The sequence below is a fragment of the Tachyglossus aculeatus genome, chromosome 10, assembly GCF_015852505.1.
Source record: "Tachyglossus aculeatus isolate mTacAcu1 chromosome 10, mTacAcu1.pri, whole genome shotgun sequence".
In the NCBI taxonomy this organism is placed as follows: Eukaryota; Metazoa; Chordata; class Mammalia; order Monotremata; family Tachyglossidae; genus Tachyglossus; species Tachyglossus aculeatus.
Window position 1 is genome coordinate 54,080,161 of NC_052075.1, and position 65,684 is coordinate 54,145,844.

At 51.2% G+C, this 65,684-nt stretch overlaps 1 protein-coding gene across 2 annotated transcripts; it reads left to right on the plus strand.

The window, feature by feature from the left end:
• The first annotated feature begins 812 nt into the window (after window positions 1-812).
• Window positions 813-53,219, plus strand: VDR (vitamin D receptor). Of its 2 annotated transcripts, none has more exons than XM_038752539.1 (11): window positions 813-899; window positions 4,627-4,716; window positions 32,815-32,907; window positions 36,573-36,738; window positions 44,897-45,027; window positions 46,066-46,250; window positions 46,364-46,478; window positions 48,435-48,603; window positions 49,826-49,977; window positions 50,193-50,271; window positions 51,984-53,219. In XM_038752539.1, exons 4-11 carry the CDS (start codon window positions 36,587-36,589, stop codon window positions 52,519-52,521), a joined length of 1,521 nt encoding a protein of 506 aa, XP_038608467.1. In that variant the 5' UTR covers window positions 813-899; window positions 4,627-4,716; window positions 32,815-32,907; window positions 36,573-36,586; the 3' UTR covers window positions 52,522-53,219. The 2 variants fall into 2 exon arrangements, with proteins under 2 accessions (XP_038608467.1, XP_038608469.1); XM_038752541.1 differs by having other exon boundaries at window positions 50,155-50,271; window positions 51,984-52,333.
• Window positions 53,220-65,684: the final 12,465 nt, after the last annotated feature.

The window sequence follows — 65,684 nt, forward strand, 5'->3', positions numbered from 1 at the left end:
GCCTTGAGGGCGTGGCCACATCTAGCGGCGTGCCCAATCATACGAGGTGCTGCCTAAGGGGCGTGGCCTATCGTGGGGGCGTGGCCACCTCTAGGAGCGTGGCCAATCGGACGAGGCGCTGCCCAGGGGGCGTGGTCCGTCTCGGGGCGTGGCCAATCAGGGGCGTTTCCCGCGTTGGGGGCGTGGCCTGTGCCTGTCAAAAGGCGGTGTCCGCGGCCGTGGCCTATTTTGAGGGCGTGGCCACAGCCGGGAGCGTGGCCAATCGGACGAGGTGTTGTCCAGGGGGCGTGGCCTGTCTTGAGCCGCAGCCAGGAGCGTGGCCAATCAGACGAGGTGTTGTCCTGGGGGGCGCGGCTAGCCTTGCGGGCGTGGTCACAACCAGGAGCGTGGCCAATCAGACGAGGTGTTGTCCAGGGGGCGTGGCCTGTCTTGCGGGCGTGGTCACAACCAGGAGAATGGCCAATCAGAAGAGGTGTTGTCCAGGGGGCGTGGCCTGTCTTGAGCCGCAGCCAGGAGCGCGGCCAATCAGACGAGGTGTTGCCCGGGAGGGGCGTGGCCTGTCTTGAGGGCGTGGCCAATCAGACGAGGTGCTGCCCAAGGGGCGCGGCCTATCGCGAGGGCGCGGCCACGTCTAGGAGCGTGGCCAATCGGACGAGGCGTTGCCCAGGGGGCGTGGCTCGCCACGAGGGCGCGGCCAATCAGGGGCGTTTCCCGCGTTGGGGGCGTGGCCTGTGCCTGTCAAAAGGCGGTGTCCGCGGCGCTGGCCGCGCAGAGCGGCGTGAGTGTCGCCCGGGGCAGGACGCTCTGCGCCGCGAGGGAGAGAAGCGGGGGACGGCGGACCCTGTAGGGACCAGGCCGGGCACGGGGGCCGTGCCACCCTGGGACTCTCAGCCTGCCAGGTACGGCGGTTTATTCATTCATTCATTCAAAAGTATTTATTGAGCGCTTACTGTGTGCAGAGCACTGGACTAAGCGCTTGGGAAGTCCAAGTTGGCAACATATAGAGAGACGGTCCCTCCCCGGCATCCCAGTTATTACCACCTACTCCTCGGCCCTGCGCCCTTGGGCTGGGGGACAGGAGTTTGGGGGTCGGCGCTGCCGTGCCAATCAATAATAATAATAATAATAATAATAATAATGACGGCATTTATTAAGCGCTTACTATGTGCCAAGCACTGTTCCAAGCGCTGGGGAGGTGACAAGGTGATCCGGTTGCCCCACGGGGGGCTCCCAGTCTTCATCCCCATTTGACAGATGAGGGAACTGAGGCCCAGAGAATAATAATGGCATTTATTAAGCGCTTAATTAACAGTGGGCTTAATTAAGCCCATTGTTGGGTAGGGACCGTCTCTATATGTTGCCAACTTGTACTTCCCAAGCGCTTAGTACAGTGCTCTGCACACAGTAAGTGCTCAATAAATACGATTGATTAATCCCGGCTCTGCCCTTATTAATGCCATAAATAATAGCATTTATTAAGCAAAGCACTGTTCCAAGCGCTGGGGAGGTGACAAGGTGGTCAGGTTGTCCCACGGGGGGCTCACAGTCTTCATCCCCATTTGACAGATGAGGGAACTGAGGCACAGATAATAATAATAATACTCTGTGCAAAGCACTGTTCTAAGCGCTGGGGAGGTGACAAGGTGATCAGGTTGTCCCACTGGGGGCTCACAGTCTTCATCCCCACTTTACAGATGAGGGAACTGAGGCACAGATAATAATAATGGTATTTATTAAGCGCTCACTATGTGCAAAGCACTGTTCCAAGCGCTGGGGAGGTGACAAGGTGATCCGGTTGCCCCATGGGGGGCTCACAGTCTTCATCCCCACTTTACAGATGAGGGAACTGAGGCACAGGTAATAATAATGGTATTTATTAAGCGCTTACTATGTGCCAAGCACTGTTCCAAGCATTGGGGAGGTGACAAGGTGATCAGGTTGGCCCACGGGGGGCTCACAGTCTTCATCCCCATTTGACAGATGAGTGAACTGAGGCACAGATGGTAATAATACTATGTGCAGAGCACTGTTCTAAGCGCTGGGGAGGTGACAAGGTGATCAGGTTGTCCCACGGGGGTGCTCACAGGCTTCATCCCCACTTTACAGATGAGGGAACTGAGGCACAGATAATAATAATGGTATTTATTAAGCGCTTTCTATGTGCAAAGTACTGTTCCAAGCGCTGGGGAGGTGACAAGGTGATCAGGTTGTCCCACGGGGGGCGCACAGTCTTCATCCCCATTTGACAGAAGAGGGAACTGAGGCACAGATGATAATAATACTATGTGCAAAGCACTGTTCTAAGCGCTGGGGAGGTGACAAGGTGGTCAGGTTGTCCCACAGGGGGCTCACAGTCTGCATCCCCATTTGACAGATGAGGGAACTGAGGCACAGATAATAATAATGGCATTTATTAAGCGCTTACTATGTGCAAAGCACTGTTCTAAGTGCTGAGGAGGTGACAAGGTGATCCGGTTGTCCCACGGGGGGCTCACAGTCTTCATCCCCATTTGACGGATGAGGTCACTGAGGCACGGAGAAGTGAAGTGACTCGCCCAAAGTCACACAGCTGACAGTTGGCTGTTTATTTTACTTGTACATATTTACTATTCTATCTATTTTATTTTGTTAACATGTTTTGTTTTGTCATCTGTCTCCCCCTTCTAGACTGTGAGCCCACTGTTGGGTAGGGACCGTCTCTAGATGTTGCCAACTTGTACTTCCCAAGCGCTTAGTACAGTGCTCTGCACACAGTAAGCGCTCAATAAATACGATTGAATGAAAGTTGGTGGAGTCGGGATTTGAACCCATGACCTCTGACTCCAAAGCCCGGGCTCTTTCCACTGAGCCACGTAGAAGGTGGTGCCAATGGGGGCACTTCCGGGAGAAGCAGCATGGCTCAGTGGAAAGAGCCCGGGCTTTGGAGTCAGTGGTCATGGGTTCAAATTCCAACTCCGCCACTGGTCAGCTGGGCGACCTTGGGCAAGTCACTTCACTTCTCTGGGCCTCAGTTACCTCATCTGGAAAATGGGGATGAAGACTGTGAGCCCCCCGTGGGACAACCTAATCATCTTGTAACCTCCCCAGCTCTTAGAACAGTGCTTTGCACATAGTAAGCGCTTAATAATAATAATAATGATAATTTTGGTATTTATTAAGCACTTACTATGTGCCACTTCTAGTCTATGTGCCACTGGGGCCGTGCCAGCCTGGGACTCTGTGTGCCAGGTATGGGGGTTCATTCATTCATTCAATCGTATTTATTGAGTGGCACAGTCTTCTAGACTGTGAGCCCACTGTTGGGTAGGGACCATCTCTATATGTTGCCAACTTGTACTTCCCAAGCGCTTAGTACAGTGCTCTGCACACAGTAAGCGCTCAATAAGTACGATTGATTGATTGATTAATCCCGGCTCTGCCCTTATCAGCTGTGTGACTCTGGGCCAGTCACTTCACTTCTCTGGGCCTCAGTTATCTCATCTGTCAAACGGGGATTAAGACTGTGAGCCCCACGTGGGACAACCTGATTCTACCCCAGCGTTTAGAGCAGTGCTTGGCACATAGTAAGCGCTTAACAAATACCATTATTATCATTAATTCATTCAATCGTATTTATTGAGCGCTTACTGTGTGCAGAGCACTGTACTGTGCTGAGAAGCAGCGTGGCTCAGTGGAAAGGGCACAGGCTTTGGAGTCAGAGGTCATGGGTTCAAATCCCAGCTCCGCCAACTGTCAGCTGTGTGACTTTGGGCAAGTCACTTCGCTTCTCCGGGCCTCAGTTCCCTCATCTGTCAAATGGGGATGAAGACTGTGAGCCCCCCGTGGGGCAACCTGATCACCTTGTAACCTCCCCAGCGCTTAGAACAGTGCTTTGCACATAGTAAGCACTTAATAAATGCCATTATTATTATTATTACTAAGCGCTTGGGAAGTCCAAGTCGGCAACATCTAGAGACGGTCCCTACCCAACAGCGGGCTCACAGTCTAGGAGGGGGAGACAGACGGCAAAACAAAACATATTAACATTATTAATGGCTGGAAGGGGTCCCTGATCATCATCAATCGTATTTATTGAGTGCTTACTGTGTGCAGAGCACTGTACTAAGCGCTTGGGAAGTACAAATTGGCAACATATAGAGACAGTCCCTACCCAACAGTGGGCTCACAGTCTAAAAGGGGGAGGCAGAGAACAAAACCAAACCTACTAACAAAATAAATAGAATAGGGGAATGGGCCCGGCCGGTTGAGACCGGAGAGTCCCTCAGTTTACCCTTAATTCGTCTGTACCCTTTGCGCTCCTCCTTCTTCACCTCCTCCTCCTCTGTCCGTGTGGTGAGTGAGTCAGCCTGCCGTCTGGGCTCCTTCCCCCGCCAGAGGGGCAGAAGGCCGGGCAGACGGGCACGATCTCCGGCTCCGCAGGAGCACTCCTGGGCACACCTCGGCTCCTCTGCCCCCGACTTCGCTCCTCCACGTGGCAGGGCTGGGGGGGCGGCTGCTTGAGGCCGGAGGGCCGGGGACCCAGCGGACCAGCGGCACGGGCCTTCCCGTGGGATTGGCTCTGGAAGAGAAGGATTGTGGTGCCTGCCGTGGGCTGAACGAGCACCCCCTCTCTCTCTCTGCCCCCAGGCCTTCGAGGCAGGTCCCAGCTCGCCCGCCGGGGAGACGTCCGGGACCCCCCATCCACCCCGACCGCCGCCTCGGAGCCGAGTTGCGCTGGTGAGTCCTGGGATGGGAGCGGGCAGGTGCCACGGTGCCGGCTGGCAGGAGAGCAATCGATCAATCAATCAATCGTATTTATTGAGCGCTTACTGCGTGCAGAGCACTGGACTAAGCGCTTGGGAAGTCCAAGTTGGCAACCTATAGAGACAGTCCCTACCCAACAGTCTAGAAGAGAGGCAGGCATCTGGGGTAGGAGGATGGCCCGGCCTGCCCCCCCAAACACGCTCGCCCCTTTTGTCCCCCGTGCCGTCCCCGGCCCAGATGCCCAGTCCGGGGTCCGACCCGTCCCGGAGAGGCGGGGCTGCTCAGCGCGGTGCCCGTCTCCCTCGGGTGCTGGAGGCCACTACGCTTCCTCCTGGGACTGAGGTGGGGCAGGCCTGTAGCCAAATTGCCCTGGAGATAGTCGTCGAATCTCTCCGTGGCCTTTGTTCAGCGGGGAGAGAGGGCAGGGCGCAGGGGTTAGGTGCCAGGCTCCCAGCCGGACCGGGCTGCGGGTGAACTCGGAGTCTAGGAAGCTGGGGAGTCCTGAGGGGTGGGGCTGGGTGCGGGGGTCTCTGTTTACCCCTCCATTTGGGTTGGACGGGGCCCGGAGTCCCCCCGGAGACCCTCAGCACTGTGCCGCGCGAGGGGGGCCCGGGAGGAGCCGGGGGCGGCTCCGACCCAGCGTCCCGGTTTGGGGGTGACTCGGGGAGGTCACGGCTTCAGGGCTGCGCCTCAACCACCCGAGTGCACCCCTGGAGTCCGGGGCCCAGGGACTGATCGGGGTTGCCTCCTGGGATTCTGGACCTGGGTTCTAATCCCGGCTCCGCCACTTGCCCGTCGTGTCACTTCGCTTCTCCGGGCCCCGCTTGTCTGCCGTGTGACCTTGGGTAAGTCACTTCACTTCTCCGGGCCTCCTTGGGCAAGTCACTTCACTTCTCTGAGCCTCAGTTCCCTCATCTGTAAAATGGGGATTAAGACTGTGAGCCCCCCATGGGACAACCTGGTCACTTTGCATCCTCCCCAGCGCTTAGGACAGTGCTTTGCACATAGTAAGCGCTTAACAAATGCCAACATTCTGCGGGCCTCAGTTCCCTCATCTGTAAAATGGGGATGGGGACTTTGAGCCCCACGTGGGACAGGGCCTGTGTCCGACCCGATTAGGTTGTATCTCCCCCAGCGATTAGAACAGCGCTTGACACGTGGTAAGCGCTTAACAGAGAAGCAGCGTGGCTTAGTGGAAAGCGCGCAGGCTTTGGAGTCAGAGGTCGTGGGTTCAAATCCCGGCTCCGCCAATTGTCAGCTGGGTGACTTTGGGCAAGTCACTTCTCTGGGCCTCAGTTCCCTCATCTGTAAAATGGGGATGAAGACTGCGAGCCCCATGTGGGACAGGGCCTGTGTCCAACCCGATTAGGTTGTATCTCCCCCGGCGATTAGAACAGCGCTTGACACGTGGTGAGCGCTTAACAGAGAAGCAGCGTGGCTTAGTGGAAAGAGCGCAGGCTTGGGAGTCAGAGGTCGTGGGTTCAAATCCGAGCTCCGCCAATTGTCAGCTGGGTGACTTTGGGCAAGTCACTTCACTCCTCTGGGCCTCAGTTACCTCATCTGTAAAATGGAGATTAAGACCGTGAGCCCCCCATGGGACAACCTGATCACCTTGTAACCTCCCCAGCGCTTAGAACAGTGCTTTGCACATAGTAAGCACTTAATAAATACCATCATTATTATTAACAGATACTATTATTATTATTATTGGTGGTTTTGCTTTCCTTGGACCCAAATGACGTTCCTGTGGGTATAGAGTGGAACGGGCAGGGATGGCACCCTCCGCCCCCTTCATTCATTCATTCATTCATTCAGTCGTATTTATTGAGCACTTACTGTATGCAGAGCACTGTACTAAGTGCTTGGGAAGTACAAGTTGGCAACCTATAGAGACGGTCCCTTTTATTGAGCGCTTACTGTGTGCAGAGCACTGGACTAAGCGCTTGGGAAGTCCAAGTTGGCAACATCTAGAGACGGACCCTACCCGACAGTGGGCTCACAGTCGAGAAGGAATATTCCTTCCTTCAGTCTAGAAGGAATATTCTATATTCCTATGAATATACACAGTGCCACCTTGCCCGAGACATCCCGGACGCTCTTTGATCTCATGTGGGCAGTACCCCTGCCCCATCTCACTCACGCCCAGGCCAGCGACATCAGGCAAGAGGCCACTGGAAAGGGAGCCAAAGTTGACACTTCTGGGGAGGGGTGGACGGGGGGACCCTGTTTGCCCACCACCTTTGCCAGTCCTCTAGGTCACCCCTGGGCTAAAGTGAGGAGGGGAGAGTCAAGGCCCGACCGGAGGACGAGCGGAGGAGACAGACGGGAGGGTCACTCAAAGAGTAGCCATGGTGCCACAAACCGCTCCGGAAAACATAGCCAGGGAGTGGGGCGAGGAGTGCACGGAGAAGGGCGTGGAATACCAACCAGTTTCCCTGCCTGGTAGGCGCGGGCCGGAGCGGTGCCAGCATGGAGGAGAAGAGCCACCGCTGTGGCTGTCGGACTCTCTGTACTGTCCCTTCGGGGGCAGCCCTGGTGCTAGCCCTGATGCCAACGGAGGGCACCCCGGGCCCTCGTGGCGGGGAGACCAGGGACCGAGTTGGCACCGGGTGAGCAAGGGCGCGCGCGTGTTTGTGTGCGTGTGTGTGTGAGAGCAAGTGCTTGCATGAGCGGGTGCGTGCGAGTCACGCCTGTGCAAACCTGCCGTGCAGGTCCGTCCTCAGCTCGGAAACAGACAGAGCAGTGTCCCAGGGCCGAGGCGCACACAAAGGAGCCATTCTGCCACAGGGAGAGCCAGGGGCCCGGGCACATGGCGGGCAACCTCACCCCCGAAGCGGCCCGGGGTCCAGAAAGGCCGCTTCCCCACCGAGGCCTCGCCCGGGCCCCAGCTGAAGGCCGGTCCCGTCACCTGGGCCCCGGGGCCCGCCGAGGGGCTGGGCAGCCTGGCGTTGGCTCTGGGAGGACCGGGTCCTGCCAAGTGCCAAGGGGCACCTTTCCCCGGGGGCAAGGGCAGGTTTCAGGACGGTGGGATTAACTGAGCCGGGGAAGGCCTGCTCGGGCCAAAGCCGGCTAAGGTGCTCCCGTGCTCTCAGCTACCCAGAGCTGTGCGTTATTCAACTCCAGATTACTCTCTACTCACTCATTCAGGAGAAGCAGCGTGGCTCAGTGGGAAGAGCCCGGGCTTGGGAGTCAGAGGTCATGGGTTCTAATCCCAGCTCCGCCACGTGTCTGCAAGTCACTTAATAATAATAATAATAATGGCATTTATTAAGCGCTTACTATGTGCAAAGCACTGTTCTAAGCGCTGGGGGAGGTTACAAGGAGATCAGGTTGTCCCACGGGGGGCTCACAGTCTTAATCCCCATTTTCCAGATGAGGTAACTGAGGCCCAGAGAAGTTAAGTGACTTGCCCAAGGTCACACAGCTGACAATTGGCGGAGCCGGGATCTGAACCCATGTCCCCTGACTCCAAAGCCCTTCCACTGAGCCACGCTGCTTCTCTGAGCCTCAGTTCCCTCACCTGTAAAATGGGGATTAAGACTGTGAGCCCCCACGTGGGACAACCTGATCACCTTGTATCCCCCCCAGCGCTTAGAACAGTGCTTTGCACATAGTAAGCATCATTATTATTATTCATTCATTCAATCGTATTTATTGAGCACTTACTGTGTGCAGAGCACTGTACTAAGCACTTGGGAAGTCCAAGTCGGCAACATCTAGAGACGATCCCTACCCAACAACGGGCTCACAGTCTAGATGGGGGAGACAGACAACAAAACAAAACAAAAGCTCCTCTCCTCTCCCAGTGGGTGGGAGATACAAGTTAATCAGGTTGGACACAGTCCCTGTCCCACATGGGGCTCACTGTCTTCATCCCCACTTTACAGATGCGGAAACTGAAGCCCAGAAAAGCTAATTGTCTTGTCCAAGGTCACACAGCAGACATGTGGTGGAACTGGGATTAGAACTCGGGTCCTTCTGGCTCCCAGACACATGCTGAATAATAATAATAATAATAATAATATTCATTCATTGTCATATTTATTGAGCGCTTACTGTGTGCAGAGCACTGTACTAAGCGCTTAGGAAGTGCAAGTTGGCAACATATACAATCCCTACCCAACAGTGGGTTCACAGTCTGGAAGTTCACAGTCTACTACTACTACTAATAATAATAATGTGGTATTTGTTAAGTGCTTACTGTGTGCAGAGCACTGTTCTAAGCCCTGGGGAGGTTACAAGGTGGTCAGGTTGTCCCACGGGGGGCTCACAGTCTTAATCCCCATTTTCCAGATGAGGTCACTGAGGCCCAGAGAAGTGAAGTGGCTTGCCCAAAGTCACACAGCTGACAGTTGGCGGAGCTGGGAATAGAACCCGTGACCTCTGACTCCAAAGCCCGGGCTCTTTCCACTGAGCCACGCTGCTTCTCCTCCTCCTCCTCCTCCTACTAATAATAATAGCATTTATTAAGCACTTACTATGTGCAAAGCACTGTTCTAAGCGCTGGGGAGGTTCCAAGGTGATCAGGTTGTCCCACGGGGGGCTCACAGTCTTCATCCCCATTTTATAGATGAGGTCACTGAGGCTCAGAGAAGTGAAGTGACTTGCTCAAAGTCACACAGCTGACAGTTGGCGGAGCCGGGATTAGAACCCGTGACCTCTGACTCCAAAGCCCGGGCTCTTTCCACTGAGCCATGCTGCTTCTCCTCCTCCTCCTCCTCCTCCTCCTACTACTACTACTAATAATAGCATTTATTAAGCACTTACTATGTGCAAAGCACTGTTCTAAGCGCTGGGGAGGTTCCAAGGTGATCAGGTTGTCCCACGGGGGGCTCACAGTCTTAATCCTCATTTTATAGATGAGGTCACTGAGGCTCAGAGAAGTGAAGTGACTTGCTCAAAGTCACACAGCTGACAGTTGGCGGAGCCGGGATTAGAACCCGTGACCTCTGACTCCAAAGCCCGGGCTCTTTCCACTGAGCCATGCTGCTTCTCCTCCTTCTCCTCCTCCTCCTCCTCCTACTACTAATAATAGCATTTATTAAGCACTTACTATGTGCAAAGCACTGTTCTAAGCGCTGGGGAGGTTCCAAGGTGATCAGGTTGTCCCACGGGGGGCTCACAGCCTTAGTCCTCATTTTATAGATGAGGTCACTGAGGCCCAGAGAAGTGAAGTGACTTGCTCAAAGTCACACAGCTGACAGTTGGCGGAGCCGGGATTAGAACCCGTGACCTCTGACTCCAAAGCCCGGGCTCTTTCCACTGAGTCGCGCTGCTTCTCTAAAGCTTGATGGGCAGTGGGCCTGAGAGCACCCCCAGTTGGGTGGGCAGGAGTTTTTACCCAGGGCCTTGGAGAGAGCAGGGAAGGGGGAAGCAGAGGGGGCATCCGGGATTTGGGGGAGCTCTTGGTTCCAGGGCCGGTGACTTCAGACGGGGGAAAAATTGGCCTCCCTTTCCCGGGATGGCCAGTGACGGGACACGACTTCGCATGCGACAGGCCGGACCCACGGCCGAGCGCGGGTTTGTCATGTGGGATGCTTAGGAGCAGCCCGCCCGATTCTCTCTCAAGAACGTCCTAACAGTAAAAGCAAATGAGAAACGCAGAGATCAAAAACTTTCTCCATACCGTTTTCCCCCAGTTGCCAAACTAGAGAAGCAGCCCGGCCTATGGGATAGAGCACAGGCCTGGGAGTTCTAGACTGTTGGGCAGGGACCGTCTCTCTATGTTGCCAACTTGTCCTTCCCAAGCGCTTAGTACAGTGCTCTGCACACAGTAAGCGCTCAATAAATACGATTGATTGATTGGGAGTTCAAAGGGCTTGGGTTCTTATCCCGGCTCCGCCACTTATCTGCTGGGCGACCTTGGCGAAGTCACTGCTCTGGGCTTCAGAGAAGCAGCGTGGCTCAGTGGAAAGAGCCCGGGCTTTGGAGTCTGAGGTCATGGGTTCAAATCCCGGCTCCGCCGCGTGACTGCCGTGTGACCTTGGGCAAGTCACTTAGCTTCTCTGAGCCTCAGTTACCTCATCTGTAAAATAGAGATTAAGATTGTGAGCCCCATGCGGGGCAACTTGATCACCTTGTATCCACCCCAGCGCTTAGAACAGTGCTCTGCACGTAGTAAGCGCTTAACAAATGCTATTATTATTATTATTCAGTTCCTTCATCTATAAAATGGGGATGAAGATGAGCCCCATGCGGGTCAGGGATTGTGTCCAAATTGATCAACTTGAATATATTCCAGCGCTTAGTACAAAAATATTTTAAAAAAATTGCCGTGCTTCAATCACTCTGAATAGAAAATCCTTGCGGGTAACACTTGGAGAGTCGGAGGGGCCCCTGCTTTGTACAAGCCGGCAGAGTCCGCTGAGGTGCTTGAGCCTCTCTCTCTCTCTCTCACCTTTTGGCTTTCCAACTGGGAGAGGGGATCGGGAGGGATCCGGAGGAGGGCCAGGGGATGGGCCGGGGGAGCAGCCTGGCTTTCCTGGAAGGGCAGGTCCGTTTTCCCAAGCTGGATGAAGGGACAAGGAAGAGTGGTGTTTAATTGACGCTCCTCACCGGCCCCGGGACTCTTCCCTTTACCCTGTTCCTGCTCTGCCAAAGAGCCCTGGGATGGGACAGGTTGGGGAGTGGTCAAGGAAAGTCCAGAGGGAGGTGGACGGGGAACTGGACCGGAGATGACCCCCACCCTCCACAGTGGGCACCGGGAAGTGTTGGCAGATTAGGCTGATCATCATCAATCGTATTTATTGAGCGCTTATTATGTGCAGAGCACTGTACTAAGTGCTTGGGAAGTACAAATTAGCAACGTGTCGAGACAGTCCCTACCCAACAGTGGGCTCACAGTCTAAAAGGGGGAGACAGAGAACAAAACCAAACATACTAACAAAATAAAATAAATAGAATAGATATGTGCAAGTAAAATAAATAAATAAATAGGGTAATAAACATGTACAAACATATATACATATGTACAGGTGATGGCAAACAAGTTAGGAAAAATATAATGATAACACTGGTATTTAAGCACTTACTATGTGACAGGAACTATACTAATCACTGGAGGGGTTACAAGCAAATCAGCTGGGACACAGTCCCTGTCCCACATGGGGCTCACAGCCTTAATCCCCATTTTACAGATGAGGGAACTGAGGCATAGAAAAATTAAATGATTTGCCCGAGGTCACACAGCTGACAGGTGGCAGAGCTGGAATTAGAACCCAAGTCCTTCAGACTCCGAGACCCGGGTTCTACCCATAGGCCGTGCTGGAAAACAGCTGGCTCCCGCTCGCTGGGCAGACGGCCTCCGTGAGCTGCAGAGTAAGTCACACCAACCCACGCCAACTCCAGACCTCTTTCCAGGAGGCCTTTCCAGACTGAGCCCCTTCCTTCCTCTCCCCCTCGTCCCCCTCTCCATCCCCCCCATCTTACCTCCTTCCCTTCCCCACAGCACCTGTATATATGTATATATGTTTGTACATATTTTTTTACTCTATTTATTTATTTATTCATTTATCTTGTACATATCTATTCTATTTATTTTATTTTGTTAGTATGTTTGGTTTTGCTCTCTGTCTCCCGCTTCTAGACTGTGAGCCCGCTGTTGGGTAGGGACTGTCTCTATCTGTTGCCGACTTGTACTTCCCAAGCGCTTAGTACAGTGCTCTGCACACAGTAAGCACTCAATAAATACGATTGATTGATTGATTGATTTCCACCCGCCTATTCCTCCTGGCCCCCTCCGGAGGACACCTATCCCGCCGCCCCCCGCTCCCAGCCTGCCTGCCCCGGGCCCAGGGTGTTTGATTTTCTCGAATGAGCTGGGTCCGGCCGAGAGGCCCCCCGCTTCCTCCTCAAAAGGGCTTCTTCTAGACTGTGAGCCCACTGTTGGGTAGGGACCGTCTCTATATGTTGCCACCTTGGACTTCCCAAGCGCTTAGTACAGTGCTTGGCACACAGTAAGTGCTCAATAAATACGATTGATTGATTGCTGGACCCTGGGGGCAACCATTTGGTCCTCCCCTGGGCCAGGAGATCTCCCCCTAATCAGTGCCCAGAGTTAGTCCAGCGGGAATACTGAGGCAGGATGCTCCGTGCTGTGCCCGGATCATCATCATCAATCATATTTATTGAGCGCTTACTGTGTGCAGGGCACTGGACTAAGCGCTTGGGAAGTACAAATTGGCAACATATAGAGACAGCCCCTACCCAACAGTGGGCTCACAGTCTAAAAGGGGGAGACAAAACCAAACATACTAACAAAATAAAATAAATAGAATAGATATGTACAAGTAAAATAAATAGAGTAATAAATATGTACAAACATATATACAGGTGCTGTGGGGAAGGGAAGGAGGTAAGATGGGGGGGATGGAGAGGGGAACGAGGGGGAGAGGAAGGAAGGGGCTCAGTCTGGGAAGGCCTCCTGGAGGAGGTGAGCTCTCAGTAGGGCCTTGAAGGGAGGAAGAGAGCGAGCTTGGCGGATGGGCAGAGGGATTGGGGGCATTCCAGGCCCGGATGGCAGGCCCCACCTGGAAAAGCGGACGGGGTACGTACGTGGGGCTGGGCCACGGGCCAAGGCTGGGCAGTAGCCTTCGGCCTGCTCCAGTGGGGTCCAGCACCACGGAACCCCACCCCCCAGGTGCCCTCTGACCTTGGGGGGATTGGCCACCCTAGAAGCCCCTCTCTCTCTCTCTCTCTGGGCTTCTGACTCCTTCCCTTGAGGTGTCATGGCCATTTCAGGCCCCCAAATCCAGACCTGAGGAGAAGGAGGTGTGGGCCGGGATCACGGAAAGCCCGGTAGGAGGTTCTGAACTGCCTCATTAGAGCTGGGTTCAGGGGTCTGGGCTCCACCTCCCCCTGGGATCATCTCATTCATTCAGTCGTATTTATTGAGCACTTACTGTGTGCAGAGCACTGTACTAAGCACTTGGGAAATCTCCCGCTCAGACCCCAGGCCTCCCCAGACCCCAAGCTCTCCCCCTTAGCTTCCCGTCTCAGAGACCATAGACCAGAGACTCGGGGAAGCGGCGTGGCTCAGTGGAAAGAGCCCGGGCTTTGGAGTCAGAGGTCAGGGGTTCAAATCCCGGCTCCGCCACTTGTCAGCTGGGTGACTTTGGGCAAGTCACTTCACTTCTCGGGGCCTCAGTGACCTCATCTGGAAAATGGGGATTAAGACTGTGAGCCCCCCATGGGACAACATAATAATAATAATAATAATAATGAAGGCATTTGTTAAGCGCTTACTATGTGCAAAGCACTGTTCTAAGCGCTGGGGGGATACAAGGTGATCAGGTTGTCCCGCATGGGGCTCACAGTTATCATTCCCATTCTACAGATGAGGTAACGGAGGCTCCGAGAAGTTGTGACATGATCACCTTGTAACCTCCCCAGCGTACCTCCTTCCCTTTCCCACAGCACCTGTATGTATGCATATATGTTTGTACTATTTACTACTCTATTTATTTATTGATTGATTTTACTTGTACATGTCTATTCTATTTATTTTATTTTGTTAGTATGTTTGGTTTTGTTCTCTGTCTCCCCCTTTTAGACTGTGAGCCCACTGTTGGGTAGGGACTGTCTCTAGATGTTGCCAATTTGTACTTCCCAAGCACTTAGTACAGTGCTCTGCACATAGTAAGCGCTCAATAAGTACGATTGATGATGACGATGATATAATAAGTGCTTAATAAATGCCATTATTATCATTATTATTATTATTATTATTATTATATACTTTTCTGGCCTGTCGGCAGGAGGGGCAACCGGATTGGGGCTGGGGGCAGGGAGTGATTCTAAGCAACAGAGTGGTGGAGGTGGTTGGATTTGGGGAGCAGGGATGTTGGGGGCGGAGGTGTGTAGTAGCTGTCTCTGTTTTGGAACCAATGATAGAACCATTTTAGGCTGGGAGCCACAGGGACTGGGTCCAACCTGATGAACTTGTAGCTACCGCAGCCCTAAGAACAGTGCTTGACACATAGTAGGTGCTTAAAAAAATGCCATAATAATAATAATAATAATAATAATAATAATAATAATGATAACTGTTCTCTCCTAATGCCATAGTAATAATAATAATACCTGTTCTCTCCTACTTCGAATGCGAGCCCCGTATGGAACAGGGATGGTGTCCGACCTGATCAACTTGTATATACGGAGAAGCAGCGTGGCTCAGTGGAAAGAGCCCGGGCTTTGGAGTCAGAGGTCATGGGTTCAAATCCCGGCTCCGCCAACTGTCAGCTGTGTGACTCTGGGCGAGTCACTTCACTTCTCTGGACCTCAGTTACCTCAGCTGTAAAATGGGGATTAAGACTGTGAGCCCCCTGTGGGACAACCTGATCACCTTGGAACCTCCCCAGCGCTTAGAACAGTGCTTCACACATAGTAAGCGCTTAACATATACCATCATTATTATTATTATTATTATTATTATTATTATTATCATTATTATTGCTCCAGCGCTTAGAACAGTGCTTGACCCATAGTCAGCGCTTAATAAATGGCATTAAGTGCCATAATAATAATGGCCTTTTAGACTGTGAGCCCACTGTTGGGTAGGGACTGTCTCTATATGTTGCCAACTTGTACTTCCCAAGCGCTTAGTACATGCTCTGCACACAGTAAGTGCTCAATAAATACGATTGATTGATTTGTTAAGCACTTACTATGTGCAAAGCACTGTTCTAAGCGCCGGGGAGGATACAAGGTGATCAGGTTGTCCCACATGGGGCTCACAGTCTTAACCCCCATTTTTCAGATGAGGTCACTGAGGCCCAGAGAAGTGAAGTGACTTGCCCAGAGTCACACAGCTGACGGTTGGCGGAGCTGGGATTTGAACCCATGACCTCCGACTCCAAAGCCTGGGCTCTTTCCACTGAGCCACGCTGCTTCTCTTGTTAATAATGTCCTCCTTGGGCAGAGGTGGCGGGAAGAAGAGGAGAGATGGGGAGGGGGGCTTTTGGGAAGGGTGGGTTTCCCTCAGTCCAGAGGTGCTGGGAATAGGATTGGGACAGAAGGGGAAGGAAGTGAGAGGTCACTGAGGCCAGAAACGACGCTGTTTCCCTGAATCCTCCGTTCCCAAAGGCCTTCGTTCTGGGATCTTCTCTCCAAAATTCCTTTAGGCCAATGGTGAGAGGGGGACTTCCTGCACAATGAGGGGAAGACAGAGCCGAGGCAGGGCATCCCATTATTATTATAATATGTTGCCAGTTTGTACTTCCCAAGCGCTTAGTACAGTGCTCTCCACATAGTAAGCGCTCAATAAATACGATTGATTGATCCCAGGGATCCAGGGACTGGGGGTATGGGCTCCTCAGAGTCGTCGAGGTCCACCTGGGCCTGCTGGCACTGCTGTCCCACCCCCATTCATTCATTCAATCATATTTATTGAGCGCTTACTGTGTGCAGAGCACTGTACTAAGCACTTGGGAAGCACAAGTCGGCAACAGATAGAGCCGGTCCCTACCCAACAACGGGCTCCCAGTCTAGAAGGGGGAGACGGACGACAAAACAAAACACGTAGGCAGGTGTCAAAATCGTCAGAAGAAATAGAATTACAGCTATCTGCACATCATTAACCAAATAGAATAGCAAATATGCACAAGTAAAATAAGTAGAGTAATAAATCGGGACAAACATATATACAGGTAGCGTGGCTCAGTGGAAAGAGCCTGGGCTTGGGAGTCAGAGGTCATGGGTTCGAATCCCGGCTGTGCCACATGTCTGCTGTGTGACCTTGGGCAAGTCACTTGCCCAAGTGACTGAGGGAACTGAGGGAGCCTCAGTTCCCTCATCTGTAAAATGGGGATTAAGATTGTGAGCCCCACGTGGGACAACCCGATCACCTTGCATCCCCCCCAGCGCTTAGAACAGTGCTTTGCACATAGTAAGCACTTAACAAATGCCATTATTACATATACAGGTGCAGTGGGGAGGGGAAGGAGGTGGGGGGGGGGATGGGGAGGAGGAGAGGAAAAAGGGGGCTCAGTCTGGGAAAGCCTCCTGGAGGAGGTGAGCTCTCAGTAGGGCTTTGAAGGGAGGAATCAATCAATCGATCGTATTTATTGAGCGCTTACTGTGTGCAGAGCACTGTACTAAGCGCTTGGGAAGTACAAGTTGGCAACATATAGAGACAGTCCCTACCCAACAGTGGGCTCACAGTCTGGAAGAAGGAGGAAGAGGAGGAAGAGAGCGAGCTTGGCAGATCAATCAATCAATCAATCAATCGTATTTATTGAGCGCTTACTATGTGCAGAGCACTGTACTAAGCGCTTGGGAAGTACAAATTGGCAACACATAGAGACAGTCCCTACCCAACAGTGGGCTCACAGTCTAAAAGGGGGAGACAGAGAACAGAACCAAACATACCAACAAAATAAAATAAATAGGATTGAAATGTACAAGTAAAATAAATAAATAATGTGTGGAGATGTGTGGAGGGAGGGCATTCTGGTCCAGGGGGAGGACGTGGGCCGGGGGTCGACGGCGGGACGGGCGAGAACGAGGCACAGTGGGCAGAGGAGCGGAGGGTGCGGGCTGGGCTGGAGAAGGAGAGAAGGGAGGTGAGGGAGGAGGGGGCGAGGGGATGGACGGCCTTGAAGCCGAGAGTGAGGAGTTTTTGCTTGATTAGTAGGTTGACAGGCAGCCACTGGAGATTTTTGAGGAGGGGAGTAAGGTGCCCAGAGCATTTCTGCACAAAGATAATCCGGGCAGCAGAGTGAAGTATAGACTGAAGTGAGGAGAGACAGGAGGTTGGGAGATCAGAGAGGAAGGCTCCAAGTCCAGTGAGGGCCCCTGCACCCACACGCAGATGAGAACAGCTTCCGGACCTGGGAAGGGGTGGGCCCCGGAGGGCCCGGGCCCGCCACCCCACCGGCCCAGCGCCCCGACCTGCTGTTTTCAAAGTTGGGAGGAAAACAGTTTGCCTGGAGGAATTTTCTCTTTTCCCCTGTTAAACTTCAAACCCCAGTGTGGCGGGCCTGGGAGCAGAATTGTTTTTCAGGTCTTGGGGGAGAGTGGGGAGGGGGCGGGGGACGGGGCTGGGTGGCTTCCTATATCTGTGCGTGGGTCCAGGGGAGCTGGTAGGACATAGCTAGTGGATAGAGCACGGGCCCAGGAGTCCCAAGGACCTGGGTTCTAATCCTGGCTCTGCTCCTTGCCACTTCACTTCTCCAGGCCTCAGTTACCTCATCTGTAAAATGGGGATTAAGACCGTGAGCCCCAATTAGCTTGAATCTACCCTAGCTTGACACATAGTAAGAGCTTAACAAACACCATCACTGTTATTATAGCTTAACCACCTGGGTCACCCAGGTCAGCCATGTCCCGCAGTGGCTGGGGCCCGAGATCCCAATACATTATTAATAATAATAATGGTATTCGTTAAGCACTTACTATGTGCAAAGCACTGTTCTAAGCGCTGGGAGGATACAAGGTGATCAGGTTGTCCCACCTGGGGCTCTCAGTCTTAATCCCCATTTTACAGATGAGGGAACTGAGGCCCAGAGAAGTGAAGTGACTTGCCCAAAGTCACACAGCTGTCAATTGGCAGAGCTGGGATTTGAACCCCTGACCTCTGACTCCAAAGCCCGGGCTCTTTCCACTGAGCCACGCTGCTTCCCCAGTAGAGCACAGCTGGTAGGTATGATAATAATAATAATAATAATAATAATAATAATAATATCTGGGAAGTGCTTACTATGTGCCAGACCCTGTTCTAAGGGCAGGGGTAGTTACAAGATAATTGGGTTGGACACAGTCCCCATCCTACTCAGGGCTCACAGTCTTAATTTCCATTTTACCGGTGAGGGAACTGAGGTCCAGAGAAGTCAAGTGACTTGCCCAAGGTCACCCAGCAGACAAGTGGCGGAGCTGGGATTGGAACTCATGACCTTCTGACTCTCAGGCCCGGGCTCTATTCACTAGGCCATACTGCTTCTCCAGGGCCTTCATTCATTCATTCATTCAATTGTATTTATTTATTTATTCATTCAATAATAATAATAATAATGGCATTTATTAAGCGCTTACTATGTGCAAAGCACTGTTCTAAGCGCTGGGGAGGTTACAAGGTGATCAGGTTGTCCCACGGGGGGCTCACAGTCTTCATCCCCATTTTACAGATGAGGGAACTGAGGCACAGAAAATTGAAGTGACTTGCCCAAAGTCACACAGCTCCCACAAAGTCACAGTCATATTTATTGAGCGCTTACTGTGTGCAGAGCACTGGACTAAGCGCTTGGGAAGTACAAGTTGGCAACATATAGAGACGGTCCCTACCCAACAATGGGCTCACCATCCCTCAAGGAGCTTTTGGTCCAGAGGACGGATTGAAGAGTGGTACCCTGCTCTCATAATAGTCGCCTCTGCTACTAATTCTGAGGGTAAGAGGAGCGGGGGCTTCAGACCCAGAAATAATAATAATAATAATAATAATGATAGCATTTATTACGTGCTTACTATGTCCAAAGCACTGTTCCAAGCGCTGGGGAGGTTACAAGGTGATCAGGGGGGCTCACGGTCTTCATCCCCATTTTCCAGATGAGGTCACTGAGTCCCAGAGAAGTGACGTGACTTGCCCAGAGTCACCCAGCTGACAATTGGCGGAGCCGGGATTTGAACCCATGACCTCTGACTCCAAAGCCCAGGCTCTTTCCCACTAAGCCACGCTGCTTCTTTCAACGCCTCTGTGTGCCCCAGCCTCGAGCCTTGCAGCGCCCAGCCCAGCTCAGAGCCAACTCCAGGCCTGGCACCGTAATACGGCCAAAGTTTTGCTGGCCTCACCGTGGGCACGGCTGTCCCGGGCCCTTCGGGACTTGGCATCTCCAGGACTTTTTCACGCCCACCCCGGGCGGGTGGCACCCCAGCGGGCAGTTTTTGGGGGGGCGCTGACCCAAAAGGGAAGTTGAGGCACCTCCTGGCTTGTCCGCCTTCCCCCTCCACCCTGGCCCTGTTTCCTGGGAAGAGCTCCCAGTTCATGCCAGCCAGAGGCAGGTGGGCGGGCATCCGGGGGGCACGTGTCCGTCGAGGGCAGCGGACTGGCCACTGCTTGGGACAAGGAGCTGAGCGAGGGCGGGCGGCGGGGGATTTAGGCCGAGGTGGCAGGGGGGACTGGTGGAGGCTGGAGGGTCTCTGGCAGAGCAGTTGCAAGGTGGGTGACAGGAGGCCGTGCCACCGGTGCCCTTTCCGCGAGTCCTCGGCAGGGGAATCCGCGCCTCACTGCCGAGTCGCGGGATGGGGGGCGGAAAGGAGGAGGAAGGGAAGGCCGGCTGCATTCCCGGTGGCCGGATCCTGCGGTAGACGGGGCCGCCCTGCCCCGGCTCAGCAGACAGGCGTGTTTGCTTTGGCCAAAGAGGGTAGGGGGGAGGCGAGGGGATCCTGCCCCCCGTCCATCTGTCCCCCCCGCCCCCAGCCCACCATCTGCGGCCGTCCCCCGGGGCCTGCATTCCTGGGCCGGACAGCCAGGCCGCACTGGAGCCACCCGCTCAGGGTCCGGCTGACCCCGATTCCGGCTCGCATCCGCCCCTGGGGATCCCAGGACGCTGCCCCCCGCCTCCGGTTTTCCCGGTTTGGGGTGCCCGGAGATCTGCAGGAAGGGGCTGGGGCAACGTGCAGAGTGGTTAGAGCCTGGGCCTGGGAATCAGAAGCTCATGGGTACTAATCCCGGCTCTGCCACGTGTCTGCCGCGTGACCTTGGGTAAGTCACTTTGCTTCTCTGGGCCTCAGTTCCCTCATCTGGAAAATGGGGATTGAAACTGGGAGCCCCGGGTGGGACAGGGACTGTGTCCAACCTGATTACATGGAGAAGCAGCGTGGCTCAGTGGAAAGACTCCAGGCTTTGGAGCCAGAGGTCACGGGATCATATCCCGGCTCTGCCGTTTGTCAGCTGTGTGACCTTGGGCAAGTCACTTCACTCCTCTGGGCCTCAGTTCCCTCATCTGGAAAATGGGGATTGAAACTGGGAGCCCCGGGTGGGACAGGGAGTGTGTCCAACCTGATTACATAGAGAAGCAGCGTGGCTCAGTGGAAAGACTCCAGGCTTTGGAGCCAGAGGTCACGGGATCATATCCCGGCTCTGCCGTTTGTCAGCTGTGTGACCTTGGGCAAGTCACTTCACTCCTCTGGGCCTCAGTTCCCTCATCTGGAAAATGGGGATTGAAACTGGGAGCCCTGGGTGGGACAGGGACTGTGCCCAACCTGATTACATAGAGAAGCAGCGTGGCTCAGTGGAAAGACTCCAGGCTTTGGAGTCAGAGGTCGTGGGTTCATATCCCGGCTCTGCCATTTGTCAGCTGTGTGACCTTGGGCAAGTCACTTCACTCCTCTGGGCCTCAGTTCCCTCATCTGGAAAATGGGGATTGAAACTGGGAGCCCCTGGTGGGACAGGGAGTGTTTCCAACCTGATTACATAGAGAAGCAGCGTGGCTCAGTGGAAAGACTCCAGGCTTTGGAGTCAGAGGTCATGGGTTCATATCCCGGCTCTGCCATTTGTCAGCTGTGTGACCTTGGGCAAGTCACTTCACTCCTCTGGGCCTCAGTTCCCTCATCTGGAAAATGGGGATTAAGACTGTGAGCCCCCCGTGGGACAACCTCATCACCTTGTAACCTCCCCAGCGCTTAGAGCAGTGCTTTGCACATAGTAAGCGCTTAATAAATGCCATCATCATCATCATTACTTTGTATCTACCCCAGCACTTCATACAGTGCCTGGCACCTAGTGAGCGCTTAACAAATGCATCGAGAAGCAGCGTGGCTCAGTGGAAAGAGCCCGGGCTTTGGAGTCAGAGGTCATGGGTTCAAATCCTGGCTCCGCCAATTGTCAGCTGTGTGACTTTGGGCAAGTCACTCAACTTGTCTGTGCCTCAGTTACCTCATCTGTAAAATGGGAATTAAGACTGTGAGCCCCCTGTGGGACAACCTGATCACCTTGTTACCTCCCTAGTGCTTAGAACAGTGCTTTGTACATAGTAAGTGCTTAACAAATGCCATCATTATTATTATTATTAATAAATACCATCATTATTATTATTATTATTATTCACTGGGCCTCAGTTACTGCATCTGTAAAATGGGGATCATGACTGTGAGCCCTTTGTGGGACAAAGACCGTGTCCAACCTTATTATCTTGTTATCTTGTGTCTTGTGGACAGAGCCCGGGCTTGGGAGTCAGAGGTCAGGGGTTCAAATCCCGGCTCCGCCACTTGTCAGCTGGGTGACTTTGGGCAAGTCACTTCACTTCTCTGGGGACCTCACCTGTCAAATGGGGATTAAGACCGTGAGCCCCACGAGGGACCATCTGATCATCTTGTAACCTCCCCAGTGCTTAGAACAGTGCTCTGCCCATAGTAAGTGCTTAATAAATGCCATTATTATCATCATCAATCGTATTTATTGAGCGCTTACTATGTGCAGAGCACTGTACTAAGCGCTTGGGAAGTACAAATTGGCAACATAATTATTGCTCCGCCACTTGTCAGCTGTGTGACTTTGGGCAAGTCACTTCACTTCTCTGGGCCTCAGTTCCCTCATCTGTAAAATGGGGATGAAGACTGTGAGCCCCACGTGGGACAACCTCATGACCTTGTATCCCCACCAGCGCTTAGAACAGTGCTTTCCACATAGTAAGCGCTTAATAAGTGCCATCATTATTATTATTATTATTACTTAGAAGGGGGGAGATATGTTGCCAACTTGTACTTCCCAAGCGCTTGGTCCAGTGCTCTGCACACAGTAAGCGCTCAATAAATACGATTGATTGATTGATTGAGACAGACAACAATACAAAACACATAGACAGGTTCACCATAGCCTTCTTGCTAAGACAAATAGCAACCCCTCTTATTCCGTAGCTACCCCACGCACCCTTTCTCCAGCCGCGGCCTTGTCCTCCTCCGTGCCCCCGACCCCCCGGGAGGGGCCGGCAAGGCCTCCCGAACCCGCCGCCGTTACCTGGAGCGGCAATCGGGCCGGGAATCTTGTCGACGCAGCGGAAGGCAGAGTTTCCACTGGAACGAGCCGCTTGCGGAAATAATTGTCCCAGATAAGAGATGGAAATTGTGCAGCGAAAAACCCCACGCGCCCGCTGCCCCCGGGCCTACCATCGCAGGCCCCTCCGGCCCCCATTCGTTCACTTGTTCAATCGTATTTATCGAGCGCTTACTGTGTGCAGAGCACTGTACTAAGCGCTTGGGAAGTCCAGGTTGGCAACCAGCCACCCTGGACCCGGCCTCTTGACCCCCTGAGTCTCTGCCCCGCAGCCTGCCAGTCAGGTGGCCTGGCCTCGCCCGGGGGAAAGGTGGCCGACGTCTTGGGGGTCCTGCCCCCCGAGGTGGGGAACTGTGCTCTAGAGAAGCAGCGTGGCTCAGTGGAAAGAGCCCGGGCTTTGGAGTCGGAGGTCATGGGTCCGAACCCCGGCTCCGCCACCTGTCATCTGGGTGACTTTGGGCAATCAATCAATCAATCAATCAATCGTATTTATTGAGCGCTTACTGTGTGCAGAGCACTGTACTAAGCGCTTGGGAAGTACAAGTTGGCAACACATAGAGACAATCCCTACCCAACAGTGGGCTCACAGTCTAGTAATAGAATAGATATGTACAAGTAAAATAGAGTAATAAATATGTACAAACATATATACATATATACAGGTGCTGTGGGGAAGGGAAGGAGGCAAGACGGGGGGATGGAGAGGGGGACGAGGGGGAGAGGAAGGAAGGGGCTTAGTCTGGGAAGGCCTCCTGGAGGAGGTGAGCTCTCAGTAGGGCCCCGAAGGGAGGAAAGTCCCAATCAATCGTATTTATTCATCATCATCATCATCAATCGTATTTATTGAGCGCTTACTGTGTGCAGAGCACTGTACTAAGCGCTTGGGAAGTACAAATTGGCAACATCTAGAGACAGTCCCTACCCAACAGTGGGCTCACAGCCTAAAAGGGGGAGACAGAGAACAAAACCAAACGTACTAACAAAATAAAATAAATAGAATAGATATGTACAAGTAAAATAAATAGAGTAATAAATATGTACAAACATATATACATATATACAGGTGCTGTGGGGAAGGGAAGGGGTATTTATTGAGCGCTTACTGTGTTCAGAGCACTGTACCAAGCGCTTGGGAAGTACAAATTGGCAACATAAGTCACAACTTCTCTGGGCCTCAGTTCCCTCATCTGGAAAATGGGGGTTAAGACTGTGAGCCCCCCGTGGGACAACCTGATCACCTTGTAACCTTAGAACAGTGCTTTGCACATAGTAAGCGCTTAATAAATGCCATTATCATTATTATTAAGCTGGGGCAAGTGCCAAGGTGATTTAGATGGTGCCACCATTCCTATACACACACACACTCCCACCACTGCCCCGTGTGAAGTTCTAGGTTCCCCAGTGCACCAACCCTGAGCGCCCCAGCCACCCCACAAAGGGAGGGAAATGTCTGGGTATATATACATGAAATGTCCCTGTATATATGTATATATGTTTGTACATATTTATTACTCTATTTATTTATTTATTTTACTTGTACATATCTATTCTATTTATTTTATTTAGTTAGTATGTTTGGTTTTGTTCTCTGTCTCCCCCTTTTAGACTGTGAGCCCACTGTTGGGTAGGGACCATCTCTATATGTTTCCAACTTGTACTTCCCAAGCGCTTAGTACAGTGCTTTGCACACAGTAAGCGCTCAATAAATACGATTGATTGATTGGGTGCAAGGAATTTGTCATTTTTCTCTCCATCTGGGGAGGGAGGGAGGGACCTCCTGGGACCCAAGAGCCGCGGGGGACGGAGGATGGAAGGGTCCTGGGGGGACCCCACGCTGGTAGTTCTGGGGCAGTGAGTGGCCCGCTGGAGAAAGCCGCTCAGGCCCCGCACCCCCAAAATCGATCAATCGTATTTATTGAGCGCTTACTGTGTGCAGAGCACTGTACTACAGAGAAGTACTCTGTTGTACTACCCAACAGAGAAGCAGCGTGGCTCAGTGGAAAGAGCGCGGGCTTTGGAGTCAGGGGTCAGGGGTTCGAATCCCGGCCCAGCCACATGTCTGCTGTGTGACCTTGGGCAAGTCACTTAACTTCTCTGAGCCTCAGTTACCTCATCTGTAAAATGGGGATTAAGACTGTGAGCCCCACGTGGGACAACCTGATCACTTTGTATCCCTTCCTTCCTCTCCCCCTCGTCCCCCTCTTAATCCCTGGGTTCGAGTCCCGGCCCCGCCACATGTCTGCTGTGTGACCTTGGGCAAGTCACTTAACTTCTCTGAGCCTGTTACCTCATCTGTAAAATGGGGATTAAGACTGTGAGCCCCACGTGGGACAACCTGATCACTTTGTATCCCTTCCTTCCTCTCCCCCTCGTCCCCCTCTTAATCCCCCACATCTTACCTCCTTCCCTTTCCCACAGCACATGTATATATGTTTGTACATATTTATTACTCTATTTTACTTGTACATATCTATTCTATTTATTTTATTTTGTTAGTACGTTTGGTTTTGTTCTCTGTTTCCCCCTTTTAGACTGTGAGCCCACTGTTGGGTAGGGACTGTCTCTATATGTTGCCAACTTGTACTTCCCAAGCGCTTAGTCCAGTGCTCTGCACACAGTAAGCGCTCAATAAATACGATTGATTGATTGATTGGGTGTGAGGAATTTGTCATTTTCCTCTCCATCTGGGGAGGGAGGGAGGGACCTCCTGGGACCCAAGAGCCGCGGGGGACGGAGGATGGAAGGGTCCTGGGGGGAACCCACGCTGGTAGTTCTGGGGCAGTGAGTGGCCTGCTGGAGAAAGCTGCTCGGGCCCCGCACCCCCAAAATCGATCAATCGTATTTATTGAGCGCTTACTGTGTGCAGAGCACTGGACTACAGAGAAGTACTCTGTTGTACTACCCAACAGAGAAGCAGCATGGCTCAGTGGAAAGAGCACGGGCTTTGGAGTCAGGGGTCATGGGTTCGAATCCCGGCCCCGCCACATGTCTGCTGTGTGACCTTGGGCAAGTCACTTAACTTCTCTGAGCCTCAGTTACCTCATCTGTAAAATGGGGATTAAGACTGTGAGCCCCACGTGGGACAACCTGATCACTTTGCGTCCCTTCCTTCCTCTCCCCCTTGTCCCTCTCTCCATCCCCCCCCATCTTACCTCCTTCCCTTCCCCACAGCACATGTATATATGTTTGTACATATTTATTACTCTATTTATTTATTTTACTTGTACATATCTATTCTATTTATTTTATTTTGTTAGTATGTTTGGTTTTGTTCTCTGTCTCCCTGTTTTAGACTGTGAGCCCGATGTTGGGTAGGGACCGTCTCTATATGTTGCCAACTTGTACTTCCCAAGCGCTTAGTCCAGTGCTCTGCACACAGTAAGCGCTCAATAAATACGATTGATTGATTGATTGGGTGCGAGGAATTTGTCATTATCCTCTCTGTCTGGGGAGGGAGGGACCTCCTGGGACCCAAGAGCCGCGGGGGACGGAGGATGGAAGGGTCCTGGGGGGACCCCACGCTGGTAGTTCTGGGGCAGTGAGTGGCCCGGTGGAGAAAGCCGCTCGGGCCCCGCACCCCCAAAATCAATCAATCGTATTTATTGAGCGCTTACTGTGTGCAGAGCACTGGACTAAGCGCTTGGGAAGTCCAAGTTGGCAACATAGAGAGACGGTCCCTACCCAACAGCGGGCTCACTTGCAGCGGAGAGGAGGGTGGGCAGGAGGGCACGGGAGGCCGTCCTGGGGTCAGCAGAACCCAACGCTCCTCAGCCGCCCCGGGTGTCTCCGTCACAACTAGGCCAAGGAGGGCCGGCCTGCCTGCCCGTCTGCCAGCCAGGGGAAGTGGTGAAACAGACAAGACAGGCCAAGGTGGCCCGGAGGGGGGGACGCGTTTGTGTCCCCTGAGGAGGTCGGGGCTAGCCACCACCGGGACTGGCATGGGCTGGGGACCAGACTGGGGCCTGAGCCGCTGCTTGGGCTTCTGGGCGGCAGAGGCCAGGGGCATTGCAGTCTGCTGGCCATCTCTCCGCCCGGACAGTCCTCCCGTGGGCAGAGGGGCGGCCCCCGGCTCCGGCGGGACGTGCCGGCTGCCCGGAACCCCAAATGGGGTCCCCGGGGGGAAGAGTAGGCCTCGGCCGCCAATGCGGTGCCCTCGGTGACGCTGCCAACTTGGGGAAGGAGCTGGGTTTTTCCACTTGTCCTCTGGCTCACCCCTGGCCCCTGACCTACTTTCCTGTAACCCGGGGTGCACACACACGCAGGGACACAAACACATTGGCACATCTACACTCTCACACACACACACATTCTCAAACACACTCTCGGAAACACGCGCTTACTCCGGGACCCAAAGAGAAACAGACACAGACCCACATGATAGACACACATCTTCACACATGTCCAAACACACACGTCTCCCTCCCTGCTCCTCCCCTTCCCCAGTCAGAATGCCCAGATTCTCTGTTCGGGACATGGGGACTGAATTTTTTTTTTTTATAATGGTATTTATTGAGCGCTTACTATGTGCAAAGCACTGTTCTAAGTGCTGGGGAGGTTAATAATAATCATTATTATTATTATTATTTCATAGATGAGGTGACTGAAATACAGAGAGTCATGTGCCTTGCTTTATTTATTATTTATTTATTTGTGATTATTTATAGCGCTAAATAAATGCCATTATTATTATTATTATGGGGATGAAGACTGTGAGCCCCCCGTGGGACAACCTGATCACCTTGTAACCTCCCCAGCGCTTAGAACAGTGCTTTGCACATAGTAAGCACCTAGTAAATGCCATTATTATTATTATTATTATTATTATTATTATTATTATTATCAGGTTGTCCCACGGGGGGCTCACAGTCTTAATCCCCATTTTACAGGTGAGGGAACTGAGGCCCAGAGAAGCGAAGTGACTTGCCCAAAGTCACACAGCTGGCAAGTGGCGGAGTCGGGATTTGAACCCTCGACCTCTGACTCCAGAGCCCGGGCTCTTTCCACTGAGCCACGCTGCTTCTCCAAATGTTGGAGATGCCTTCTGGGTCCCCTAAGGGGTATACCCTGAGTCATAGGAATTCTGGTGGTATTTATTAAATCAATCAGTCAATCAATCGTATTTATTGAGCGCTTACTGTGTGCAGAGCACTGTACTAAGCGCTTGGGAAGTTCAAGTTGGCAACCTATAGAGACGGTCCCTACCGAACAGTGGACTCACAGTCTAGAAGGGGGAGACAGAGAACAAAACAAAATATATTAACAAAATAAAATAAATGGAATATGTACAAGTAAAATAAAAAATAGAGTAATAAATACGTACAAACATAAACACTATGTGACGAGGACTGTGCTAAGCGCTGGCAGATGGGACACAGTGTCCCTGCACAACGTGGGGCTCACAGTCTAAGAGGGAGAGAGAACAAGTATTGGATCCCCATTTTACAGATGAGGTAACCAGAGCCCAGAGATGGGAAGCGACCTTTTTTTTTTTAAATGGTATTTATTTCTAGACTGTGAGCCCGTTGTTGGGTAGGGACCGTCTCTATATGTTGCCACCTTGTATTTCCCAAGCGCTTAGTACAGTGCTCTGCACACAGTAAGCGCTCGATAAATAAGACTGGATGAATGAATGAATTAAGTGCTTACTATGTGCCAGGCACTGTACTAAGCTCTGGGGTGGATACAAGCTAATCAGGTTGGACATAGTCCCTGTCCCATATGAGGCTCACTGTCTTAATCCTCATTAAGAATCCTCATTAGAGAAGCAGCGTGGCTCAGGGGAAAAAGCCCAGGCTTTGGAGTCAGAGGTCATGGGTTCAAATCCCGGCATTGCCAGCTGGGTGACTTTGGGCAAGTCACTTCACTTCTCTGGGCCTCAGTTCCCTCATCTGGAAAATGGGGATGAAGACTGTGAGCCCCCCATGGGACAAACTGATCACCTTATTACCTCCCCAGTGCTTAGAACAGTGCTTTGCACGTAGGAAGCGCTTAACAAATACCATTAGTATTATTATTATTATTTCATAGATGAGGTAACTGAAGTACAGAGAGCCATGTGCCTTGCTTTAGGTTGCACAGCCGGGAAGTAGTGAAGCCGGATTAGAACCCAGGCCCTCTGAGTCTCAGGCCTGTGTTTTTTCCACTAGGCCAGCCGGCTTATACCCAACCCTATTCGCTGCCCTATTCATTCATTCATTGTCATATTTATTGAGCGCTTGCTGTGTGCAGAGCACTGTACTAAGCGCTTGGGAAGGACAAGTTGGCAACATAGAGAGACGGTCCCTACCTTGTCCCCCTGAGCGGTAGGGCAGAGGAGAAGTAGTGGGATCTGAGAGGGAGTGGAAGAAGGAGGACGGGGTGGTCAAATAGAGGCGATGGCTGGGGTGGGAGGGAACGGGATCGGAGTGGAGCCAAGGGATTGGATTGAAAGGGCTTTGGGGTGGAGGATGAGGTCTGCTTTCTGGGCCCCAAATCATCATCATCATCAATCGTATTTATTGAGTGCTTACTGTGTGCAGAGCACTGTACTAAGCGCTTGGGAAGTCCAAGTTGGCAACATACAGAGACGGTCCCTACCCAACAGTGGGCTCACAGTCTAAAAGGGGGAAACAGAGAACAAAACCAAGCATACTAACAAAATAAAATAAATAGAATAGATATGTACAAGTAAAATAAATAAATAGAGTAATAAATATGTACAAACATATATACATATATACAGACGCTGTGGGGAAGGGAAGGAGGTAAGATGGGGGGGATGGAGAGGGGGATGAGGGGGAGAGGAAGGAAGGGGCTCAGTGTGGGAAGGCCTCCTGGAGGAGGTGAGCTCTCAGCAGGGCCTTGAAGGGAGGAAGAGAGCGAGCTTGGCGGATGGACGGAGGGAGCAGGGCATTCCAGGCCCGGGGGAGGACGTGGGCCTGGGGTCGATGGCGGGACAGGTGAGAAGGAGGTACGGGGAGGAGATTAGCGGTGGCAGAGGAGCGGAGGGTGCGGGCTGGGCTGGAGAAGGAGAGAAGTAGGGTGAGGTAGGAGGGGGTGAGGGGATGGACGGCCTGGAAGCCCAGGGTGAGGAGTTTCTGCCTGATGCGCAGATTGATTGGTAGCCACTGGAGATTTTTGAGGAGGGGAGTAATATGCCCAGAGCGTTTCTGGACAAAGATAATACGGGCAGTAGTAATCCCCAAATCTACCCTGGTCTCTGGCCTCTGGCCCCTTCCCTCTCTCTAGATTCATTTCATTCATTCAATCGTATTTATTGAGCGCTTACTGTGTGCAGAGCACCGTACTAAGCGCTTGGGAAGTCCAAGTCGGCAACATGGAGAGACGGTCCCTGCCCAACAACGGGCTCACAGTCTCAGCATGGCTCAGTGGAAGGAGCCCGGGCTTTGGAGTCAGAGGTCATGGGTTCAAACCCCGGCTCCGCCGATTGTCAGCTGGGTGACTTTGGGCAAGTCACTTCACTTCTCTGGGCCTCAGTTACTTCGTCTGTAAAATGGGGATTAAGACTGTGAGCACCCCCCCGTGGGAAAACCTGATCACCTTGTAACTTCCCCAGCGCTTAGAACAGTGCTTTGCACTTAGTAAGTGCTTGTTAAATGCCATTATTATCAGCGCTTAGGAGAGTGCTTTGCATATAGTAAGTGCTTGACAAATACCATTATTATTATTTTTATGTGTGTGTATATATGTATATATACATATATATGTGTGTATATATGTACATATACATGTATGTGTGTGTATATATGTGTATATATATACATATATATGTGTGTATATATATATGTTTATATGTATTTATTACTCTATTTATTTTACTTGTACATTTCTATTCTATTCTATTTATTTTATTTTGTTAATATGCTTTGTTTTGTTCTCTGTCTCCCCTTTCTAGACTGTGAGCCCACTGTTGGGTCGGGACCATCTCTATATGTTGCCAACTTGGACTTCCCAAGCGCTTAGTACAGTGCTCTGCACACAGTAAGCGCTCAATAAATATGATTGATTGATTGATTGATTAGATCTCTGGTGGGTCTCGGAAGATCAGGGGATAGATAGATGGGAGGATGGATGGATGGGTGAAGGGATGGACGGATGGATGGATGGATGGATGGATGGATGGACAGGCAGAGAGAGGAGGAAGCAGGAAAGAAGATCTGGGAATTCTGATGGTCCTTGCCGCTCTGCCTGAGCTCAGCCCTGCCCTCTGGGCAACCACCTCTGCCTTGAGAAGCAGCGTGGCTCAGTGGAAAGAGCCCGGGCTTTGGAGTCAGAGGTCATGGGTTCAAATCCTGGCTCCGCCACTTATCGGCTGTGTGACTTTGGGAGAGTCACTTCACTTCTCTGAGCCTCCGTTCCCTCATCTGTCAAATGGGGATGAAGACCGCGAGCCCCCCGTGGGACAACCTGATTACCTTGTAATCTCCCCAGCTCTTAGAACAGTGCTTTGCACATAGTAAGCGCTTAATTAATGCCATTATTATTATTTCCCCTTCCTTCCTCTCTCTCCCCCTCCTCCCCACCCCTGTTCACTATTTGGGCATTTATTTGTTCAGCAGGGGCAAGCAGAGGTGTGTCCGTGTCAGGGAAAGTGTGTATGTGCGATCTGTCTGGAAGTGTGTGTGTGTCAGTCAGTCATATTTATTGAGCGCTTATCATGTGCAGAGCACTTGGTAGAATACAATATAACTACTTAACAATATGTATGTGTGGGGTGTGTGTGTCTGCGCATTGTATCGCTGCTGGTTTCTAGGTGCTTCAGTCTGAGCGGACCCCAGGATTTTGGTCCACCAGGACTCGGGGACCAAACTCCAAAAAAGCCCACCCCCACTGCTTTCAAGAGTCGATCAATGCCGTGTGACCTTGGACAAGTCACTTCACTTCTCTGGGCCTCGGTTCCCTCATCTGTCCAATGGGGATTGAGATCGGGAGCCCCACGTGGGACAGGGACTGTGTCCAACCCGATTTGCTAGTATCCACCCCGGCGCTTCATACGGTGCCTGGCACATAGTAAGCGCTTAACAAATACCAGATTTACCATGTGCCAACACTGTATTGAGTGCATGTGAGCCCGTTAATAATAATAATAATAATGATGGCATTTATTAAGTGCTTACTATGTGCAAGGCACTGTTCTAAGTGCTGGGGGGGGGGGGGATACAAGGTCATCAGGTTGTCCCACATGGGGCTCACAGTCTTCATCCCCATTTTACAGATGAGGTAACGGAGGCCCAGAGAAGTGAAGTGACTTGCCCAAAGTCACACAGCTGACAGTGGCGGTAACGGAGGCCCAGAGAAGTGAAGTGACTTGCCCAAAGTCACACAGCTGACAGTGGCGATAACGGAGGCCCAGAGAAGTGAAGTGACTTGCCCAAAGTCACACAGCTGACAGTGGTGGTAACAGAGGCACAGAGAAGTGAAGTGACTTGTCCAAAGTCACACAGCTGACAGTGGCGGAGGCGGGTTTAGAACCCATGACCTCGGACTCCAAAGCCTGGGCTCTTTCCACCGAGTCACGCTGCTTCTCTGTTGAGCCCGTTGTTGGGTAGGGACCGTCTCTATGTGTTGCCAACTTGTACTTCCCAAGTGTTTAGTCCAGCGGTCCGCACACGGTAAGCGCTCAATAAATATGATTGAACGAATACACCAAGAGGCGCGTGGTTCTCTGGAACCCACCTGCCCGCCCCAGGGATGGGATGTGGTGCTCTGGAAATGCGTAGGGGTTTGGAGGATGGCGGCGGACAGGGCATAGAGAAGCAGCGTGGCTTAGTGGAAAGAGCCCGGGCTTTGGAGTCGGAGGTCATGGGTTCAAGCCCCGGCTCCACCAAGTGTCAGCTGTGTTCACTTTTCTGGGCCTCAGTTCCCTCACCTGTAAAATGGGGATTAAAACTGTGAGTCCCCCGTGGGACAACCTGATCACCTGGTACCCTCCCCTAGCGCTTAGAACAGTGATTTGCACATAGTAAGCACTTAATAAATGCCATCATATTATTATTATTATTATAAGGAGACGAGGAAACTCTGCCACCCCCCTCTCAGGACCCCCGAGAGAAGTCCCTGCCCTTAACCCACCTCTGCTTCTCCCCTAGATCGGGCCTGGATCTCCGCTGGCTCCGCGGCCTGTGGCCATTAGGCCTGCCAAGAGAGAGCTGCCTTTCGTGCCAACAGCCCAACCGGGCCAGGTGGGCGTCTCCACCCGGAAGAATCCCATAGAGAAGCGGGGGGAGATGGGTTTTGGGGGGGAAACTGAGGCCCAGGGACGTGAAGACGGTGGGCCCCAGTGGAAGCGGTGGGCCCCCTCCTGCCCAGAGGGGCGCCCAGTGGTCTCCCACCCCCGGCCCCCCCAGGGTCCGCCAGGCCGGGAAAGGGAGGGAATTCCCAGCTGGAGCCAGGCCCCGGGCGATCTATCTCATTATCCTCCTGACTCACATAACGAGCCCGAAATTAATGAGCAATCCCAGCTTTAATTGGATCCGCCGGCGGGGCTGGGGTGCTCGCTCAGCACAGGCCTGGGAGGGGGAGGAGGGTGGGACAGGGGTGCAAGAGGGGGGCCAGAGGAAGGGAAGACACAGGGGGCAGCTGGGGGGCCCAAGGGAGTCTGGGGAGCCACGATTGGACTGCATTTTCCCCCTAAAAATCCTCCCATTTGGGGCCCATCTAAAATAGGTTATTCAAAATCATAGCATTTATTAGGTACCTACCGTGTTTCAAGCGCCGTGCTGAGCGCCGGGATAGATGGAAAATCATCATCATCATCAATTGTATTTATTGAGCGTTTACTATGTGCAGAGCACTGTACTAAGCGCTTGGGAAGTACAAATTGGCTGCACACCATCCCTGTCCCATCCAGGACTCGCAGTCTACGAGGGCGAGAGATCCGGGATCTTATCCCCATTTCAAAGATGGGCCCAGAGGCCCAGAGAGGTGAAGGGACTGGCTCAAAGTCGCCCAGCGGGTCATCAATCGTATTTATTGAGTGCTTACTATGTGCAGAGCACTGTACTAAGCGCTTGGGAAGTACAAATTGGCAACATATAGAGACAGTCCCTACCCAACAGTGGGCTCACAGTCTAAAAGGGGGAGCGGGTCATCAATCGTATTTATTGAGTGCTTACTATGTGCAGAGCACTGTACTAAGCGCTTGGGAAGTACAAATTGGCAACATATAGAGACAGTCCCTACCCAACACTGGGCTCACAGTCTAAAAGGGGGAGCGGGTCAGTGGCAGAACCGGGATTAGAACCGACGTCCCCTGACCTCCGGGCCGGTGCTCTGCCACTAGGCCAGGCTGTAGGACTCAAGTCCGATTCAGGTCTGAACCGATTCACTCTTATTTTTGTGGTATCCGTGAAGCGCTTACTATGTGCCAAGCGCTGTGCTAAGCGCCAGGGTCGATACGTGCTAATCGGGGTTGGACACAGTCCCTGTCCCACGTGGGGCTCACAGTCTTCATCCTCATTTTCCAGATGAGGTAACTAAGGTACAGAGAGGTAAAGAAGAAGAATTGTGGCATTTATTAAGTGCTTACTATGTGCCAAGCACTGTACTAAACACTGGGGTGGATACAAGCAATTTGGGTGGGACATAGTCCCTGTCCCATGTGGGACTCACAGTCTTAATCATTTTACAGATGAGATAACTAAGGTACAGAGAGGTAAAGAAGAAGAATTGTGGCATTTATTAAGTGCTTACTATGTGCCAAGCACTGTACTAAGCGCTGGGGTGGATACAAGCAGTTTGGGTGGGACACAGTCCCTGTCCCACATGGGGCTCACAGCCTTAATCCTCATTTTCCAGATGAGGTAACTAAGGTACAGAGAGGTGAAGAAGAAGAATTGTGGCATTTGTTCAGTGCTTACTATGTGCCAAGCACTGTACTAAGCGCTGGGGTGGATACAAGCAATTTGGGTGGGACACAGTCCCTGTCCCACGTGGGACTCACAGTCTTAATCAGTTTACAGATGAGGTAACTAAGGTATAGAGAGGTAAAGAAGAAGAATTGTGGCATTTATTAAGTGCTTACTATGTGCCAAGCACTGTACTAAGCGCTGGGGTGGATACAAGCAGTTTGGGTGGGACACAGTCCCTGTCCCACATGGGGCTCACAGCCTTAATCCTCATTTTCCAGATGAGGTAACTAAGGTACAGAGAGGTGAAGAAGAAGAATTGTGGCATTTGTTCAGTGCTTACTATGTGCCAAGCACTGTACTAAGCGCTGGGGTGGATACAAGCAGTTTGGGTTGGACACAGTCCCTGTCCCACGTGGGGCTCACAGCCTTAATCCTCATTTTCCAGATGAGGTAACTAAGGTTCAGAGAGGTGAAGAAGAAAAATTGTGGCATTTGTTCAGTGCTTACTATGTGCCAAGCACTGTACTAAGCGCTGGGGTGGATACAAGCAGTTTGGGTTGGACACAGTCCCTGTCCCACGTGGAGCTCACAGTCTTAATCCTCATTTTCCAGATGAGGTAACTAAGGTTCAGAGAGGTGAAGAAGAAAAATTGTGGCATTTATTAAGTGCTTACTATGTGCCAAGCACTGTACTAAGCGCTGGGGTGGATACAAGCAATTTGGGTGAGACACAGTCCCTGTCCCACGTGGGGCTCACAGTCTTAATCCTCATTTTACAGGTGAGGTAACTAAGGTACAGAGAGGCGAAGAAGAAGAATTGTGGCATTTGTTCAGTGCTTACTATGTGCCAAGCACTGTACTAAGCGCTGGGGTGGATACAAGCAATTTGGGTGGGACACAGTCCCTGTCCCACGTGGGGCTCACAGTCTTAATCCTCATTTTCCAGATGAGGTAACTAAGGTTCAGAGAGGTGAAGAAGAAAAATTGTGGCATTTATTAAGTGCTTACTATGTGCCAAGCACTGTACTAAGCGCTGGGGTGGATACAAGCAATTTGGGTGGGACACAGTCCCTGTCCCACGTGGGGCTCACAGTCTTCATCCCCATTTTCCAGATGAGGGAACTGAGGCCCAGAGAAGTGAAGCGACTTGCCCAAAGTGACACAGCAGGACTAGAACCCAGGTCTCCTGATTGCCAGAGCTGTGCTCTTTCCAGTATCCATCCATCAGTCATATTTATTGAGCCCTTCCTGTGTGCAAAGCACTGTGCAGCGTGGCTCAGTGGAAAGAGCCCGGGCTTTGGAGTCAGAGGTCATGGGTTCGAATCCCGGCTCCGCCACGTGCCCGCTGTGTGACCTTGGGCAAGTCACTTCTCTGAGCCTCAGCGACCTCATCTGTAAAATGGGGATGAAGACTGTGAGCCCCCCGTGGGACAACCTGATCACCTTGTATCCCCCCAGCGCTTAGAACAGTGCTTTGCACATAGTAAGCGCTTAACAAATGCCATCATTATTATTATTATTATTATTCTCAGCCTCAGTTACCTCATCTGTAAAATGGGGATGAAGACTGTGAGCCCCACATGGGACAACCTGATCACCTTGTATCCCCCCAGCGCTTAGAACAGTGCTTTGCACATAGTAAGCGCTTAACAAATGCCATCATTATTATTATTATTATTATTCTCAGCCTCAGTTACCTCATCTGTAAAATGGGGATGAAGACTGTGAGCCCCACATGGGACAACCTGATCACCTTGTATCCCCCCCAGCGCTTAGAACAGTGCTTTGCACATAGTAAGCGCTTAACAAATGCCATCATCATTATTATTATTATTCTCTGAGCCTCAGTGACCTCATCTGTAAAATGGGGATGAAGACTGTGAGCCCCCCGTGGGACAACCTGATCACCTTCTATCCCCCCCAGCGCTTAGAACAGTGCTTTGCACGTAGTAAGCGCTTAACAAATGCCATCGTCATTAATATTATTGTTATTTTAGGCCCCCAGGCCGGAATGGAGCAGCTGGGAGCCGGTGCCCCGCTGCCCGACCCCGGCGGCAGCGACTTTGACCGGAACGTGCCCCGGATCTGCGGCGTCTGCGGGGACCGGGCCACTGGCTTCCATTTCAACGCCATGACCTGCGAGGGCTGCAAGGGATTCTTCCGGTGAGGGGGGTCCCCCCGGGGTCAGAAGTGGGGGTGTTGGGGTGTTGGGGGTGGTCCGCCATCCCTTTCGGAAAGGGCTAGGGCTGGGCCGCAGCAGGAGGCTAGTTTCCGGTAAGGGAAAGGGCACCCCGGCTGAGGTTGGCACCAATCAATCAATCAATCGTATTTATTATTATTGTTATTATTACTGTATTTGTTAAGCGCTTACTATGTGTCAAGCATCATCATCGCAATCGTATTTATTGAGTGCTTACTATGAGCAGAGCACTGTACTGAGCACTTGGGAAGTACAAATTGGCAACATATAGAGACAGTCCCTACCCAACAGTGGGCTCACAGTCTAGAAGGGGGAGACGGAGAACAAAACCAAACATACTAACAAAATAAAATCATCATCATCGTCATCAATCGTATTTATTGAGCGCTTACTATGTGCAGAGCACTGTACTAAGCGCTTGGGAAGTACAACTTGGCAACATAGAGAGACAGTCCCTACCCAACAGTGGGCTCACAGTCTAGAAGGGGGAGACAGAGAACAAAACCAAACATACTAACAAAATAAAATAAATAGAATAGATAGGTACAAATAAAATAAATGAATAGAGTAATAAATATGTACAAACATATATACATGTATACAGGTGCTGTGGGGAAGGGATGGAGGTAAGATGGGGGGGATGGAGAGGGGGATGAGGGGGAGAGGAAGGAAGGGGCTCAGTGTGGGAAGGCCTCCTGGAGGAGGTGAGCTCTCAGCAGGGCCTTGAAGGGAGGAAGAGAGCTAGCTTGGTGGATGGGCAGAGGGAGGGCATTCCAGGCCCGGGGGAGGACGTGGGCCGGGGGTCGATGGCGGGACAGGCGAGAAGGAGGTACGGGGAGGAGATTAGCGGTGGCAGAGGAGCGGAGGGTGCGGGCTGGGCTGGAGAAGGACAGAAGGGAGGTGAGGGAGGAGGGGGCCAGGGGATGGATGGACAGCCTGGAAGCCCAGGGTGAGGAGTTTCTGCCTGATGCGCAGATTGATTGGTAGCACTGTTCTAAGCGCTGGGAGTAGTTACAAGGTGATCAGGTTGTCCCACGTGGGACTCACAGTCTTAATCCCCATTTTACAGCTGAGGGAGCTGAGACACAGAGAAGTAAAGTGGCTTCCCCCCGGTCACACAGCAGACAAATGGCAGAGTCGGGATTATTATTATTATTATTATTGAGCGCTGACTGTGTGCAGAGCACTGTACTAAGTGCTTGGGAAGTCCAAGTTGGCAACATCTAGAGATGGTCCCTACCCAACAGTGGGCTCACAGTCTAAAAGAGGCCCCACCTCTGGGGCCCCTCGCCCCCCACCCCGCTCCGACGGCCCTGGCCACCTCCCCTGATGGATCTTTCCACTGGGAGCAAGGCTCTGCTCAATCAATCAATCAATCAATCGTATTTATTGAGCGCTTACTGTGTGCAGAGCACTGTACTAAGCGCTTGGGAAGTCCAAATTGGCAACATCTAGAGACAGTCCCTACCCAACAGTGGGCTCACAGATTGAGGACTGGAGCCTGTGCCCACTGTGCCCCTCGCCCCCCACCCCGCTCCGACGGCCCTGGCCACCTCCCCTGATGGATCTTTCCACTGGGAGCAAGGCCCTGCTCAATCAATCAATCAATCAATCATATTTATTGAGCGCTTACTGTGTGCAGAGCACTGTATTAAGCGCTTGGGAAGTCCAAGTTGGCAACATATAGAGACAGTCCCTACCCGAGCAGTGCCCGACCCCAGCCCGGCAACCCACCAGGATCATTACTAATATTACTACTACCACTACTACTAATAATAGGTTATATTATGCTCTAGAGAAGCAGCGTGGCTCAGTGGAAAGAGCCTGGGCTTTGGAGCCAGAGGTCATGGGTTCAAATCCCAGCTCCGCCAACTGTCAGCTGTGTGACTTTGGGCAAGTCACTTCACTTCTCTGGGCCTCAGTTACCTCATCTGTAAAGTGGGGATTAAGACTGAGAGCCCCAGGTGGGACAACCTGATCACCTTGTATCCCCCCCAGCGCTTAGAACAGTGCTTCGCACGTAGTAAACGCTTAACAAATGCCATCATTATTATTTTTTATGAAGTGGCAGAGCGGGGATGAGAACCCAGGTTCGAACTCTGAGGCCGGTGCTCTGTCCGCTAGGCCCTGCCGCTTCTCGGGATCCTGTCCGGCCCCCGGGCTCTGGATTCGGCAGCGGTGGTCCCAAGGATGCTGGCCGGTGGACCCCAGGCCAAAGGCCCACCCCCGGGCGGCCCCCGTCCAGTCCTCGACAGTGAGGGAGTCGCTCGCCCTCGTTCACCCCGGCTTTCGAGCAACTCTGGCGCGGCTAAATTTGTCCTGGGGTTGCGCGGGCTGCCCGGCCCGGCGGAGATAATTGCGGAACCGCCCGGCCACGATTACAGGGTGTCCGTGCCCGCCACAGGCCAGGGATTCGGGCCCCAAACCAGCCCCAGGACAATTAGCGTCTGGGTGAGCGAGGTTGAGGGGGGCGGCGGGCGCGTGGCGCCAGGGCCGTGGGAGGCTGGGGGCACTGGGACTGGCAGCTCCGAACTTCTGCCCTCCTCCCTCCATTCATTCATTCATTTATTCAGTCGTATTTAGTGGGCGCTTACTGTGTGCCGAGCACTGTGCTAAGCGCTTGGGAGTTGGAAAATTTCAACCACGAAGGGATGCGAACCCTCAATCTTCTGGTCTGGAATCAGACGCCTTATTCGATAATTCTATTTATTTATTTTGCCTGTACATATCTATTCTATTTATTTTATTTGGTTAGTATGTTTGGTTTTGTTCTCTGTCTCCCCCTTTTAGACTGTGAGCCCACTGTTGGGTAGGGACTGTCTCTATACGTTGCCAGTCTGTACTTCCCAAGCGCTTAGTCCAGTGCTCCGCACATAGTAAGCGCTCAATAAATGCGATTGATGATGATGATGGTGATTAATTCATTCAATCGTATTTATTGCCTACGATTGAATGAACGAATGAGTGCTTACTGTGTGCAGAGCACCGGACCGAGGGCTTGGGAAGTCATCGTCAGTCGTATTTATTGAGCGCTTGCTGTGTGCAGAGCACTGTACTAAGCGCTTGGGAAGTCCCAATTGGCAACTTATAGAGACAGTCCCTACCCAACAGTGGGCTCCCAGTCTAGAAGGGGCCTTATCCATTAGGCCACGCGGTCGCAATGTTCACGCCCGGCCGCCCCCTGCCCTGGCCGCCGCCCTGCAAACCAGGAAAGTTGGGGCAGCAGGAGGGATGGAGGTTAGATATAAGGAAGAATAATAATAATCAATCAATCAATCGTATTTATTGAGCGCTTACTATGTGCAGAGCACTGTACTAAGCGCTTGGGAAGTACAAATTGGCAACACATAGAGACAGTCCCTACCCAACAGTGGGCTCACAGTTGGCGTTTAAGTGCTTACTTTGTGCAAAACACTGTTCTAAGCGCTGGAAGAACTTCCCAGCCCGGAGTGGGGTGGAACGGTAGGGCCGACCTCCGGGGAGGGGTCGGTTGGAGGTGGAGAGGGGGACCGGTGCCCGCCTCCCCGCCACCCGGGCTGGGCCAGAAACCCCAGAGCTGTTTATGTCTGAGAGCCAGAGAGCGAGCGAAGCCCACAGGAAGGCCTGGGGTTATTTTGAGTTCCCGCTCGGAGGCCCCGGGCGGGTTTGTGGGCTCGTGTCCGGGCCAGATGGGGTGGACAGGCCGTCTGTGGGCACGCGGGGGAGAGGAGGGCATGCCACAGGGCCCAGGGGGCAAGGGAGGGAGGGCAGGAAGGAGGGGAGCAGCAGCAGGAGAGCCGAAGGGGCTGGGCAGAGGTGCCCTCGGGCAGGAGCGGCCCCAGCGGGTCATCATCATCCTCATCATCATCACGAGAAGCAGCATGGCTCAGTGGAAAGAGCATAGGCTTTGGAGTCAGAAGTCATGGGTTTGAATCCCAGCTCCCAAATGTCTGCTGTGTGACCGTGGGCAAATCACTTAACTTCTCTCAGCCTCAGTTCCCTCATCTGTAAAAGGGGGATGAAGACTGGGAGCCCCCCGTGGGACAACCTGATCACCTTGTATCCCCCCCCAGCGCTTAGAACGGTGCTTTGCACCTAGTAAGCGCTTAACAAATACCATCATTATTATTATTATCATCAATCGTATTTATTGAGCGCTTACTGTGCGCAGAGCGCTGTACTGAGCGCTTGGGAAGTACAAATTGGCAACATAGAGAGCCAGTCCCTACCCAACAGTGGGCTCACAGTCTAAAAGGGGGAGACAAAACCAAACGTACTAACAAAAATAAAATAAATAGAATAGATATGTACAAGTAAAATAAATAAATAAATAAATAGAGTAATAAATATGTACAGACATATCATCATCATCATCAATCGTATTTATTGAGCGCTTACTATGTGCAGAGCACTGGACTAAGCGCTTGGGAAGTACAAATTGGCAACATATAGAGACAGTCCTTACCCAACAGTGGGCTCACAGTCTAAAATGGGGAGACAGAGAACAAAACCAAACATACTAACAAAATAAAATAAATAGAATAGATATGTACAAGTAAGATAAATAAATAAATATAGTAATAAATATGTACAGACATATCATCATCATCATCAATCGTATTTATTGAGCGCTTACTATGTGCAGAGCACTGTACTAAGCGCCTGGGAAGTACAAATTGGCAACATCTAGAGACAGTCCCTACCCAACAGTGGGCTCACAGTCTAAAAGGGGGAGACAAAACCAAACATACTAACAAAATAAAAATAAATAGAATAGATATGTACAAGTAAAATAAATAAATAGAGTAATAAATATGTACAAACATATCATCATCATCATCAACAATCATATTTATTGAGCACTTACTGTGTGCAGAGCACTGTACTAAGCACTTGGGAAGTACAAATTGGCAACATATAGAGACAGTCGCTACCCAACAGTGGGCTCACAGTCTAAAAGGGGGAGACAAAACCAAACATACTAACAAAATAAAAATAGAATAGATATGTACAAGTAAAATAGAGTAATAAATATGTACAAACATATCATCATCATCATCAATCGTATTTATTGAGCACTTACTATGTGCAGAGCACTGTACTAAGCGCTTGGGAAGTACAAATTGGCAACATATAGAGACAGTCCCTACCCAACATTGGGCTCACAGTCTAAAAGGGGGAGACAGAGAACAAAACCAAACGTACTAACAAAATAAAATAAATAGAATAGATATGTACAAGTAAAATAAATAAATAAATAAATCTGTACAAACATATATACATATATACAGGTGCTGTGGGGAAGGGAAGGAGGTAAGATGGGGGGATGGAGAGGGGGACGAGGGGGACGTCCCTCGCGGGCGGTTGGCAGGGAGCCCATCCCCGGGCCTGCCCTCTCTTCTCCTTACCCCCAGCCCAGGAGTGTCGGGAGGGGGCTTTAGAGGACGGCAGACCCTGCCCCGGCCCTGGCAGCCATGGTGGGGGTGTGGTGGTCTGGAGGAGGAGCGGCCCACCCCAACCAGGATCCCCAGGTGGAGAAAGAAGGAGAGAAGGGGATCCATGGGGACCGGGGGGCCTGGGCACCTCTGGGGGCACAGGGGGCACAGGGCCGGGCAGCCAAGAGAAGCAGCTTGGCTTAGTGGAAAGACCCCAGGCTTGGGAGTCAGAGGCCGTGGGTTCTAATCCCGCCTCTGCCACTTCATCATCATCATCATCAATCGTATTTATTGAGCACTTACTATGTGCACAGCACTGTACTAAGCGCTTGGGAAGTACAAATTGGCAACATATAGAGACAGTCCCTACCCAACAGGGGGCTCACAGTCTAAAAGGGGGAGACAGAGAACAAAACCAAACATACTAACAAAGTAAAATAAATAGAATAGATATGTACAAATTAAATAGAGTAAAAAATATGTACAAACATATGTACAAACATATATACATATATACAGGTGCTGTGGGGAAGGTGCTGACACTTGTCAGCTGTGTGACCTTGGGCAAGTACTTCACTTCTCTGGGCCTCAGCTCATCTGTAAAATGGACGTGGGACAACCTGATGATAATAATAATAATGCTGGCATTTGTTAAGCGCTTAGTATGTTTGGTTTTGTCTCCCCCTTTGAGACTGTGAGCCCACTGTTGGGTAGGGACTGTCTCTATCTGTTGCCAATTTGTACTTCTCAAGCGCTTAGTACAGTGCTCTGCACACAGTAAGCGCTCAATAAATACGATTGATAATGATGATGATGATGTGCAAAGCACTGTTCCAAGTGCTGGGGGGGGGGGATACAAAGGGATCAGGTTGTCCCACGTGGGGCTCACAGTCTGAATCCCCATTTTACAGATGAGGCAGCTGAGGCTCAGAGAAGTGAAGTGACTTGCCCAAGGTCACACAGCAGACATGTCGCGGAGCTGGGATTCGAACCCCTGTCCTCTGACTCCAAAGCCGAGGCTCTTTCCACTGAGCCACGCTGCTTCTCTTGATGACCTGATGAGCTTGTATCCATTCCTTCATTCAGTCGTATTTATTGAGCGCTTACTGCGTGCAGAGCACTGTACTAAGCACACTCCAGCGCTTAGAACCGGTGCTTGGCACAAAGCCCGGGCTTTGGAGTCTGAGGTCGTGGGCTCGAATCCCGGCTCCGCCACATGTCTGCTGTGTGATCTTGGGCAAGGCACTTCACTTCTCTGAGCCTCAGTTCCCTCATCTGTAAAACGGGGTTGAAGACTGTGAGCCCCACGGGGGGCAACCTGATCACCCAGTATCCTCCCCAGCGCTTAGAACAGTGCTTTGCACATAGTAAGCGCTTAACAAATGCCAATTATTATTAGTAGTAGTAGTAGTAGTAAGCGCTTAACAAATACCAACATTGTTATCTAAGGAGACTGAGGGCAGCGAGGACACAGGGACAGGCCTCTGTGGGGGCTGGGGGTGGCGGGGACCATGTAGACCAACAAATAGAGTCTGAGGTCATTACTCTATTTATTTATTATTACTCTATTTATTTATTTATTACTCTATTTTCCTTGTCCATATCTATCCTATTTATTTTATCTTGTCAGTATGTTTGGTTTTGTTCTCTGTCTCCCCCTTTTAGACTGTGAGCCCACTGTTGGGTCGGGACTGTCTCTCTATGTTGCCAATTTGTACTTCCCAAGCGCTTAGTCCAGTGCTCTGCACACAGTAAGCGCTCAATAAATACGATTGATGATGATGTTGGGTAGGGACTGTCTCTATATGTTGCCAATTTGTACTTCCCAAGCGCTTAGTCCAGTGCTCTGCACACAGTAAGCGCTCAATAAATACGATTGATGATGATGTTGGGTAGGGACTGTCTCTATATGTTGCCAATTTGTACTTCCCAAGCGCTTAGTCCAGTGCTCTGCACACAGTAAGCGCTCAATAAATACGATTGATGATGATGTTGGGTAGGGACTGTCTCTATATGTTGCCAATTTGTACTTCCCAAGCACTTAGTCCAGTGCTCTGCACACAGTAAGCGCTCAATAAATACGATTGATGATGATGTTGGGTAGGGACTGTCTCTATATGTTGCCAATTTGTACTTCCCAAGCGCTTAGTCCAGTGCTCTGCACACAGTAAGCGCTCAATAAATACGATTGATGATGATGTTGGGTAGGGACTGTCTCTATATGTTGCCAATTTGTACTTCCCAAGCGCTTAGTCCAGTGCTCTGCACACAGTAAGCGCTCAATAAATACGATTGATGGTGATGATGATGTTGGGTAGGGACTGTCTCTATATGTTGCCAATTTGTACTTCCCAAGCGCTTAGTCCAGTGCTCTGCACACAGTAAGCGCTCAATAAATACGATTGATGATGATGATGATGTTGGGTAGGGACTGTCTCTGTATGTTGCCAATTTGTACTTCCCAAGCACTTAGTCCAGTGCTCTGCACACAGTAAGCGCTCAATAAATGCGATCGATGATGATATAGAGGACCAACATATAGAGACAGTCCCGACCCAACAGTGGGCTCACAGTCTAGAAGTCTCGAAGTCACACAGAGTTGGGATCAGGACCCACAAGATCGGGCCTCCAAGGGGACCGAGGGTGGCGGGGGCAGTGATGGGCATCTACGGGGGCCCCTCGGAGTGACGGAGGGCACGGCGCTTAGGAGGAGCATGAAGCGGAAGGCCCTCTTCACTTGCCCCTTCAACGGCGACTGCCGCATCACCAAGGACAACCGACGGCACTGCCAGGCCTGCAGGCTGAAGCGCTGCGTGGACATCGGCATGATGAAGGAGTGTGAGTCCAGCCGGGGGGGGGGCTGGGGCTGCCCCCTTCCTCGCCCCCAAACCCCACCCGGGGCCTAAAAATAGCCTCTTCCCCGCCCCCGGACTTTGCTCCTGTCCCGAGCGGCCGCCGTGGGGGGCGACTCGCCCCGAGTTATCTTTTAACCAAGCCAGGTGAAGAATAATAATAACGGCATACTACGTGCCAAGCACTGTTCTAAGCACTGAGGGGGGATGCCAGGTTAATAATAATAATAATAATGGCATTTGTTAAGCGCTTACTATGTGCAAAGCACTGTTCTAAGTGCTGGGGGATACAAGGTGATCACGTTGTCCCACGGAGGGCTCACAGTCTTAATCCCAGTTTTCCAGATGAGGGAACTGAGGCCCAGAGAAGTGAACGGCATTGAACCCCTGCCTTATTTATTATTTATTTATTTACTTATTTATCTATTTATCTACTCACTCATTTATTTATTTATTTTGCTTGTACATATCTATTCTATTTATTTTATTTTGTTAATATGTTTGGTTTTGTTCTCTGTCTCCCCATTCTAGACTGTGAGCCCACTGTTGGGTAGGGACTGCCTCTATATGTTGCCAACTTGTACTTCCCAAGCGCTTAGTACAGTGCTCTGCACACAGTAAGCGCTCAATAAATACGATAAATACTCCGCCACTACTCAATCAATCAATCAATCGCATTTATTGAGCGCTTACCGTGTGCAGAGCACTGTACTAAGCGCTTGGGAAGTCCAAGTCGGCAACATATAGAGACGGTCCCTACCCAACAGCGGGCTCACAGTCTTGCCTGCCGTGGGACCCCGGGCGAGTCATCTCGCTTCTATCCGGAAAATGGGGATGGATGGCGTGAACCCCCTTGCAGGAAGTGGACTGTGCCCAACCTGATTAGCCCCTATCTGCCCCAGAGCTTAGTACAGCGCTTGGCGCGTAGTAAATGCCATGAGGAAAGAAAGGGGGGTGGGGGTCGGAGAGGGGGAGGCTTCGGGCTGAGCGCACGTGCGTCCCCCGCTCGGCCCCGGGCCCGTAGTCATCCTGACGGACGAGGAGGTGCAGCGGAAACGGGAGCTGATCGTGAAGCGGAAGGAGGAGGAGGCCCTGCGGGCCAGCCTGCGGCCCCAGCTGTCCGAGGAGCAGCAGCGCCTCATCGCCATCCTCCTGGAGGCCCACGCCAAGACCTATGACCCCACCTACGCCGACTTCACTCGGTTCCGGGTACGGCCCCTCCCCAGCCCCCACAGCCCACCTTCTGGGGGTGAGGGAGGGTCCGCTTCGCCCACCCCACCCCACACCTGGCCCTCCAGGGGCTAACTGCCCTGTCCTTCCAGCCCCCAGTGAGAACGGCCATGCAAGAGGAGCCGTACCCGTTCCGGGCATCCTCCGCCGTGCCTTCCGGCTCCTCCTCAGAGGACTCATCCCTGGACCCCTACTCTGTCTTCTCAGGTACCGCAGGCCTGGGCCCCCGGCTGGGGGGCGGGAATTCCAGAGGCCTCCTCGGGGGTCGCCGGGGTAGAGGGGGGAAAACTTGAGAAACAGCGTGGCTCAGTGGAAATCAATCAATCAATCAATCGTATTTATTGAGCGCTTACTGTGCGCAGAGCACTGGACTAAGCGCTTGGGAAGTACAAGTTGGCAACATATAGAGACAGTCCGTACCCAACAGTGGGCTCACAGTCTTTCCAGACTCTTTTTCTCTCTTTCTCTTTCTGTCTTTTTCCAGACTCTTTCCACAGTCTGGAAAGAGCCCGGGCTTTGGAATCAGGGGTCATGGGTTCGAATCCCGACTCTGCCAATTGTCAGCTGGGTGACTTTGGGCACATCACTTCTCTGGGCCTCAGTTCCCTCATCTGTCAAATGGGGATTAAGACTGGGAGCCCCCCGTGGGACAACCTGATCTCCTTGTAACCTCCCCAGTGCTTAGAACAGTGCTTTGCACATAGTAAGCGCTTAATAAATGCCATTATTATTATTATTATTATTATTATTATTCTGGCCGGTCCCCGGTCTCCCGGGGCCAGGAGGCACCGCCAGGGGCAAAGCCCAGTGAGACCCAGAGAGTCCTGCCCACCCACCAGGGCTCAGGCTCTTGGGACAGAGCCCCTTCCCTCCCTGCACTCCTATCTCCCACTCGGCTCCACCAATTGTCAGCTGTGTGACTTTGGGCAAGTCACTTCACTCTCTGTGCCTCAGTGACCTCATCTGTAAAATGGGGCTGAAGACTGTGAGCCCCCTGTGGGACAACCTCATCACCTTGTAACCTCCCCAGTGCATAGAACAGTGCTTTGCACATAGTAAGTGCTTAACAGATACCATTATTATTATTATTATTATTATTATTATTATTATCTCCCACTCCCACTTGGCTCTGCCAATTGTCAGCTGTGTGACTTTGGGCAAGTCACTTCACTTCTCTGTGCCTCAGTGACCTCATCTGTAAAATGGGGATGAAGACTGCGAGCCCCCTGTGGGACAACCTGATCACCTTGTAACCACACCAGCGCTTAGAACAGTGCTTTGCACATAGTAAGCACTTAACAAATACCATTATTATTATTATTATTATTATTATTATTATTATTATTATCTCCCACTCCCAATCAGGCCCACCAGTTGTCAGCTGTGTGACTTTGGGCAAGTCACATCACTTCTCTGTGCCTCAGTTACCTCATCTGGAAAATGGGGATGAAGACTGTGAGCCCCCTGTGGGACAACGTGATCACCTTGTAACCACCCCAGCGCTTAGAACAGTGCTTTGCACATAGTAAGCACTTAATAAATGCCATTATTATTATTATCTCCCTCTTCCCCCTTTGCCCTGAGCTTTCGAGTTCTGCTCCATCCAGTCCCAAGTAGGGGGAGAAGAAAGGGTGAAGGGGCGGGATGGTGGGGTGGGGGGGAGGACAGGGAAGGAAAGGAAATGTGGGGGGGCAGACAGAAGTGAAAGACCATCTCTATATGTTACCAACCTGTACTTCCCAAGCGCTTAGTACAGTGCTCTGCACACAGTAAGCACTCAATAAATATGACTGAATGAAAGAGGAAAGGGGCGGAGGGAGGGAGGAAGGGAGACAGGAGAAGGGTTGGGGGAGGAAAGAAGGATGATGGACGCAGAGAGGCCCAGGGCTGGTCCATTTATTCATTCATTCAGTCGTATTTACTGAGCGCTTACTGTGTGCAGAGCACTGGACTAAGCGCTTGGGAAGTCCAAGTCGGCAACGTATAGAGACGGTCCCTACCCGACAATGGGCTCCCACTCTAGAAGGGGGACATGCTGTTCATGGTGATGAACAGCCCGTGGGCCCCAGGGTAAGCAGTCCGGAGCACCCCGGTTGAGTCTGTGCCCCGGCCCGGTCCGTTTGTCGTCCCTCTCCCCCCCGCCCCCCAACACTCCCCACTCAGAGCCCAGGGAGCCCCCCGCCTTCTCCAGCTCGGCCCGGAGCGACGACCCGGACGGTGACCCCATGACCCTGGGCCTATCCCAGCTGTCCATGCTACCCCACCTGGCCGACCTGGTCAGCTACAGCATCCAGAAGGTCATCGGCTTCGCCAAGATGATCCCGGGATTCAGGTAGGGGCCCGGTCTGGGGTCGGTCGGTCGGTGCGCGCCTAGCCGGGCGGCTCAACCTGCAGCGTCGCAGGCCCTCTGCCATCCCATCCGTTCGGTCGTGTTTATGGAGCTCGTACTGCGTGCAGAGCACTGGACTGAGCACTTGGGAGAGTACGATAGTTTCCTCAAAAACCTCCAATGGCTACCGATCAATCTGCGCATCAGGCAGAAACTCCTCACCCTGGGCTTCAAGGCTGTCCATCACCTCGCCCCCTCCTACCTCACCTCCCTTCTCTCCTTCTCCAGCCCAGCCCGCACCCTCCGCTCCTCCACCACTAATCTCCTCACTGTACCTCGCTCTGGCCTGTCCCGCCATCGACCCCCGGCCCACGTCATCCCCCGGGCCTGGCATGCCCTCCCTCTGCCCATCCGCCAAACTAGCTCTCTTCCTCCCTTCAAGGCCCTGCTGAGAGCTCACCTCCTCCAGGAGGCCTTCCCAGACTGAGCCCCTTCTTTCCTCTCCCCCTCGTCCCCCTCTCCATCCCCCCGTCTTACCTCCTTCCCTTCCCCACAGCACCTGTATATATGTATATATGGTTGTACATATTTATTACTCTATTTATTTATTTATTTTACTTGTACATTTCTATCCTACTTATTTTATTTTGTTGGTATGTTTGGTTCTGTTCTCTGTCTCCCCCTTTTAGACTGTGAGCCCACTGTTGGGTAGGGACTGTCTCTATGTGATGCCAATTTGTACTTCCCAAGCGCTTAGTACAGTGCTCTGCACATAGTAAGCGCTCAATAAATACGATTGATTGATTGATTGATAGGACAATAAACAGACACATTCCCTGCCCACAAGGTACCTCCAGTCTAGCCCCGTCTCCCACGTGCCCCATGGTCAGCCCCGGTCCCCCCGGCTGGGCCTCTCCCTCGCTTAGCCGAGGCCCCCCACCCCTTCTGGTCGGAGCCGTGGGCCGCGGAAGCCGGGGAGGGGGGGTCCCGTTCTTCCGAGAACCGCGGGAACCCCCGGCACCTTTGATCTCGGCGCCCGGCAGAGCGCAGGAGGGAGGGGAGCAGGGGTGTCTGCCGCGTGGGCATGGGAGCGGGCACGGGGCGGGCCTCGGAGGCGAGCGTGGGCACGGGTGGGGCCGGGCGAGGCCCGAGGGGGCCGGCAAGACCCAGCTTGAGGCTGGGGCCGAGCCAAGCCCGCCCCCCCCCCGCCCTCCCCGCCGCCCAGGGAGCTGAGCGCCGACGACCAGATCGCGCTGCTCAAGTCGAGCGCCATCGAGGTGATCATGCTGCGCTCCAACCAGTCCTTCCTTGCCGAAGACATGACCTGGACCTGCGGCAGCGACGACTACAAGTACTGCATCAGCGACGTGGCCAAGGGTGAGCCCCGAACCCCCAACCCGGGCCCCCGCCGCGCACCCTCTCTTCCCCATCTCCCCCTGCCAGCCCTCCTCCCTCTAATGCCTAAGGCGGCTCCTGCCCCCGGCCGCTGCCCCTTGACCCTTGACCCCAGCCCGGGGCCGGGCCCGTCCTGAGCCCCTGGGCCTCCCCGCGCAGCCGGACACAACCTGGAGCTCATCGAGCCCCTCATCAAGTTCCAGATGGGGCTGAAGAAACTCAACCTGCACGAAGAAGAGCACGTGCTGCTCATGGCCATCTGCATCGTGTCCCCCGGTAAGGGGGCCGGGACCTGGGGGGAGCCGGGGGCGAGGCCGGAACCGTGGACCCCCTATCATTCATTCACATTTATCATTCATTCATTCGTATTTATTGAGCGCTCACTGTGTGCAGAGCACCGGACTAAGCGCTTGGGGAGTCCAAGTCGCCACATCTAGAGCCGGTCCCTACCCAGCAACGGGCTCACAGTCTAGAAGGGGGAGACGGACGACAAAACCAAACAGGTGGACGGGTGTCAAGTCGTCAGGACAAGTAGAATTAAAGCTAAATAATAATAATAATGGCAATTGTTAAGCGTTTACTGTGTGCAGAGCACTGGACTAAGCGCTTGGGGAGTCCAAGTCGGCAACATCTAGAGACGGCCCCTACCCAACAGCGGGCTCACGGTCTAGAAGGGGGAGATGGACGACAAAACAGGTGGACGGGTGTCAAGTCGTCAGGACAAATAGAATTAAAGCTAAATAATAATAATAATGATGGCATTTGTTAGGCGCTTACTGTGTGCAGAGCACTGGACTAAGCGCTTGGGGAGTCCAAGTCGGCAACATCTAGAGACAGCCCCTACCCAACAACGGGCTCACAGTCTAGAAGGGGGAGACGGACGACAAAACCAAACAGGTGGACAGGTGCCAAGTCGTCAGGACAAATAGAATTAAAGCTAAATAATAATAATAATGATGGCATTTGTTAAGCACTTACTGTGTGCAGAGCACTGGACTAAGCGCTTGGGGAGTCCAAGTCGGCAACATCTAGAGACAGCCCCTACCCAACAACGGGCTCACAGTCTAGAAGGGGGAGACGGACGACAAAACAAAACAGGTGGACGGGTGTCAAGTCGTCAGGACAAATAGAATTAAAGCTAAATAATAATAATAATGGCATTTGTTAAGCGCTTACTATGTGCAAAGCGCTGTACTAAGCACTGGGGAGAGGATATAAGGTGATCAGGTTGTCCCAGTCTTCATCCCCATTTTCCAGATGAGATCACTGAGGCCCAGAGAAGTGAAATTTCATGCATTCATTCACTTGTATTTATAGAGCGCTTACTGTGTGCAGAGCACTGAACTAAGCGCTTGGGAAGTCCAGCAGGCAACATATAGAGACGGTCCCTACCCAACAGTGGGCTCACCGTCTAGAAATGACTTGCCCAAAGTCACCCGGCTGCCAAGTGGTGGAGCCGGGATTCGAACCCATGACCTCCGACTCCCAAGCCCGGGTTATTTATTTATTTGTCTTACTTGTACCTATCTATTCTATTTATTTTATTTTGTTAGTAGGTTCGGTTTTGTTCTCCGTCTCCCCCTTCTAGACTGTGAGCCCGCTGTTGGGCAGGGACCGTCTCTATATGTTGCCGACTTGGACTTCCCAAGCGCTTAGTCCAGTGCTCTGCACACAGTAAGCGCTCAATAAATACGATTGATTGATTGATTTCCACTGAGCCACGCTGTCATTAACAAAATAAGTAGAATAGCAAATAGGTACAAGTAAAATAAATAGAGTAACAAACCTGTACAAACACGAGCGCTTACTGTGTGCCGAGCACTGGACTAAGCGGCGGGGGCCCATACACCATGCGTGCCTATGGGTACCCGAGTTGGGGTGAGTTTTTTTTGTGTGTCTGTGGGTGCGCACGTGCTCCCGGGTGTGCCCGCGGACCCCCGGCGTCTGGGCGACGTGGGCACTGACCGGGCGGGTGTGGGCCCCCTCAGACCGGCCGGGCGTGCAGGACGCGGCCCGGGTGGAGAGCCTGCAGGAGCGCCTGTCCACCACGCTGCAGAGCTACATCCGCGCCCGCCACCCGCCGCCCGGCTCGCACCTGCTCTACGCCAAGATGATCCAGAAGCTGGCGGACCTCCGCAGCCTCAACGAGGAGCACTCCCGCCAGTACCGCTGCCTCTCCTTCCAGCCCGGCAGCAGCACCAAGCTCACCCCGCTCGTCCTCGAGGTCTTCGGCAACGAGATCTCCTGAGGGGGCCCCGGGCCCCCCGCCGCCCCGCGGGCCGGAGCCGCCCCCGTCCCCACAGTCGCAGGAACTCCCGGGGTGGGGCGGGAGGCCGGGTGGGGACACCCGCTACTCCCAGAAAAGGCCTCTACTCAGGGACACAGTCGCCTGCCTGGCTTCCCCCAGGCCCGGGACACCCGGGTCACCGTGGGGAGGTTGGGTGCCCCCCTTCCCACCCCCCAAACACACACAGAGCCCCCGCACTCCGAGTCCTCAAGCAGCAACATTGGCCTCTCCCTCTGTGAGCCCGCTCGGCCTCCTCCACGGCAGTCGCCGCCCCGGCCCTCCTCCCCGGGCCTTCTCCCGGCCTGAGGACCGAGCCCGCCCATCCCGATTGGCACCTTGTCTTCCCACCCCTCAACCCGGCCCGAGCATCGACTCCCTAGTGCCCACTGCCCCTTCAAAGGCACCAGGTACACCCCAACCCAGCCCGGCAACCCCGACTGCGCGGCGGAGGTCGCGACCTCGGCCCAGGCCGGTGGGCGTCACGGCCACCGTGCCTCTGACGAGCCTCTGGAAGTAATTTGGACTTCCCAAGCGCTTAGTACAGTGCTCTGCACATAGTAAGCGCTCAACAAATACGATTGATGATGATGAGCCGGCGCCGGGGCGAGCGGGTGACGGCAGCTCCCGGGGCCAAGCTTTCTCCCCTCGAGGCTGGCATCCCCCTGCCTCCGCGCCCCCCAGCTGGCAGGACCAGACGCCCCCGAACCCCGTGACCCATCCTGTGGTCCCCTCCCCGCAGGCTTGGGGAGGGGCAGGCCCGGACCCCGGAACCGGGCTGGGCCACGGCCACAGCAGCCAAGCAGCAGGGTGGGGAGGGGGGCCGCCAGGGCCAACCGAACCGCCTCGCCCCCTCCCCAGCAACCCCCCTCAACCCCTGCCACCGCCGCCACTGTTGTACAGTGCTGTCGCTAACTCAATAAAGTGCATCAGCTTTATGACCCCCTCGGTGGGCCTGGCTCTGCTCCTCCTGGTCTCCACCTAATCCACTAGGTTGGGGCCTGCTGCTCTGGGCCCCGACGGAAGCCCGCGGAGGGCAGGGTGGGCGGTGATGGGGTGGGGGGCTGAGGGTCTTCCTTCCTCCCGGAGCCCAGGGAGAGCAGCCGCGGAAGCGGGGGCGGCCAGGCCGGACTCCTCCCCGCCCGAGAAAGAGCCTGCCCCCTCCTCAGGTCAGTCCCCTGCCTCCAGAATGGCCAGCGCACAAGCTTCTCTCAAAAGTCCCCGGGCCCAAAGGTGGCACCCCTTAATAATCGCATTTATCAAGCGCTTACTATGTGCAAAGCACTGTTGTAAGCGCCGGAGGGGTTACAAGGTGATCAGGTTGTCCCACGGGGGGCTCACAGTTTTAATCCTCATTTTCCAGATGAGGGCACTGAGGCCCAGAGAATGAGAATAATAATAATGGCATTTATTAAGCGCTTACTATGTGTGAAGCACTGTTGTAAGCGCCGGAGAGGTTACAAGGTGATCAGGTTGTCCCACGGGGGGGCTCACAGTTTTAATCCCCATTTTCCAGATGAGGGCACTGAGGCCCAGAGAATGAGAATAATAATAATGGCATTTATTAAGCACTTACTATGTGCGAAGCACTGTTGTAAGCGCCGGAGGGGTTACAAGGTGATCAGGTTGTCCCACGGGGGGCTCACAGTTTTAATCCTCATTTTCCAGATGAGGGCACTGAGGCCCAGAGAATGAGAATAATAATAATGGCATTTCTTAAGCGCTTACTATGTGCGAAGCACTGTTGTAAGCGCCGGAGAGGTTACAAGGTGATCACGTTGTCCCACGGGGGGCTCACAGTTTTAATCCTCATTTTCCAGATGAGGGCACTGAGGCCCAGAGAATGAGAATAATAATAATGGCATTTATTAACCACTTACTATGTGCGAAGCACTGTTCTAAGCGCTGGAGAGGTTACAAGGTGATCAGGTTGTCCCACGGGGGGCTCACAGTTTTAATCCTCATTTTCCAGATGAGGGCACTGAGGCCCAGAGAATGAGAATAATAATAATGGCATTTATTAAGCGCTTACTATGTGCAAAGCACTGTTGTAAGTGCTGAAGAGGTTACAAGGTGATCAGGTTGTCCCACGGGGGGCTCACAGTTTTAATCCTCATTTTCCAGATGAGGGCACTGAGGCCCAGAGAATGAGAATAATAATAATGGCATTTATTAAGCGCTTACTATGTGCGAAGCACTGTTCTTAAGCGCTGGAGAGGTTACAAGGTGATCAGGTTGTCCCACGGGGGGCTCACAGTTTTAATCCTCATTTTCCAGATGAGGGCACTGAGGCCCAGAGAATGAGAATAATAATAATGGCATTTATTAAGCGCTTACTATGTGCAAAGCACTGCTGTAAGCGCTAGAGAGGTTACAAGGTGATCAGGTTGTCCCACGGGGGGCTCACAGTTTTAATCCCCGTTTTCCAGATGAGGGCACTGAGGCCCAGAGAATGAGAATAATAATGATGGCATTTATTAAGCGCTTACTATGTGTGAAGCACTGTTGTAAGCGCCAGAGAGGTTACAAGGTGATCAGGTTGTCCCACAGGGGCTCACAGTTTTAATCCTCATTTTCCAGATGAGGGCACTGAGGCCCAGAGAATGAGAATAATAATAACGGCATTTCTTAAGCGCTTACTATGTGCAAAGCACTGTTGTAAGCGCCGGAGGGGTTACAAGGTGATCAGGTTGTCCCACGGGGGGCTCACAGTTTTAATCCCCATTTTCCAGATGAGGTCACTGAGGCCCAGAGAAGTGAAGTGAATTGCCCAAAGTCACCCAGCTGACAATTGGCGGGGCCGGGATTCGAACCCATGACCTCTGACTCCAAAGCCCAGGCTCTTTCCACTGAGCCACGCTGCTTCTCAGATACGCCTTCCCCAGATACCCACCTCAGCCCTCTTCCCCGAGAACCTTGACCTTCGGCCCTTGAAGTCCCCCCAACGCCGTCGTTCAAACCCCTGGGTCGTCAGGCCAACGGCAGAGGTGGACGCCCCTTCCTCCTCAGATCCCAGGTGAGCCGGTGAGCCCTCCCATCTCCCGACGGATCCCTTTTCCAGCCCTTCCGCCATTTGGTCCCTGGGCTCCGACACTCGGAAACGGCGGCCGGCCAAACTGGACCCACTGGACGGGGAGGACGGCAGCCTTACAGAGCTGAGGCTTAACCGGCCTGTGGTCCACTGGGACCCCCCGGTTGTCTTCTGCTGGACTTGGCCTGCCCCTGGGGGGGATCAATCAATCAATCGTATTTATTGAGCGCTTACTGCGTGCAGAGCACTGTACTAAGCGCTTGGGAAGTCCAAGTTGGCAACATATAGAGACGGTCCCTACCCAACAGTGGGCTCACAGTCTAAAAGGATATTTCCATTCAATTCCATCCCATTGCACTGGATCATTTCTCCAGTTTAGCAATCATCATCATTATCATCATCAATCGTATTTATTGAGCGCTTACTGTGTGCAGAGCACTGTACTAAGCGCTTGGGAAGTCCAAGTTGGCAACATATAGAGACAGTCCCTACCCAACAGTGGGCTCACGGTCTAAAAGGATATTTCCATTCAATTCCATCCTATTGCACTGGATCATTTCTCCAGTTTAGCAATCATCATCATCATCATCAATCGTGTTTATTGAGCACTTACTGCGTGCAGAGCACTGTACTAAGCGCCTGGGAAGTCCAAGTTGGCAACATATAGAGACGGTCCCTACCCAACAGTGGGCTCACAGTCTAAAAGGATATTTCCATTCAATTCCATCCCATTGCACTGGATCATTTCTCCAGTTTAGCAATCATCATCATCATCAATCGTATTTATTGAGCGCTTACTGTGTGCAGAGCACCGTACTAAGCGCTTGGGAAGTCCAAGTTGGCAACATATAGAGACGGTCCCTACCCAACAGTGGGCTCACAGTCTAAAAGGGTATTTCCATTCAACTCCATCCCATTGCACTGGATCATTTCTCCAGTTTAGCAATCATCATTATCATCAATCGTATTTATTGAGTGCTTACTGCGTGCAGAGCACCGTACTAAGCGCTTGGGAAGTCCAAGTTGGCAACATATAGAGACAGTCCCTACCCAACAGTGGGCTCACAGTCTAAAAGGGTATTTCCATTGAATTCCATCCCATTGCACGGGATCATTTCTCCAGTTTAGCAATCACCCCCTGCTTCCGCTCCGCGTTCCCGCTCTCACCATTATCCAAGCTCCGGCCTTGGCCCAGCCCCATCCTACCCTCTCCATGCCCCAGCCTGCCCCTCTGCTTCACTGAGCTCACGTCTGTTGGACGGAAACGGCTCGTAAACACGCTGGCAAAGCAAAGCTGGAGCCGGCAGCGGGTGCGAAGTGATGGGGAAGTTAGGGGCCAATTAAACGGCCTGCAGGGCCGCATCTCTCTTTGGAATTATTAGCGTTATTGTACCTTTGGAGCGCTCACTGTGTGCAGAGCACTGTCGCTTTTGGAGTCAGAGGTCAGGGGTTCAAACCCCGGCTCCGCCAATTGTCAGCTGTGTGACTTTAGGGAAGTCACTTCTCTGGACCTCAGTTACCTCACTTGGAAAATGGGGATTAAGACTGTGAGCCACCTGAGGGACAGCCTGTTCACCTTGTAACCTCCCCAGCGCTTAGAACAGTGCTTTGCACATAGTAAGTGCTTAATAAATGCCATCATTATTATTATTTTTACTAAGCTCACTGTGGGCAGGGAATGTGTCCGTTTATTGTTATATTGTACTCTCCCGAGTGCTCTGCACACAGTAAGCGCTCAATAAATCTGATTGACTGACTAAGCACTTGGAGGAACAGAGGAAAACAGAGCTGGTAAACACATTCGACAACCCCAGTGAGCTCACAGTCTAGAGGGGGAGATAGACATTAATAGAAATAAATAAATTACCAATATGGACATGAGTGCTGTGGGGCTGGGGTGAAATAAGGGAGCATATCAAATGCATGATCACTATTATAATTACTATTATTATTATTATTGTGAGGCCCCCTGTGGGACAGCCTGTTCACCTTGTAACCTCCCCAGCGCTTAGAACAGTGCTTTGCACGTAGTAAGCGCTTAATAAATGCCATTATTATTATTATTATTATTATTACTAAGCTCATTGTGGGCAGGGAATGTGTCCGTTTATTGTTATATTGTACTCTCCCAAGTGCTCTGCACACAGTAAGTGCTCAATAAATCTGACTGACTGACTGACTAAGCACTTGGAGGAATAGAGTAAAACAGAGCTGGTAAACACATTCGACACCCCCAGTGAGCTCACAGTCTAGAGGGGGAGATAGACATTAATAGAAATAAATAAATTACCAATATGGACATGAGTGCTGTGGGGCTGGGGTGAAATAAGGGAGCATATCAAATGCATGATCACTATTATAATTACTATTATTATTGTGAGGCCCCCTGTGGGACAACCTGTTCACCTTGTAACCTCCCCAGCGCTTAGAACAGTGCTTTGCACACAGTAAGCGCTTAATAAATGCCATCGTTATTATTATTATTATTATTATTACTGAGCTCATTGTGGGCAGGGAATGTGTCCGTTTATTGTTATATTGTACTCTCCCAAGTGCTCTGCACAAAGTAAGCGCTCAATAAATCTGATTGACTGACTAAGCACTTGGAAGAATAGAGTAAAACAGAGCTGGTAAACACATTCCACACCCCCAGTGAGCCAACAGTCTAGAGGGGGAGACAGACATTAATAGAAATAAATAAATTACCAATATGGACATGAGTGCTGTGGGGCTGGGGTGAAATAAGGGAGTAAATCAAATGCATGATCACTATTATAATTACTATCATTATTATTGTGAGGCCCCCCATGGGACAACCTGTTCACCTAGTAACCTTCCCAGCGCTTAGAACAGTGCTTTGCACGTAGTAAGCGCTTAATAAATGCCATCATCATTATTATTATTATTACTAAGCTCATTGTGGGCAGGGAATGTGTCCGTTTATTGTTATATTGTACTCTCCCAAGTGCTCTGCACACAGTAAGTGCTCAATAAATCTGATTGATTGACTAAGCACTTGGAGGAATAGAGTAAAACAGAGCTGGTAAACACATTCGACACCCCCAGTGAGCTCACAGTCTAGAGGGGGAGACAGACATTAATAGAAATAAATAAATTACCAATATGGACATGAGTGCTGTGGAGCTGGGGTGAAATAAGGGAGCAAATCAAATGCATGATCACTATTATAATTACTATTATTATTATTGTGAGGGCACCCCCATGGGACAACCTCTTCACCTAGTAACCTTCCCAGCGCTTAGAACAGTGCTTTGCATGTAGTAAGCGCTTAATAAATGCCATTATTATTATTATTATTATTATTACTAAGCTCATTGTGGGCAGGGAATGTGTCCATTTATTGTTATATGGTACTCTCCCGAGTGCTCTGCACAAAGTGCTCAGTAAATCTGATTGATTGACTAAGCACTTGGAGGAATAGAGGAAAACAGAGCTGGTAAACACATTCAACACCCCCAGTGAGCTCACAGTCTAGAGGAGGAGATAGACATTAATAGAAATAAATAAATTACCAATATGGACATGAGTGCTGTGGGGCTGGGGGGTGAAATAAGGGAGCAAATCAAATGCATGATCACTATTATAATTACCATTATTATTGTGAGGCCTCCTGTGGGACAACCTGATCACCTTGTAACCTCCCCAGCGCTTAGAACAGTGCTTTGCACATAGTAAGTGCTTAATAAATGCTATTATTATTATTATTATTATTATTATTTGTTAAGCACTTACTATGTGCCAAGCACTGTAAAGCAGCATGGCTTAGTGGAAGGAGCATGGGCTTCAGAGTCAGAGGTCGTGGGTTCTAATCCCCACTCTGCCACTTCTCTGCTTTGTGACCTTGGGCAAGTCGCTTCTCTGGGCCTCAGTTCCCTCTTCTGGAAAATGGGGATTAAGACTGTGAGCCCCACGAGGGACAACCTGATGACCTTGTATCTACCCCAGCGCTTAGAACAGTACCTGGCACATAGTAAGCGCTTAAATACCATCATTATTCTCATTACTGGGGTTACTGAGCACTGGAGTCGATAAAAGATAATTAGGTCGAACACGGTCCGTGTCCCATACGGGACTCAGAGTCTAGGACTGCATTAACGTGGCATCACCCCCAAGAAGCCTTCCCTGATTAAGTCCTCTTTTCCTCAACTTCCTCTCCCTTCTGCATCGTCTATTTACTTGGATCTGTATCCTTTGGGCACCTAGTGGAAAGAGCAGAGGACCTGGGTTCTGTGAGCCCACTGTTGGGTAGGGACTGTCTCTATATGTTGCCAACTTGGACTTCCCAAGCGCTTAGTCCAGTGCCCTGCACACAGTAAGCGCTCAATAAATACGATTGATGATGATGATTGAGCGCTTACTGTGTGCAGAGCACTGTACTAAGCACTTGGGAAGTCCAAGTTGGCAACATATAGAGACAGTCCCTACCCAACAGTGGGCTCACAGTCTACAATTCTACGCAAGCTAATCAGTTCCCCCAGAACAGTGCTTTGCACATAGTAAGCGCTTAATAAATGCCATTAATAATAATAATAATAATGGCATTTATTAAGCACTTATTATGTGCAAAGCACTGTTCTAGGCGCTGGGGAGGTTACAAAGTGATCAGGTTGTCCCGGGGGGAGGGCTCACAGTCTTAATCCTCATTTTCCAGATGAGGGAACTGAGGCCCAGAGAAGTGAACTGACTTGTCCAAAGTCACCCAGCTGACAATTGGCGGAGCCGGGATTTGAACCCATGACCTCTGACTCCAAAGCCCGGGCTCTTTCCACTGAGCCCCGCTGCTTCTCTTTTTATTATTATTAATCCGTTCACTGTGCCTCACTCTTATCTTTCCTGGCACTGATCCTTGGCACACTTCCCTCCCTCCCCCCTTCAGATCCAACAGACTCCGTCTTCAAAGCCCTTCAATCAATCAATCGTATTTCTGAAATCACATTTCCTTCAAAAGGCCTTCCCTGATTATTGTCCTAAATTCCCCCACTTTATATCCCCCAACTGCCTCTTCACTTAAGACCCTTCCACCTATCTATAACTTATTTTTGTGTCCGAATCCCCATTTTACAGATGAGGAAACTGAGGCACAGGGAAGTTGTAACCTGCCCAAAGTCAAACACAGCAGGCAAGGTGGGCAGAATCAGGACTAGACCCCAAGGCCTCCGTTCTTTCCTCAAGGCCACACTGTTTCTCTAGTAGTAGTGGCATTTATTAAGCGCCTACTATGGGCAAAGCACTATACTAAGCGCTGGGGAAAAAAAAAATCCCAGAAAGGAATTAGACACGGTCCCTGGGGACAGGGGTTGTATCGATTAACTCTACTGTAGGTTCTTGTTCACATCCACTGGGCAATGCTCTGAAAAATATAGGCACTCAATAAATACTCTTGATCTGATCACCTTGTAACCTCCCCAGCGCTTAGAACAGTGCTTTGCAATCAATCATATTTATTGAGCGCTTACTGTGTGCAGAGCACTGTACTAAGTGCTTGGGAAGTACAAGTTGGCAACATATACAGTCCCTACCCAACAGTGGGCTCACAGTCTAAAAGCGGGAGACGGGGAACAAAACCAAACATACTACCAAAATAAAATAAATAGAATAGATATGTACAAGTAAAATAAATAAATAAATCGAGTAATAAATATGTAATAGAGTAATAAATAGTAAGCGCTTAATAAATGCCATTATTATTATTATTATTATTATTATTATTATTATTATTAGGGCTCACAGTCTAAAAGGGGGAGACAGAGAACAAAACCAAACATACTAACAAAATAAAATAAATAGAATAGATATGTACAAGTAAAATAAATAAATAAATAGAGTAATAAATATGTAATAGAGTAATAAATAGTAAGCGCTTAATAAATGCCATTATTATTATTATTATTATTATTCGGGCTCACAGTCTAAAAGGGGGAGACAGAGAACAAAACCAAACATACTAACAAAATAAAATAAATAGAACAGAAATGTACAAGTAAAATAAATAAATAGAGTAATAAATATGTAATAGAGTAATAAATAGTAAGCGCTTAATAAATGCCATTATTATTATTGTTATTATTATTAATTTCCTGAAAGCCAACAGAAAGCGCCCCGTATCTCCCCAGCCTCTTTCAACCGGGCCAGTCCTTTACTGGCCCCTGAGAGCCCAGGCATGGGAGCCAGGGGACGTGGGTTCTAATCCCGACTCTGCCACTTGTCTGCTGTGTGACTTTGGGCAAGCCACTTCACTTCACCTGGTATCCACCCCAGCGCTTAGAACAGTGCTTTGCACATAGTAAGCGCTTAACAAATACCATTATATTATTATTATTATTCTCTGGGCCTCAGTTACCTCCTCATCTGTAAAACGGAGATTGAGAGAAGCAGCGTGGCTCAGTGGAAAGAGCACGGGCTTTGGAGTCAGAGGTCATGGGTTCGAATCCCAGCTCTGCCACGTACCTGCTGTGTGACCTTGGTTAAGTCACTTAACTTCTCTGAGCCTCAGTTCCCTCATCTGTAAAATGGGAATTAAGACTGTGAGCCCCACGTGGGACAACCTGATCACCTTGTATCCCCCCCAGCGCTTAGAACAGTGCTTTGCACATAGTAAGCGCTTAACAAATGCCATTATTATTACATTTGGAGTCAGAGGTCCTGGGTTCAAATTCCAGCTCATTCATATTGATTGAACGCTTACTGTGTGCAGAGCACGCTACTAAGCGCTTGGGAAGTACAAGTCGGCAACATATAGAGACGGTACCTACCCAACAACGGGCCAGTTGTCAGCTGTGTGACTTTGGGCACGTCGCTTAACTTCTCCGTGCCTCAGTGACCTCACCTGGAAAATGGGGATGAAGACTGTGAGCCCGCCGTGGGCCAACCTGATCACCTTGTAACCTCCCCAGCGCTTAGAACAGTGCTTGGCACATAGTAAGTGCTTAATACATGCTACTATTATTATTAAGACGCAGCGTGGCTCAATGGAAAGAGCCCGGGCTTTGGAGTCAGGGGTCACGGGTTCGAATCCCGGCTCTGCCACTTGTCAGCTGGGTGACTTTGGGCAAGTCACTTAGCTTCTCTGGGCCTCAGTGACCTCATCTGGAAAATGGGGATGAAGACTGTGAGCCCCACGTGGGACAACCTGATCACCTTGTATCCTCCCCAGCGATTAGAACGGTGCTTTGCACATAGTAAGCGCTTAATAAATGCCATTATTATTATTAAGACTGAGAGCCCCACGTGGGACAACATTATATCTATCCTGGTGCTTAGAACAGTACTTGGCACATAGTAAAAGCGCCTAATGCTCCCCAGCGCTTAGAACGGTGCTTTGCACATAGTAAGCGCTTAACAAATGCCAATTATCATTATTATTTAACTTCTCTGGGCCTCAGTTACCCCATCTGGAAAATGGGGATTAAGACTGTGAGCCCCACGTGGGACAACCTGATCACCCTGTATCCTCCCCAGCGCTTAGAACAGTGCTTTGCACATAGTAAGCGCTTAACAAATGCCAATTTTATTATTATTATTATTATTATTATTATTAAATGCCATTATTATTATTAAGATTGGGAGCCCCATGTGGGACATTACATCTATCCTAGTGCTTAAAATAGTACTTGGCACATAGTAAAAGCGCTTAATAAATGCCACTATTATTACTAAGATCGAGAGCCCCACGTGGGACAACCTTATACTATCCTAGTGTTTAAAACGCTTAATAAATGCCATTATTATTATTAAGATCGAGAGCCCCACGTGGGACAACCTTATATTATCCTAGTGCTTAAAATAGTACTTGGCACATACTAAGCGCTTAACAAAATACCATAATAATCCGCCTCAGTTTCCACCCTGCAGTAGGTAATTTCCCCTAGGACTCTTACCTCAATCCCTCCTGCTGCAGATACAAACCAATTTCCCTACCCACAATGCCTCTACGCTCCGAAAGTTTCCAAGGATAATAATAATAATAATAGCATTTATTCAGCGCTTACTATATGCAAAGCACTGTTCTAAGCAGCATGGCTCAATGGAAAGAGCACAGGCTTTGGAGTCAGAGGTCATGGGTTCAAATCCCGGCTCTGCAATTGTCAGCTGTGTGACTGTGGGCAAGTCACTTCACTTCTCTGGGCCTCAGTTACCTCATCTGTAAAATGGGGATTGAGTGTGAGCACCCCGTGGGATAACATGATCACTTTGTAACCTCCCCAGTGCTCAGAACAGTGCTTTGCACCTAGTAAGCGCTTAATAAATGTCATCATTATTATTATTCTAAGGGCTGGGGAGGTTACAAGGTGATCAGGTTGTCCCACTTGGGGCTTACAGTCTTCATCCCTATTTTCCGGATGAGGGAACTGAGGCCCAGAGAAGTGAAGTGACTTGCTCAAAGTCACACAGCTGACAAATGGCAGAGTCAGGATTTGAACCCATGACCTCTGACTCCAAAGGCCAGGCTTCTTTCCACTGAGCCACGCTGCTTCTCATAAACATCCCCTCTGATCAGCGGCAGGTGTCTGCCCTTCCCCTGCTCTCTTCCCTATAAGCGCTCCAGCTTCTCGAAGCAGCGTGGCTCAGTGGAAAGAGCCCGGGCTTTGGAGTCAAAGGTCATGGGTTCAAATCCTGACTCCGCAAACTGTCAGCTGTGTGATTTTGGGCAAGTCACTTCACTTCTCTGGGCCTCAGTTACCTCATCTGTAAAATGGGAATGAAGACTGTGAGCCCAACGTAGGGCAACCTGATCACCTTGTAACCTCCCCAGCGCTTAGAACAGTGCTTTGCACATAGTAAGCGCTTAATAAATGCCATCATTATTATTGAAGAACCCAGCGCTTAGAACAGTGCTTTGCACAGAGTAAGCGCTTAATAAATGCCATTATTATTATTATTGAAGAACCCAGCGCTTAGAACAGTGCTTTGCACAGAGTAAGCGCTTAATAAATGCCAGCATTATTATCAAGCGCTTAGTACAGTGCTCTGCACACGGTAAGCGCTCAATAAACACAATTGAATGAATGAATGAAGTTCCCCTATAGCGGTTCTTCTTCCGCCCTTATATAACATTCTCCGGACGCCTGGGCCGGGGCGCCCTCTTGCGGCAGCACAGAGTAAACACAGGTTCACGGGGGGAGCATGACGCATGCGCACGACGAAGGCCCGGCGTCGCCGATCGGGCCCCGGGTGTGCGCATGCGTGCCCGGATGTGCGCATGCGTAGCCAGGCGGGCTTCCCAGCCCCTACGGCTGTGGCAGGTAATGGCCATGAGGGGGCGCGCGAAGCCTGGGAGGAGGAGCTGCGGGGGACGGAGGTGAAGACAGGGGGCGCCCGCGAGGGACGACGACAGGGGGATGAAGCCTGGCGTCAAGGCCAGGGGTCGGGGCAGGTGGAGCGCTTACAATAGTCCCTGGCACCTAATAATAATGATAATAATGGCATTTATTAAGCGCTTATTACCTGTATATATGTATATATGTTTGTACATATTTATTACTCTATTTATTCATTTATTTTACTTGCACATATCTGTTCTATTTATGTTATTTTCTGTATATCTGTATATATGTTTGTACATATTTATTACTCCATTTATTTTACTTGCACGTATCTGTTCTATTTATTTTATTTTCTGTATATCTGTATATATGTTTGTACATATTTATTACTCCATTTATTTTACTTGCACATATCTGTTCTATTTATTTCATTTTCTGTATATCTGTATATATGTTTGTACATATTTATTACTCTATTATTTATTTTACTTGCACATATCTGTTCTATTTATTTTATTTTGTTAGTATGTTTGGTTTTGTTCTCTGTCTCCCCCTTACAGACTGTGAGCCCACTGTTGGGTAGGGACTGTCTCTATATGTTGCCAACTTGGACTTCCCAAGCACTTAGTACAGTGCTCTGCACACAGTAAGAGCTCAATAAATACAATTGATGATGATATATGTTTGTACATATTTATTACTCTATTTATTCATTTATTTTACTTGTACATATCTGTTCTATTTATTTTATTTTGTTAGTATGTTTGGTTTTGTTCTCTGTCTCCCCATTCTAGACTGTGAGCCCACTGTTGGGTAGGGACTGTCTCGATATGTTGCCAACTTGGACTTCCCAAGCACTTAGTACAGTGCTCTGCACACAGTAAGCGCTCAATAAATACGATTGATGATGATGATATATGTTTGTGCATATTTATTACTCTATTTATTTATTTTACTTGTACGTATCTGTTCTATTTATTTTATTTTGTCAGTATGTTTGGTTTTGTTCTCTGTCTCCCCCTTATAGACTGTGAGCCCACTGTTGGGTAGGGACTGTCTCTATATGTTGCCAACTTGTACTTCTCAAGCG

Excerpts from the sequence above, each read along its gene's own strand:
- VDR (XM_038752539.1), top strand. The coding sequence starts at position 36,587 with ATGGAGCAGCTGGGAGCCGGTGCCCCGCTGCCCGACCCCGGCGGCAGC. Across the intron at positions 49,978-50,192 it reads CATCAGCGACGTGGCCAAGG|TTCCAGATGGGGCTGAAGAA; the intron begins GTGAGCCCCGAA and ends CCCCTCATCAAG. Across the intron at positions 50,272-51,983 it reads CATCTGCATCGTGTCCCCCG|ACCGGCCGGGCGTGCAGGAC; the intron begins GTAAGGGGGCCG and ends GGGCCCCCTCAG.